Raw genomic sequence first — 72,089 nt, forward strand, 5'->3', positions numbered from 1 at the left:
AAATCCCTGTGAGCCCTGTCTCTCTGATTAACTCTTTGGAAGGGCATCTGCACCTCCTTGGGCATCTTTCCAGAGCAATCTCTCCCATGTTGGAGAAGATACTGTGCCACATTTCAAGACACAAGCACAATGATTTAGTTTTCCCAGTTGGTTATTATTAATAAGGAGATGCTGGGAGTAAATGTAAATGATCCAACATATCAGAGAGACCACACTGTTAGTTTTCCATCCTCCTCTGTAGAAGAAGAAGAAAACAGGCTCTTTGTTTCTCATGTGCTCTACAAATATCTTCCCATTTTCAGAGAGGGAGAGGGAGCAAAAGCAGCACTGAAAAGAAAACTGAAGGCAAAATATAGTCCTTGTTGGGTCATTTGTATCTTCAAATCTATGAAGTCTTCAGCTGTATATGGCATTTGAAGGATGCCACGTGAAAGGTGCCCAGCAATGGCTTTCATCATGGTCATGTCAAATCCCAAAGAGATGTTGCCTCCTTGCAGATCATGCATCGCAATGACTTTGTCAAAGGGTAAATAAAGACACACGTTGATTTAACCAGAATCATGCAGCCCATTTAATCAGAATACAGAAATATAATGTCTTTGGAACCAGACACTTGAGCATTCTGTTTTATTAGCATTGTCTTTGTTAAATTGGTGCATCACAGGCCTTGGGGTGCATTTAACCATCTGTTGTAGGGTTGTCAACTCTCTAGGACTGTCCTGTAGTCTCCAGGAATTAAAGATGATTTAATGTGATGAAACCTCCAGGAATACATCCAACCAAACTTGGTAACCCTAATCTGTTGATAGTTATTATGGGTGTCAGACAATTCATCCCTCAGCTCAGTATTATCTTGTTACCATCATTCCCATGTTATATTTATCTATATTCTTATTTTGACACCTATCACTAGCATCAGTAGGACATTCCCATGCCCCAGAATTGTGTAGGCTGGTATTCAAAATATCCATTATATCCGCAGGCTACAAATCACGTTTGGATGCATCTCAGCTGTTGCCTGAATGTGGTCCACTCATTGCTGATCTCAGCTGTAAGAATAGAGAGCAAATTATATGTTGTGTTCTTCCTCTTCTGTTTCTGCACTGGGCTGTACTGTGCAAATATTAACATTGGCTTTCCCATCTTCCAGCCTGCCAAGCTTGAAGAGGCGGATGCTCATCTGGGAAGAGAATGCAGGTATGAATAATGCAGCAGCATTTCAGTGGGCATGGATGGAAGCACAACTTTTCTAGAGTTATTTCCAGCACTGGCAGCAGTTCCTGCTGCCATTCGACTTCTGGACTCAGCTTAAGCAGCACCAACTCTTCATCACAACCAGGCATTCAGGGACTGACACTGAGTCAATGGAAAGATTTCTGTTGACCACAGTGGACTTTGAATCAGGCACTTGCTTCTGCTAAGTCTGGAGGTCAGAGCAAAAGCATGGAAAGTCAGAATATCACAGTTCTATTCTGCCACTGGCTTGCTGTATGACCTTGGGCTGGTCATGTAACCCCTGTGATTCTCCAGAATTGGTATAGTAAAACTTACCTACATCATTGGGGTGTTGTAAGGCTTATTTATAGTGTGTTAAGCATTTGGAGATCCAAGGGAAAGGTCTTTTTTCTGATGGCTACAAAATTTGGCAAGGAATCTTGAAGGAAACCTTCTCTCAAGAATATTACAGTTTCTAGTCATACTAATGTAGACAACAATTCCAGCCAGCAATGACACAAACCAACACATATGACCAGGGGCTGGATGGATTACCTTGCTCATGAACTCCCTTCCTCTTCCAACCTGGCTGCATGACTCACTCCAGTAATCCAAAACCTTTGGCTCATCAGGTTCCTTAGTAATGACTTCATCCTTCAATGTTGTAGAAAGCAGGGAGAAGAAGTTCTTACAGCTCTGAGGAACTTCCATTCTGTTTCCATCCATTGGCAAATGCCTCTGTTTGTTAGGGGACATGTCATGAAGAGTGGTTACTCCTTGGTTCCATCATCACCTCTTACTCCAGTGGAGCCCTGACACCGTGGAGTGGAGAGATGTCTGTGGTCTCCCTTAGGGCAGGGGTGAACCCTTCATCATTACTGGTTCCTTGTTTCCCATTTTACTTTGCTCTCCTCTAGGTTGCTGAGTAGAGCAACACATCCGGCCTAATTTTTGGACTGTTCAACAAAATATTTTAGCTCTTGTCTACATCTGAAAGTTAATTCAGATTCATAGGTTAAGGTAAGGGGTGATTTTAAAGTGCAATAGCTATTCATGAATAAATCCATGTGTAGATACTCTTAGATCTGGTCTACACTGTGGGGGGGATTGATCTAAGGTACTTTGCATCCTCACAGTATAGGATCGATGGCTGCTGCTCCCCTGTCAACTTCGCTTCCGCCTCTTGCCATGGTGGAGTTCTGGAGTCAATGGCAGAGCGATCAGGGATCGATTTATCGTGTCTACACTAGGCACGATAAATCAATCCCCAATAGATCGATCACTACCCGCCAATCCACTTGCTACTCCAATAGCTATTCTGTAAAAATTCTCTGTGTAGGCAAGCCCTTATTTCAGACTAAAGCTTTGTAAACAGGATCTCAGCAAGGTGTGGGTGACCAAGGTCAGCAAAAACAAAAATTGTCCAGAATAGAGCTGCTTAAATAATGGAGAGTGTGCATCAGTTATTATTCAATGGGAAAAAAAACATCAAAATTGGCTACAAAAATTAGCCTCAGTGGAATATTCAACCAGGTCTGGTCTTGAAACTTCATCCCAACCCAAGCCTAACTATTAACCTTTATTTAAAAAAAATGATTAAATTAAAATGTATAAACTTATCAAGCATCTCTGATTGTGGCCAAACAGGAGATAGAAATATAAAAATAGCACAAAAAGACATCTTTCTTGTAATAATTCTGATCACATGAAAACCAGGCAGTACTGAAAATCTTTCAAGGAAGCCTGGCTATATGACATTTCCAGTGTCATTTCCTGATCAAACAGATTTGGCTTAGCGTACAAACTTCTGCATTCTCATCTGCACTAAACAAATGTTCTGAAATTGCTGTTAGTCTGGGATCAAATCTGATCCACCTCTCAAATGATGAAATAAAATCCATTGTGAAGGATATTAAATAGAGCTGTGAAATCTGTTTTTGATGTTACCTGAGTCTCACTGAGAAAAGACTGGGCCCACCTTTCAGTACCAACCCAAAATGCTGCCCTGCAGGTCTCACAAACATTTGGGCAAACTTGGATTAGGGATGAACCTAGGTGGTTTTGTGGTTTTCACTGCAGCTTTGGTGGTGAATTTAGAAATGAAGGGTAGTCCAGACATTAGGGCACTTGCCTGGGACTTAGAAGACCCTGGTTTAATTCCCTGCTCTGACAGAGATTGTGTGTGACCTTGGGCAAGTTACTTAAGCATCTTTGAGGGTCTGCACTAGGTGCCTAACTCTCATGGGAATTAAGTGCCTAAATACCTTGGAAGATCTGGGCCTTAGTCTCTCTGTGCCTTGGTTCCCTAACTGCAAAATCATTACAATAGCTCTTCCCTATCTCACAGGGGTGCTGTGAGGCTAAATATATTAAAAATGATGAGGTGCTCAGATACTACAGTAATAGAAACCATATAAGTATTTAAAGTAGATTTTTGGCTCAAAATCAGACCAAAAAAAAATCAGTTTCATGCCAGTTTGGCTTAGAAATTTGGACTTGCTAGAATCTCAAATCTCAGTGAAACATGGATGTGAGAAGCATGATGTGAAACCAAGATGTCTTTTCCTTTCTGTCCACTGCACCTTAACATTTCTGAGCACGCTCTTTTGGCCAAATCCACTGACTCCACTGAAGCCAGTCGAATTATATATAGGACTGATTTGCCCCTCTGTTTACATGGAAGCCACTTTTGCTCTGTGTTATTGATCTTTTTCTCATTAATGTGGAGAAAAAAAACCCAGCAAAGACCGCCCAGATTGACGGTCCACGTTTTGCTTGTTGGGTACAGAAATACATGTCATAAAAGCAAGCCCATGGAAATCTAAAGTAATGAAACCTTGCAAGCCAAAACTGCCGAGCCTCACAAAGACCTCATTGTATCACTAATCCCATCAATCTGAAAATAATAATAAAATTTACCAGATTAATATGTTTTTTGGCTCCTGCCTAGCTTTAAAAACAAAACACAGTTTATAAAAAGGAGATTTGGCAAACATGTTGCCCGTAACAAAATTGAATCACTTTGGTTAATTTTGAGAAGTATATTGAGAAGTATACTAAGAGCCATGTTGTTTCCTTTTTAATCTTCATGCTCCTAATGATAATGAGGATGTTTATAGCCCTGAAAATTAATGTCTCTTAACTTGTTCCTTTGCAGGCAGCTCCTTCTTCTTCCTCTGTCCTGCCCTGAACAGCAATTGCACAATTGTCACTATTAAAGAAAAAGCCACATGTGATTTGAGTTTTGTTTAAACTCTGCCAGTTCTGATTTCCTAAGTTTCATTAGGTGTTGCCATTCTCTTATTCAAACCCTGCAGGGGAATGAATTTGGTAATTGGAAACAGATTCTTCTCTCAGGCTTCTTCATGCTTTTTAACTTTGTTCTTGCTTTCGAATTCAACTAGTACAAACCCTCCAAGGAGATGGCTTCCAGTGTTATTTATCTGGAATAATTACACATTTCTAAACGGCCCCAGGCTGGCATTAAGTGCAAAGCAAGATGTTTTCTTCTCAACATATGTTTGTCTATAAACGGTGTGAACTGCTTCCCACAGATCTGTTTGCAGACTTAAAATTTCTAACGGATCACAGAGTCAAAATACTTGGCTTATGGATCTCAACAACCTAGAATGCTATCAGTAAGATAGTGATGGACCTCTAGAATCCTGGATATGCAGGATTATCAGCCTCAAGAAAACAGATATGATTTTTTTAAAGCTTCCTGATGAGCAAGAAATCTAGATACTCACCTTAGGAATTGGAAATGTAGCACGAATTGATGAACACAGGGAAATAAAGAATTCAAACAATGGAAAGGGCTAAGCATTCAAGCTCTGCAGAAGTCTAAACAAACCCTTTTAAAATTTTATTTAGTTTGTATTTGGGCATGATTTTCATGGGCTCCCCCCCGATTGAGCCATTTTTGTAGCAGAATAACATGAAATCTGGTCCTTCTCCCTTATCTCCACCATTCAAGAACTGAAATACAATGTAAAGACCAGATCTCGGGCAATTTTGTCTCAGTCAACAGCTCCTTGAAGCATTAGAAAGCCCTGTGCAGGAAGGGGTGGAGAAGAATAAATATGAATGAATACAAAGAGTTGAAACACACTGTGATGTTTCACTCCATATTATTTATGAAAATACACTTATGATATGAATATGACAACTGAGATATACTTTATGCAAAATGGGTCTTGTAAGGTATCATTGGAAAAGTTATGATTTACTGAATGTGATTATCCAATTTGTATGCATCATTTCTGTATCTAAAGTTAGAAATCTGGACTATGTAACAATTACAAGTGGGTGTGTATTGGGAAGACACCCACCAGAGGACAGGTAATCAAATTTGATGAGCCATCAGAAAGGAACGAAACCATGAAGATACTAATCTCTCTCCCTCCTGGGAGGCATCCAGGGATGTAACTCTGACACTTCTAGGTCAGGTGGTCTTGTCATCCGATACTAAACATCACCTGGGACGTTGTGCGTCTCACGAAGTGGGTATTCACCCACGAAAGCTTATGCTCCATTACATTTGTTAGTCTATAAAGTGCCACAGGACTCTTTGTTCCTGGGACTTCCCTTCCAGTGGAAAGTTGAAAGAAGTGGGGTCAAGTTTGGGAAACAAAGGATTCCCACCTTATGTATATCCTACTTAAGGGTGGCGAGGAAGGCAAATGGGACTCCTTCTCTCCATGGCCTATCTGCCCAAGAAGAAAGACTGCTAAAGCCACCTGAAGGGAAAGCGAGGGGAATGGGGAGTCCAAACTGAGACGGGGTCCAGTCTGAAAAGAAATATAACTGGAACTCTGAACCACAGAAACTTTTCAACCTGCCTAAAATAATATTTAGGGTAAGAAATTATATTTTGTAACCTGTTTAAGTATATTGAGCTTAGCTTGTGTACTTTGTTTTCTTTGCTCGATAATCTGCTTTGTTCTGTCTATTATCTCTTATAGTCACTTAAAATTCTCCTTTCGTAGTTAATAACATCTGTTTTGCTTATTATTAAACCCAGTTTCTGTAATTTCTAATGTGTGGGGGGGAGAAGTTGTGCACATCTCCCTCCACATTGAGGGAGGGGGCACATTTTATAAAACCTTTGGGTTTGTACCACTTAAAGGGACTGGACACCGGGATGTTGGGGTAAGCCCCTAAGGATAAATTTTTCCAGAGCGGATCTCTGTCTCTCTGTGCAGCTGGCTATGGCCCTGCCTGTGTGCTTGACTGGAAGAGGCTTGTGAACGTGACCTAGCCCAGCAAGGCCAGGTAAAGGGGACTCAGGCTGGCAGAATAGGTGGACTCAGTGGCTCTCCAGCACATCAGATGACACCCCAAAGAGCCCAAGCCTGTCACACACATGCCAATAGGAACAATGGAGCCCATTCACATTCCTAGGAGGGGAAAATCCCCAAAGGCTCAGAGATTTGCCATTCATGAGCCTTTCACTATTTCAGTGTTTATCTTCTTTTGCCCTTCCTCCAATAGCATCCTTCTCCCAGCACAACCAGGACTTCTTTTCCTTCCTCCATTCCTCATCCTTCTCTTCTTCATTCTTACATCTTATTCTGCTGGACCCCAGAGAGCTCCCAGGAACCTCCCCACTGCACCATCCAATTCCTCTGCTGTGATGTCAACAGGTGCTCTGGTCCTATAAAATGGCACCTACCTTTAGTGATACTCATTCGTGGTGCAAGTAATGGCTGTTCCTTCACAATGACGGATGATGATGATGATCATGTCTAACACATAGCAATCATCTTCAGCCTCTAAGTAGAGCTGGGTTTGATTTTCTAAATATAGGGCAGGCAGCTCCTAGAACTTAATCAAATGAGTTACAGTTCTTAGTGCAGTGCCATCACTGTGGTTACTTTGCCATCACAACCAATGAAAACTGAACCAGCCAGAAGATGGAGAGCCACAGCTAACATTGGAGTCCAGTTCTCGGTGATGGAAAAGCATTTTCTCTGTGCCCCAACTCTTTTCCTGTAGCAGAGCATTCACAGGGATGCCTTCTGGCAGCAGTATCAATAACTGAGATTCAATGAAAAGAAGTGTTCTCCTGCAATTTTGTCCCAATCAATGCCCTATTTGTCTTGTGCTTTCACGCGTCTCCATGGATCACCATTTACAGGGCAGGTAAAGGTTCTACTAACTGAGGAGTGCAGAGCAACATGGCCACTGCTCTGGGAGCATGGACCAGCAGATGTAATTTCAGGCACACTAATGAACAGAAAAAGAGAGAATTACCAAGTGAATAGTTAATACTGTAAGAAGTGGAGCCACCACCAAAATTAGGAAGAATTGTTGTAAGCCAACCTGCAAATGAAAAGTGTTATATAAAGTTAATAATTTATAGTCTCTGTTGACCGGAAGCGGGGGATGAGGGAGTGAGCTCAGCACTCAGCTCAATTCCCTGCCTCTAGAAACAGGAATGATGCGCCTACACCTCCCTGAACAAAGGGCAAAGGACCATGCCAAGACTTGAACCTTGATTCCTTACCTCCATTAGGAGGAAGGATAATCTCCTTCCCTTTCTGAACCCAGGAAAAAAGAACAATGATGGGACTAGATCTTAATTCTCTAGCTACAGAAAAAGGTAGGAGGATGTTCCCCCATGTGCTGACAAGGGAGTTTGGTACTAAGTCTGGGATTCTCTATGTGGCAGCTGATAATTTTATACCTAGACCATATTCTTCTTCTTAACGCTTGATTGACATCACAACATCCTCCTCCTCCGAGGTCACAGTCCTGTTGAGGGGGCAAAAACATTGAAACGGCAGATGTTCTATGGATTTGCTAAGACGCAAGTTTGAGCCATCTCATGATTTCTTAGAAGAACAGGCAGCTTTCCACACACAGCCCGAATGCAACATTTCACTCCGGACAAGGCCCAGATGCTTTCCACGAGCTTATCAGCTGATTCAGGATCTTGATATTTTCAAAACATTGTAAAGGAGGCCAGAAAGTCTCTCCCGCCTCCTCCTCATATACACACAAGCATCAGTATTTCTTGTTTAAAATAAGAGAGTATGGTTTCCATGTGAAGTAGTGGAAATCCTGACATCATGTATGAAACTGCTTTTTAAAAAATCCTTTCCTGTTCTAATTGCATTTAGATTTCCAAAGTTTAGGAGTAAAATATCCTTTCTGGAGAGCAAGGGCGATCTCCAGGGGCTACTGTTTGTCTGGGCTGATGATGACTCACTGTGTTCCCTTTCCAGTTCATTGACAGATTACAAGAACCAGGAGCTGGGAACTTAGAAGGCAAATGGGGAAAGCGGGGAAAGTAAGTCAATTGGCGGCTGAGGGAGAGAGGCTATTTATGGAAAGTTCAAGGAATGGTTCCTTATTTTTATATTGTATATTTTCCTTAATATTTTAAAGGAAATGGTTTCTATAGCACAAATGACTCATTCTTTGGACATTGCCAATTGTGTGTTTGCCAGTTCCATATTATGTTAACCTCCTTTTATCTCAGTGCAGCGCAATCGGGGGTTTTCCAGATTAGTCCAAGGGGTCTGCAGGACAATGGAGGGGAATAACGGAGTGGAGGAAAATACATGACCCAGGGGATCAACCTCAACCTCACATGCTCTTGTAGATGCAAGTTGTTCCTTGGAAGTTGCTCAAATTATCCTGAGCTGAATGTCTAATGGCTTGATGCTGAAAGATGCTAAGCACCCTCTGTGACACGGGCAGAGCAGGTGCCAGCTCATGCCAAGGCCCTTAGGCCTTAAATGAGTACCGAGAAACACATAGCTGAATTAGTCTGGCTCACGTGTGGTAGCATTGTTAAAATAGATGTTAAGTTTATAAAAAGGTGTTTAGACTTTATGAAATGCTTGTAGGATGTTGCACGTATTTATCTGTACTTACAACCTGGTATAAGGTGATATTAAATGTTTTTACTGTAATCTTCTGTAATTGTGTAAGTCATGAAACAGGAAAGAAGAATTAATGAATGTATAATGCTGGCTTCCTACAGAAGGTTTTTATTTCCTGCCCCCCAAGAAGACCTTGTGAACGAGCCCTTGTGAAACATCAGATAACAAAGACTTGGTTTAATGCATTCATCCCCCACCCCCAGAAGAGGAGACGTATACATGAAGTCATCCCCATCAGCTTGAACTCAGGAGGGAAAGGAATAACAGTTTCTCCTTGACTTTATTTCTGATGCTGCTTGAATTCTGTGGGGCAAGGATTATAGACTCATAGACTTTAAGGTCAGAAGGTACCATTATGATCATCTAGTCTGACCTCCTGCACACTGCAGGCCACAGAATCTCACCCACCCATTCCTGTAACAAACCCCTAACCTATGTCTGAGTTATTGAAGTCCTCAAATTGTGGTTTGAAGACCTCAAGCTGCAGAGAATCCTCCAGCAAGTGACCCATGCCCCATGCTGCAGGGGAAGGCGAAAAACCTCCAGGGCCTCTGTCAATCTGCCCTGAAGGAAAATTCCTTCCTGACCCCAAATATGGTGATCAGTAAAACCCTGAGCATGTGGGCAAGACTCACCAGCCAGCACCCAGGAAAGAATTCTCTGTAGTAACTCAGATCCCACCCCAGCTAACATCCCATCACAGACCACTAGGCATACTTACCTATGAGGCATAAACAAAAGATTCGCAGTGCTTGGCCTGAGTTAGCCCTAAAGGGACATACAAACTTTGCTTATTATAGAAGCATCTATTATTCTTTGAAATTTAAGATTGAAACTCATTTGTGTGCATATATGCTTACCTGCTTTAACCTTGTCAATAATTCTCTTATTTCCTTTACCTACTTAATAAATCTTCAGATAGTTTATTATAGGATTGGCTACAAGCGTTGTCTTCGGTGTGAGATCTAAGGTGCAACTGACCTGGGATAAGTGACTGGTCCTTTGGGACTCTCTGTAACCTGAATATTTCTGTGATCTTTGGCGTAAGGGACCATCGAACACACGTCAGCTTACTTGGTTGGCAGGAAAGATCAGAATAACCAAGGGAGTTCTCTCTCATCTCATGTTAAGGCTGTTATAGCAATTGAAGACATCACACTTGATTGGTAAAACTGAAGCATAGATCTCTCAACCCATTTTGGGCTTGTGCCCTGCTTCTGAACAGGTCACCCTGAGGTCAGTACTCATGCTCTTGAGCTGTTGCAGGACAGCTTAATACCCTCAACCCCTGCTGACTTCAGTGGGGGTTGAGCATGTTCAACACCATACGAGATCAAGATCTCATGCAACTAGCTGCAGTAGCGTGTCATGTATACAGGGCGTGGCAGCTGTCTCTGTGCCCAAACGTCTCTAATCCTGTGCCACTCAATCCAGCCTTGAGGGCACATGCTGCCCAGCTGCATGGAGCTCCCAAAGGAAGCCCAAGCATCCCAGAGCAGAACTGAGCCCTCTGCTTACTGGGGGAATGGGGAGAGGAGTCATTAGCAGAAGGGGAGAGAGTGAGGAAGGAAAAAAAACCTAGAGAACAAAGACTGCAAAGGACATGAAGAATAAAATGGACAGGAAAGAGGAGGGGAGGTGACAAAAACAGCAGGGCTTGATGTGAGGAGCTACAACAGAGAAGAGAGGCACCACACCATCTTGAAGAAGGGCAAGGGGGGTTGAGATCCAGCAAAGAAAAGAATTGAGAACCCCTTCTCTGGTGAACACGTCACACCAGGCTGGTTTTCGGTCTGATGCGCTGGAGAGAGCTCCATTCTGAAAGGTTTACCCACTCCACTTCCCAAACTCAGCAACAGCAGTGGTGCTGGATAATTAAGGTTGTGAGCGATGGAGCTTTTCACCGCTAGGTTACTAGATCAAATCCAGCCTATGTTACCACTGACCTGAATCTGCCTGTTTGGTAAAATGAGCTTGTGTTCTAAGTCACTTTTGAAAATGCAACTCAGGCTCCTAAGGGCTAGATCCACAAAGGGACTTAGGAACCTAACTGCCACTTTAGGCACCACTGAGATCCTCAACATTCCTGCTCAGCTGCGATCTAACCCTGGATGTACTTACATTTTCTAGGTGCCTAAGTTTCCAGTAGTAACGTCACCTAGGTTTGTAAATTTATCCCAGTGTGCATGTGCACAGACATCTAAGTCCTGACGGCACCTCATTTACATCTAAGACCTAGCAGGGTTCACAGAGCTGGTATTCCCCAACCTCTCCCCTTCAGGACCAAGCATGCCAAATCCACACCAAGGACAGCCAAGAAGAAGTACCATCCATTACCCTATAGGCCAGTGGTTAGAGGATTCAACTGGGATGTGAAAACTCAGGTTCCTATCCCACCTCTGCTGTATTTGGTCAAAGGACTGGAACCCAGTTCTCCATCCTCCCAAGTGTGTGCCCTAACCACTGGCCTACAGGGTATTCTATAGTGACCCTCTCCTGTTGAAGCTGTTCCACTTTGTATAGTGCACTTAAATATTCATTGGAGCATGAAGAACTTGGGGTCTCACACATCCCAGCTGAGTGCTCTAGCCCTCAGGCTATAGGGTTATAGGAGGGGAGAGTGGGATACAACTCTTCTCTTTTGTTCTTGAAAAAGGAGCAAGCAGGCATAGGCAACTAATTCTAAGGCCTGGTCTACACTGGGGGTGGGGGTTCGAAATAAGGTACGCAAGTTCAGCTACACGAATAGCGTAGCTGAACTCGAAGTACCTTAGTTCGAAGTACTTACCCGTCCTGACGGCGCGGGATCGAAGTCCATGGCTCCCCCGTCGACTCCACCACCGCCGTTCGCGGTGATGGAGTTCCGGAGTCGACGGGAGCGCGTTCGGAGTTCGATATATCGAACTCCGAGAAGTCGATCGCTACCCGCCGACCCGGGCGGGTAGTATGGACGTACCCTAAGAGAAGGTTCACAACTGTGAATCCCCATTTGAGACAGGCACTTACCTTTGAAGAGCAGGGCCTAAGCTCTAACCCCCATTCAGCATTCCCTATTGGCTAGCTTGCTGGCTTCTGAGAATCCCATACTTTGGTGCCTAACTCTCTCCATTGCATAGGGAGTCTGGGCACCGAACACAGGGCTGAGGATTCCAGCGGATGGCACAGCTGCTAAAAGTTAGGCAGTGCAACGGTGAGTGTTGCAACACTTGTTACGGCTCTAATCCCAATTTATTTCAGCTCTTTAGAAAGGTTTACCCTGAATTAACTTTAATAGATGCAATTAACCATTGCTCTGCACCTTGTGTAGTCAGTCACACCAGTACAAAGCGGGTGTAAAACCCTACCCATCCTGCTTTGCCCCCACCTGTACTGCTGTAAAATCACTACATATAGGGCACTGGCGAATCAGCCCCAAGCTCTTTTTAAAATACCCTCTGAAATATGAGACTGGATAAAATCCATTGATTAGGTTATAGTCCCAGGGGCTCCACTATTACTGTGCTAAGACATCACCCATCTAGGACTGCGTACAAATAAACACTGAATTGTTTTATCTAAACCATAAAAAGAACTAAATGGAAGCAGTGCGTGGCTGTAATTCAGTTATATTCCTGGAGCCATGCATCGGGGTTTTTGTTGTTTTTATTCGATGGAATGGAAAGTCAACTGCTCCTTTAACAATGGCTAGGGAAAGACTAAAATGACGGATTATAAATAACATTCGAGCTGACAGTTCAGCTCGGAGGTTACAGGAAATAATGAAGGGAAGCTGCCAGAATGAATGCTCACTGGAATCTTAAGGGAAACAATTAAAAGACTTTTTTTTAAAACTGATATTGTTATTTTAAAAGCCACATCTGAAGACCATTTGTTTTTATAGTTGATCTACAAATTCAAAACATTTTAAATTTTATTTTAAAAAGAGATTTCCCAACATCCTTTCCCCCTTCCCCCGAGCGGCGCTGGAACAATTTGTATAGTGGGGATGCTGAGAGCCATTGAACCCAACTGTAACCCCTGTATATGATGGAACCCGCTTCAAACCAGGAGGTGCAGCAGCACCCCTACTTCCAGCACCTATGCCCCCACCTCTTCGTTCCATCTCCTCCTCCTTCCTTCTTCAAATTCTCTACAGCAGGGGTAGGCAACCTATGGCACGCGTGCCGAAGGCGGCACACAAGCTGATTTTCAGTGGCACTCACAATGCCCGGCTCCTGGCCACCGGTCCGGGGGGCTCTGCATTTTAATTTAATTTTAAATGAAGCTTCTTAAACATTTTAAAAACCTTATTTACTTTACATACAACAGTAGTTTAGTTATATATTATAGACTTATAGAAAGAGGCCTTCTAAAAACATTAAAATGTATTACTGGCACGTGAAACCTTAAATGAGAGTGAATAAATGAAGACTCCGCACACCACTTCTGAAAGGTTGCCGACCCCTGCTCTACAGTGATCCCTGAATGCAGGTTGCAAGTGAGACTGTTTACGGCAGATTCCATCCTGGCCTTGGCAGATGAAAAGATTTCTAATGAATCCCGATGTGCCAAATTCAGCCACTGTAGTTGGGAGCGCTCCCGGCCGTTGGTTCTGCGTGCCAGTCCTGGCGTTTCTTTAATTAAAGAAGCTGGAATAGAAGCGCTGTTGTCATGTGATATACTGCCTCACTTGTCCAGGGGCAATATTGGCACTTGCTCTACTTCTTGAGGGCAATCTCCCTAACAGCCTGTCGGAGGAGATTTATAACAGTTTACAGGGTTGGGAGCACTGAGGCAGAACCAGGCATGGGAAACATGCCAACTTCTCTGGAACAGTAGGACAGTCACCTACAGATTTCTCTCAATCTGGCCCCCATCCCTGTAGTATCTAAGCATCAGAAAACTAGAAGTGGCTGGGAATTGTTCCACAAAACATTTGTCAGAAAAATGCTGAATTCCTTGACAGACTTTTCACAGGAAAGGGTTGGGTTTGACAACACATTCATCAGGGAATGGTTTCCCAGGTCCAGGATGGAAGTTCTGGTCAAAAATCCACTTCTTACACATAGGACCCTAGATTATCCACATGTCTATAGAGGGTCCTTTTTTGTTCTGGGAGAAGAGCTGCCTATGGCAAGGCATGGTGAGTTGGTGCGTGGCAAGCCAGGGTGTGAATCTACAGTGCGACAGATTGCTGTGCACTACCTCACCTTGTGGAACCTGCCACCGTGCACTGAACGTCCCGTAGTGCTCTTTGATGTACTCTCGTATCAAGCCAGTGTTCTATAGATTCACACCCTGGCTTGCTGCACACTAACTCACCCTGTAGAGAAGTTTTAAATTACTTCCACTGTTCTGCCATCCAAAAACTAGCCAGTGTGCTGCACATTCCAGTACCAGTGTGACATGACTAGCCCAACCCTCAGCATATCTCTTCAAAGAGCAGACTACAGGATTCTCCTATTGTGGGGGGGAATCCTAACCTGCCCTCTTAAGGCAGCTTTCCAGCCACTTTGTGTTCCTGAGCAAAGGATATGGCCCTTTAAATTGTGACTATAAATTGTGAAATCCTGACTCCTCAGAACGCAGTGAGGGAGGGATCTCTCAGTGGTTTGAGCATTGGCCTGCTAAACCCAGGCTTGTGAGTTCAATCCTTGAGGGGGCCATTTAAGGATCTGGGGCAAAAATCTGTCTGTGGATTAGCCCTGCTTTGAGCAGGGGGTTAGACTACAATAACCTCCTGAGGTCCCTTCCAACCCTATGATTCTATGAACTCTTGTTGACTTCAAAGGGGCAAGAGTTTTGAATACTTTCACCTGACATATTCAGTTAGAGGCAGGGAGAGTGTTTCAGACATGTTCCATTGAAGCCCATGGAGCTGTACTGATTTACAGCAGCTGAGGATCTGACCCACAAACTTTCAGTTGGGTAAAGCCTATTATAAAACAAATGCATAGTTAGCTTGACAGAAAGTCTGGATGGGTCTGTCTCCTCTTCATGGGCTCCAGGCAATTTTTCACCCAGCTCTTCATCATTCAATTTACAAGTTCCAAGCGGATTTTCATTCCTGAGACACACATGTTTCTCCATTTACTAGGAACGCTCAGCTTTCATACGCATTAGACCAGTGGCTCTCAAACATTTTTTGGTGACCCCTTTCATATAGCAAGACTCTGAGTGCAACCACCCCCCCTTATAAATTAAAAACACTTTTTTATATATTTAACACCATTATCAATGCTGGAGGCAAAGCAGAGCTTGGGGTGGAGGTTGACAGCTCACAACCCACCATGTAATAACCTCACAACCTCCTGAAAGGTCCCAACCACCAGTTTGAGAACCCCTGCATTAGACTAAGACCTTTTATTAAAACAGGAACAGGCCCCCTTCTTTTCACCTGTAGGACCCATATCTCAGGAGCTTCTAAAAACCCTGTAATATAATTTCCCTTAGTCCAAGCAGGTGCTCCTCATCCCAGTGCCGGGTGGCCATATGTCTTTGTTTTAGGTGATTCTAGACAGTAAGAAGGTGTTTCCTTTCATGATGCTGTTGCACAGTTCATTGACATGCTCCACACTGTCTTCCTCCTAAACCCTAATGGTGCAATCTGTTTTTGTGTCTCACTTCCAGATGGTTCAATGCTCTTCCTAGCAGCTGATCTAGCTTTCAATCAGAGGCATTCAATAAGGACCTGAACCTGCTTGCCTGTTTCAGAAAAAAAAATGTTCGGTGAAGTAGAAATATGCCCAGGTCACTCATTCACAATGGATGTCAATCTCTCTCAAGCGCCAAAGATCTGACTCTCAATTTTTCACTTGTTCTGGTTTATTTTTGTTTCATGCAATGTTTGTGTCCTCTGGAGAATAAGTAGTTCCCCTGCCTTACTGAAGGCCAGTGAGTCTGTCTTGGCTAAGGTTCTTAGGCTATTAGGAAGGGTATTATTGTCTTGGTAAGGGTAGGAAACAAAGCAAAGAAGATATTTCCAGGTATCAATAATGTAAGGTGTCCTTAGGGAAGTAAATTGGGTTTATTTCCACTGGGAAAGAGGAAGATTTTTAGGTGACCAGATAAGCACTGTAAGATATTTAGTAGTGAAGGACTGATACATTTATCTAGGTAAAGTCACAAGTATTCATTTTGGTAAGGCACTTGGGAATGATGGGCCTGCTTTCTCAGAATCATAACACCTCAACCTTTGCACATTTACTTAAATCCCTGAGGTCAAAACCTCAGGCTTTTCCCCACTGATAACTTCTATAAAGTGGTTATGCATCAGCAATACAAAAAATCTGTATAATATTGCAAACAGTTTCTCTCTCTAGCTGCAGATATATTCATCACTGAAGCACCTGAGCACCTGACAAACGTTAAGAAATTGATCTTCACAACACCTTCACCTCAGGTGAAATGTTATTCCCATTGTACAGATTGAGAACTGAGGCCCAGAGAGGTTCAATGACTAGCTTAAGGAAATCACAGGAAATCTGTGTCAGAGCTAAGAACAGAACTCCGACTTCCTGAATCCCAGCCCAGAAAACCAGCCTTCCTTCCACTGACGGCATGGAGACAAGAGTAAAACAAATTTATGTGCTATGAAGCCCTGGAGACCTGGTCCTGAGGCGCAGGGAGGCTGTTTCAAATGGCATTGTTTTGTTTTAAACCTCTGTTAACAAAGACAGTCCTATGAAGAGAATTGCAACTGGGCCACATCAAGCATGATTTCACTTTTCCTGTTTGGTGGATCAGCCCAACAGATTACTGTATTAGAGACTTACCATAGCAAAGGGTGATTGGTTTCTACCTAATAGAGGGATCAGATTTTCGGGAGAGCTCAATATCCAACAGCACCCAGTTATAGGCACCTACGTGAAGAAGCCACATTTTCAATGACATGAGTTGCAGCTGCTGGGTCCTGAACTCTACTGAATGAAGCAGCTGGATTTTCAGTTGACTACTCAGTGTAAGCCTCACTTGAGTCCTCTTGAATAAGAGGGAAATGAATATATAATGTGAAGTCATGAAATACCTACCCTCTCTGACCTGATTTGTTCTCCCCTGTACCATTGTACATCTTGAACTGTAATAAATACAGACTGTATAGTACAAAGAATTCCTGTCACTAGACTGGTACAAATCCTGGATGCTGATTAATCCGAAGGTGATAGCTTCCTGGCACATGCCTGTTGTACTTTATGGATCCAATTATTGTTTTATTTATTAAACTCTACTGGGAAGCTTTGGGGATCTTTACAATGTTTTTTTAATTAACATTATTTTTTTGGAACTCTCAACTTTGCACATCTTGTCACAACTAAACTTATAACACTATAATATATATTTCTCTCTCTCTCTCTCTCTCTCAAAAAAAAAAGAAAATAAAACAGTTCCAGAGCCCAAAGACTTACATAACCCGATAGGATTTATTTTACATCAATTAGGAGTCTGATCCCCTTGCTTCCCTAGGGATACAACAGAAGTAAATGTATTTATGTCTTTGGAATAGAACTGTAGGCGCACTCAACCCAGCAAAGGAATAGCGGTATAAAGGTGGCTTTACACAATCTTTTCACTTTCCTAAACTCAAGGCCATCCAACATCAAGCTAGTCCCCTAGGACAACTCAGAGAAACCTGAAGGCTGCTCCAACTTACATGAGCTGTCTACAAGCTTTTTATGGAAGTGTTCTATAGTAGATATGTAAATGTGGCATATGTAAATTCAGGTGGTGAGATACATATATGTAGCACCATCTGCTGGCATATAAGCATATGTAGCATTATTCATAAGCAGTAGGTTTAATAAAGGTGGTGATGTTATGCATTACAGACAGTTTCTCTGAGTGCAGCTCTTAACAGCTCCTTGGGCCTCGCCTACACAAGAACATTGCATTAATGTAACTAAATTGGTTTAGACATTAATTCAGTGCAACTCCACTATTATTTTAGCTTGAAGATGCCTTCTATTGAGTTAGGTTAACTCAATCCCAGTGGCCGGGATGCAGGGACCTTACGTCCTTGGATACGGATTGCATGGATATGTTTCCTGTGTCAGTCTCCAAGAATCAGGGCATCCCTAGCTCTGCATGCAGGGGATATCCTTTAAGGGTTGGATAAGCCAGTTTAAAGCACCATTTTGCATCTGCAGAGCCCCAAAGGTGCCACTGCACAGGGGAACTTCTGGTATAAAACTGTTCACACCCATCTAACAACAACACAAGAGCTAAGTGAAGTCCTCTGCACCTTTTACATTTCGCTAATGACGCCCTTTCACATTAAAACTCAGATTATAGGTTTCTGGTCGCACCTAAGAGCAAGCTTCTCTGTTCTGTGCCTCCTGCACATGGTTAAGAGAACAGCTGCGGAGGTGACCATTAAGGATGCACAAAGAGGTGACTGAGGCTAGAAATGGCCAAATACCTCAATACAGGAATATTCTCTCAAATAAAATATTTCATTAACATCAACTTTGTTCACTGACCTTCTGTGTTCACTTCCCAGGAATAGCGAGTTACAACATACTATATGGAACAGTTTCTTCCTGACCCCCTTCAAGTGGTCCATACGTGCCTTGCAGCAGGGGGTTCGGTTTCAACAGGTCACTAGCTGAATTTACATCAGTGGAAACTAAGCTTTCATATAAATTAGGGTTCCAGCAGAACTTTAGGGAGCCCCAGTAACATAGCTGTGACCCCCATTGACTTTAATAAGAGTTATATCCATGCAACTGAAGGCAGGAGTTGATCCTTTAGGTCTTTTGTGGACCACGGGACAAATTCATCCATGGGGTAACTTGACTGAAACCAATGGAGCTACATTAGGAATGAAAGTAGGGCGCATTCTGCTGTCACGCCAGTGTATATAAGGAATTAGTCCCACTGACATCAGCTGAGTTAGACTGGTGTAAACCCAGCATAAAATGAGACCTTAATAGGAATATTGGGACATTCTGCCTGACTCAATCAGAGCCGGAGTCTATCTACACCAATATCCTGTTTCCAACAGACCAGAGCCATCTCACGCAGGAATGGTGGGAAGGAGGGCACCCTTAATGATGACTCCATCAGGCGGTCCCCTTTGTTTCGTCCAACATTCTTTACACTTTTGGGGAAGCTAGTGCCCTGAGAGCGAGCTAGAAAGGAGAAATCCCTGCACTCAAGGTAGCTCAGGCATGGGAGTGTTCCTGGGCTTTGTGCAAGGGAGAAAAGTTGAGAAGACTTCTTGATCCACAACCCATGCATGGATCTGGCCTTAACATCACTCAGCTGTTCACATCAATGGGTTTCATGATTTGCCCACATGGCTCCTCTGCTCCATTTTCTCCCCATGTTTTTGTCAACATTTTCAACACTTCAAGAGGTCTATCAGTGCCAGTGCACTGTGGCTTGCTGAACAGAGAAGCCTTCTCTGGAATTTGCTCACAAACAGCAAGTCAATCTGCTCTCCTGGATGATGGTAGACAGGGAATCCCTGAAGTGCACTCAGCTATCCTCTAGGGAAGATCTTGTTTAAGACTAAAATAAACTGATGATTCTGTGGTTTATGATATCATGCAAGTCTTCTTTCCTATGAATTAAAACAGTTACCACTGGATGATGTGGTCATCTTTTAATCAACTCATAAGTTGTTTTTTTTCCCCACCCAGGTTTTCTAACATCCATGTACATGTCACCTTCTGGACCCTCTCAGGTTCTTGCTGACCCATTTAACTCCTTCTACTGTGATTTTAGGGATACTGTGAGAGATTGTGGGCTTTCTTCTTCTAGACACTCTACAGTAATATGCATACAACTGTGAAAACACCCCTGACAACCATTGGCTGTCAGATGCTCCAAGCAGAATTAGCCAGAAGGCCTTTGTCACCCAATCTTAGAGGAGGTCTAGCTACATAGATGCCACTTGATGTGGGCCAGATTCTGGCTTGCCCCAGCACCAGGATCCCTCCCTCCCTTGTTCTCCTTGTTGGGGAGCATCAAACCCACTTTTGACTAACTGCTGGAATGAAGGGGAAGGGCAAGTCTATGACCCAACCCCTGATCCGAGCTCCACTTTCTCATAGGGCAATAGAGATATCGTTCTAGCATGCCCTTCCTAGGAACTGCCCCCGGGCCTCAACACACTCCATCCGGCAGGTAGAGGGCTCTTAGGCAGAATCTTGTCCATAGCCTTGATGTGACCCATGGATCCTGGTGGTCAGCAGGTAGCACTGCAGTAACTGGTGCCAGAATTGCCCTGCCCGGGTGCAGAGAGATTCTCCTGCAGCAGAACCAGCTCGATGGCAGAAAGAGCTCAGAAGCTCTGCAGTGGGCCTCTGGCAGAGGCCTAGAGAGAGATGACTATACGTAGTGAGCCCAGGAAGAAGCTGGGAAAGACTTTACGTCATCCTGTCTTGGAAGTGGTCTGGGGAGGCAGCAAGAGATTGGCATAGTCAGGCCTTGGATGCTCTTAAAAGGGACTGTGGACCAGAACCCAGAGAGGGAGGGATGGGGCTCCCCTAGTGGCCCACTGAGGAAGGCGATGTGGAAATTCTCTGAGATGAGGGGCAAGGGCTACTGAAATCCCCCATACAAAAGGCAAAGACTAGTGAGTCTAGAGTCAGGCTGAAGGCTGAACTTGAGGCTGGCAGATGGTTGGACTCTTGGTTTACTCCAGAAAGAGTGGGACTGTGACACCCAGCTAGAAGAAGAGATGAACCATCAGCAGGCCTAAGTGGTCATTTGACAGAGACAACTGAGGGAGACAGCCCAGCAACGCCATGCCTGGCCATAAAGGGGAGCTCTGTGAGTGAGTCAAACTCTCACAGTCCCCTTTAGGGTTTCTGGCACCATGTCTGGAAGCATCTGGTACTTGCCTCTCTCAGAGGTTTAACTGTGGCAGGGCTGAGCCCCAGCACCTCTAGGTGTGGCCATTCATAACCCCAGCATCTCTGGGCTTGCCGCATCAGTTATGAAAGTTAAAAAGTTGCTCAAGCCTCAGCACCTAATTAACGGCTTGATCCCCAGTACATCTTTAACTACAAATTAAGCACAGGGGACAATGCAGGCCTATATAGAGCACTGGTCTGACTTGGTGTGTTAATTCTTATGTTCTTGTGTTTTCAGGGCAATGAGCTGGTTGGGAGTTATCCAGCCACTCTCCCACTAGCAGTACAGTTATTCCATTCTACCCCTCCAGATTCCCACTGTTGCTTCAGGACATTTGTCCACATATTTTTAACATTAGCATTATAATCTAATAGTCTTTCTACCTTTTGGTATCGTTTCAGCAAAGACTTAGAAGAATAGCTTGATTTATTCTTTTTTTCCTAGGGTTATCACTCTGGCACTTCATTGTTCAGAGATAATTAGAAAAAGGCAGAATCAGTTAGCAAAAGCGTAAGCAGTTTTCCACACTGCTGCATTATTTACCTACTCTGCCTTTTCTCATCTGCCATTAATATTTAGCAATTCAAAAGCTATATTGGTTGGAGGAACCAAAGAATGTATTCAGTCTCTTACTGTCTTAAATGGGTTATGGGCCTATTTATTTTGTCACTAGTTAGCATAGTTATTGTGCCTAATTGTCCACTCTTACCCCAGTTTTATGCCAGAATAACTAATGACATCCACAGAAGACCTTGCCATCATCCAACTACTCAAACACTCACATCTAGGGACGGTTAGCAACATTTCCCCAGATCTCAAACTGTCATGTTAATGCCCAAGACGAATGGGAGAAATCCTGGCTCTGTTCCAGTCAATAAAGTTTTGTCAGGAACTTCAGTGGGGTCAGGACTTGACCTGTGATCTCGTACTTTCCTGAAGTGGAACCTATCTGTATTCGGTAAGGGCTCTTAAGCATGAGGTTAAGCATATACTTTCATGTTTTCCTGAATCAGGGCCTTTGGTAGTCGGGCAACAGACCAAGCAGCGTTCAGTGGACTATTCCTGGCAGACAGAGCACTTCCACATCTACAGCACAGTTATCTGCTGCAATACTGCAACATCCGTCATTCTTCATTCAGCAGCACTTCCTGTGTAGTCGAATACAGGACTCTTATAGTTTACAGAGGCCTGGGGTTCTTTTTAGACAACCTACACTGAAAATTAAACACCTTTTTACACCTTGTGCAGTTGATTCATTGTCCATTCAACTGTGATCAAATGTGCAGGTGATAATACTTAACTGTTATATAGTACTTTTCAATAGGTAGATCTCCACCATTTTGCAGCTCAGGCAATGGAGGAACAGAGCAGTAAGTGATTTGCTTAAGATCACCCAGTAGCATAGCTGGGAATAAAATCCAGATCTCTTGAGCCCCTGGCCACTGTTCTATCCATTAGGTCACAGTGCCTCAAATCTGCCTTTCAAATTCCTCCTGCTAGAAGAGTAGTACCCTAGTGCTTAGTCGTGATTCCACTCATTTCCCTGGGTGAAAGGAAAACAATGGATGTGGGTTTCCTCTAAACAGGAATTAAGAGTGTGAATGCAAGCGGATCTTGGGCCTACCACATAGTGGGATTGTGACCTTCCTTTTAAATCCCCAACTTCTGAGGACCCTGCAAGGTAATTTAAGGTTGCATGTGATAATACAAGCACAGTATGAAGTCCAGGGCATCTGTACAACAGTTTCCACCTTTAGTGTGTCCATTACACAGCATCATATGGCTGACTCATGGCAGTAAGCCATTCCTCCAGAACACGTAAATCAACTCCTTTGTCTCAAGGTAAGTGTAAGGACCAAGGCATGGGCAATCATGCCTAGTGGTTAGACCCAAGGTCAGACTCAGGATCGCTCCGAGGTTCGTGGTCAGGACTCACACTGAGGGTCAGGACTGGAGTCAGACATCCATGCCAAGGGTTGAGCCGCAGTTGGGGAACAGTGCCAGGGTCAAGCCAGCATCCGGGTCCAGTACACCAGCAGGACAAAAGTAAACTCAGACACCTTCCTGTGCCTCCTTCTGACTTAAGTAGTGTATCCAGGCCAATTGGTGGGGCTGGACACCTGTTCTGATCGGGAGCTTCATCGGTGGAGCCTCTGGTGGGCCTCAGTTCTTCTAGTCTCTTTCCCTGCTGGTTCCAGAGAGAAGACAGCTGGTGGTCGCCTGGTCACAGTTTGCACACCAGGGTTTGAGACCTGCAATCCTTCATGCTAGTTTCCTAAAGGGGGACTGATAAGAACGTGCCTCTCCCTGTCTTTGAGATGGCTGCAGATATTCCCATCTCAGTGTGTTCAAGAGGGAAAAAAAATCTGCTTCAATTTAAACACCAGCCGGGCAGCTCAAATTCCACCAGATAAGAATGTCTAGGGGGGGTGTCTCTCTAACATTGCTGTATAAACTGAAGTAAACCGTGTCTTCTTGGAGAACCATTTGGAACACATTTTAAGTGGAGAGGCTCCCAAATGGCTTGGCTTTAAAAAGCCTGCTTAGGCAGTAGCTGAAAGGGCAGCTTGGGAAAGAGAGAGTTTGTTAGCTTCCTTTGGTAGCAACACTTCACAAATAATGGTTGTGAATGATATATAAGATATGACAGGTCTCAGGAACCTCCATCAGCTGAGATTAGAGACTCTCCATGTGTGAGGTCAGGTAAATACTGAGCCATGATGAAGCCATAAAAATGCTACACACGCCTGGGATAAAGAGTGTGATGCTGGCAGATCAGGTGCCAGCTCATGCCAAGGCTCCAAGGCAGAGGTGGGCAAACTAGGGCCACGGGACACATCCGGCCCATGGGACCATCCTGCCCGGCCCTTGAGCTGCCAGCCAGGGAGGCTATTCCCCGGCCCCTTCCCTGCTGTCCCCTCTCCCCCGCAGCCTCAGCTCGCCGTGCTGCCAGCACTCGGCAGCAGAGCTGCAAGCTCCTGCCAGGCAGCATGGCGGTGTGGCTGGCTCCGGCCGGGTGGCGTGGCTGCCAGACATGCTGCTCTGAGCAGCATGGTAAGGGGGCAGGGGGTTGGATAAGGGGCAGAGGGTCCGAGGGGGACAGTTAGGGGACAGGGAGCAGAGGGTGGTTGGATGGGGTGGAGTTTTTGGGGGGGCGGGCATCCGGGGAGGGGGAATGGGGGGATTGGATAGGCATGGGAGTCCCAAAGGACTTGTTAGGGGGCAGGAGTGTGGACAGAGGTCAGGGCAGTCAGGGGAGTGGGAGCGAGGGATAGGGTGGGGAGTCCCAGGAGGGAGCGGTTAGGGGATAAGGAGCAGGGCGGTTGGATGGGTGGGGGGTCCTGAGGGGGGCAGTCAGGGGGCAGGAAGTGGGAGGGGGTGGATAGAGGGTGGAGTCCCAGGGGACAGTTAGGGCAGTGGGTTCTGGGAGGGGGTGGTCATGGGACAAGGAGCAGGGAGGGTTGGATGGGTCGGGAGTTCTGAGGGGGGCAGTCAGAGGGCAGGAAGTGGGAGGGGGCGGACAGGCGGCAGGGGCCAGGCTGTTTGGGGAGGCACAGCCTTCCCTATCCGCCCCTCCATACAGTTTTGGAACCCCAATGTGGCCCTCGGGACAAAAAGTTTTCCTACACCTGCTCCAAGGTCTCTACTGAACACTGGCAAGTACATAGCTGGAAGCAGCCTGGCTCACCTGTGTGTTACTATTGCTAAGATAGGTATTAGAGTTATAAAAAGGTGTTGAGTCTTTAATGCATGCAGCAACTTGCAAGCATCTCTCACTTATAATAGCCACAGCCCATGCTATTTAAGTGGTTGCTCTAACTGTAAATCACCAGCCAGGAGAGAGGCATTAATGTCTGAAATACTACTTTCCGCTGGGAGGTCTCATCTCCTGCCCAACAATGGAAGGCCCATCAAAACCAGACAAACCATTGTGGAACATCAGAAGACAAAAGACTGTTGATTGCTCCCCCCATGCCGTGAAGAGGAGACGTGTGACTGAATTCCTCACAACAGCTGAATTAGCAACTCTAAGCAGAAGCGGGAAGGAATAAAAAGATCTAACAGGGGAAAACTGTATCTCTTCTACTGCTTGGACTCTGAGGAAATGTCTACACAGCAGCTAGACACCCGTGGCTAATTCTGGTTCGCAAGAATGGGCAGCAGGTATCATAGGCAAAGCCTCCCCCCTAACCCACGCCATGGCCCCTGCCCACAGCCCAGCCCATGGCCCATCCTGGCTTCATCTCTACCCTCTCCCCCTGAAGCTGGCAGGGGCTCAACTCGGACTGGTGGCCTGGAGCTGGCGCTCAGTTGCCAGTCCCCTTCAGCCAGTGGCCCAGGGTCAGCCCAGCACTCAGATCAGCCCGGCACCCCAGGGAAGTATGGCCAGGGCTCCTCCGGCTGCAGTGGGGGTGGGTGCTTGAGGCTCTGGTGGGCGAGCAGAAGGGGCAGGGCCAGGGGGGCTAGCCTCCCCAAACGGGGTGTTCACATGCCACCCATGCTTGCGGAGATATTTCACTGCTTTGTAGATGTCTGGGCTCGGGCTGCAGCCCAGATCCAAGGACCCTGTGAGGTGGGAGGGTCTCAGAGCTCAGGTTTCAGCCCGAGTCCGGAAGTCTACACCACAATGAAGCAGCCCTGCAGCCCAAGCCAGAGCCGGCTGGCATGGGCCAGTCACAAGTTTTTCTTTGCTGTGTAGACATACCCTGAGTGGCAAGGATTACTTACCATAAGCAAAAGTTCCCAGTGCTTGGCCTGGGTTAGCCTTAAAGGCCATATAGGGTTTGCTTATTATAGAAGCTTTTATTATCTTTTGAGATTTAAGACTGGAACTCATTTGTGTGAATATATGTTTACCTGCTTTCACTTTTAAATAATTCTCTTTCTTTTTCTTAAGTAATATGTCTGTATTATTCTATTGGCTACAAGCTTCTTTGGTGTGAGATTTAAGGTGCAATCAACCTGGGGTAAATGACTGGTCCCCTGGGACTGGGAGTAACCTGAATATTGCTGGGATTTTTGGAATAAGGAACCATCTATCACAAAGGCATGCTTGCCTAGGTGACAAGACAGATCAGAATAGCCAAGGTGACTGTCTGTGTCTCCATGGTTAGGCTGTTATGGTGCTTGGAGGTGCTCATACTTGATACTTGGTTGGTGAAACCTAATATAGAATTCACAACCAATATGGGGTTTATGCCCTGCTTCTGAACAGTCTGTTCTGAGGCTGGTACTCATGCTTTTAAGCCACTGCAGGACAGCTTGATACAGGGTGTCCCTAAGAAGGATCTGTGTGGAAACTGAGCCTCTGAAGAGCTCATCTGATTATTACGGGACAGCAAAGTCTGGATAGGACTTGTTCTGGTTATGAGAATTGGTGTAAACTAGAAGTACATGGGAACTAGTCTGACAATGTTTGGGCAACTCTGAACACAGGGTTAGTAAGAGGCTTTTCTGTGACTATGTCAAGGTACCTTTGAACTTTGCAAAGTTGCCATCTTGATTTACCCAATTCTGGGAAGTTTTACCTTTGAAAAGGGACATCATATGCTTAGAAGGTGATGACTGGCTCATATTCCAGTGTCAGATCTTCTAGGGCCAGTTTCTGCTTCCCCTTATTCGGGCTCAATAGTACCTCCACAAACAGCCCCAATAAAGCCAAGAAGGTTACTTATGGAGGAAGGTGTTGCACAACATGAATAAGGGGATCAAAACGTGCCCCATAAGTGAACAATGTGGCTGAAGTGCAAATAGCTGGAATCCACCAATCTGACACTGTAATGCCTGATTACAGGAATAATAATAATAATTAAAAAAAACATAGGCAGGACTTTTTAAAACTAATACAAGATCTCCAAATGTTCACATCAAGGTCTTTTTAAAAAGTGGACATTAAAGATTTATTGTTTTCCTTTGAAAGTGAGCTCAACCAAGCAGTAAGTTACAGGAAGGGAGATATTGGATTTGCTGAAAATTATTTGGGGAGAATGAAAACAGGCAAGTAAGACGACTCATCAGTTAGGAATGCTGTGGCTGTCATTGCAGCCAATTCATTAATGTTAACTGGGGTCTTTGAAGGAGGGAGTTAGATGCTCAATTTTCTTGGGCTGTTTTCTAAGTGACACCCATTATAACCACCTCATCTCTTCAGCACCAACATATTAAAGGGCCATTTGTTACCACCAGAGGTTATACAATCTACATCTGTGAGTTCTTGACCTCAGGGCTGGTCAAAGGTAAAGTTTTACTATGTTTGGATTAAGCCAGATCATCTACATAAGGCTTTGTTGTCGTATCAGTGCAGTAAGAACACTGCAAACACTCAAGCTTATTTCTCACACAAAGAAATAAGTCAATATTTGTCTCACACAAATTGAAAGCGGTTACAGTAAAGCATTTCCTCGGATGCTACAAAGTTTGAATTGCTTCTGTATGCCAGGTAATGTTTGGTACCCATCGCTTCTGCACTATGTGATGTGAATTTAAGTAAGGTTCTGTGCACAAGATAGATAATGCAACGCCTGCATCCAGGCCAAAGAGAATCAGGACCAGATAAGTTCTCATATAAGCATGAAACAGAGCAAAAATTGCTTTCTTCCATTGCCTTACAATGAAGGGTGATTCATAAAGCATCAAACTAACCAGAGCAGTCACGTGCTCAGTGAATATCACTCTTTGCTGGGATGAAAGTGACTGTCACCAGGAAACAAAGTCATGCAGCACACGGCAGCCTGCCTACTAACCAGCAGTGTATCACATAAGCACATCATGTCAGTACTCCCCTGGTTACATATTCCTAACAGGCTGGATTGGAGCTACCTCCAAGACAGCTATGCAGCAGTCCTTCAACAAAACTAACCCATGAGTATGACTGTTGAGTGCAAGAGACAGAGCATTTTTAGAGGCAGGACCCCAGCAGTGGACGTATTCCCAAAGGAGATGAGTTGGAGTTTAACCCTGACCACATTCTGGTTTAAATGCAAGACCTACCATCTTGGAACGGCCTTTACATAATAATGGCATCTTCTCAGGACTCAGCCACTATTGTGGCAAAGAAACTGAAGGCAGGAAAGGAAGAAATAAAAAGAAAGAGGAAAGACACCCTAGTATGTACATTGAGAACAAATGAGGCTGTGAGAGCATTGCTGAGAGTGCTGTCTTTGGGACCAGGTACAGCAAAACACAGAAGCCTGTGTTTTTAAGCCCATCTCAATTCAGCAAAGCAGTTCAACTTGTGCTTACTGTTAGTCATGTTAAGTCCCATTTAAGCAAAGGGGATTAAAACATTTGTTTAAAGTTATTTTTGAACGATATACGAGGTTTTACAGGGATACTTTCTTGAATTGGGACTTAATTGTTCCACACTTACTAAAAAAAACAAAACAAACCCTCACACACACCCCGACACATCCAACCGTAGACTGACAGAACCTCCTCATTTGCGCAGGCATCAGGCACACACTTCCTGGTTTGCCTAGGATAGAAAGTCCATGCCAGTTGGAGATGTTATTACTTGTAGCCATATCTGGGATCCTGAGCTGATTTAACAAGACTTTGGCTAATGAGCATCATGTCTCAAAACTCTGAAGACAGAGTGTTTCATGTGATCCAGGAGTCAAGGCAGTCCACTGATTTATCATAACTACAGTTGGATTTTAAAGGCTTCTTACTACCTCTCTGTGTCTCATTACTTGTGTCTCTCAGCTGTGCCCCGTTAAGTGATTTCTGATAGGTACGGGGTACATTTTAACCTGCACCTCAACCTCCACCTAACAGACAGGCTGGCGTTTGATCCCCTCTGTGCATGGTCCATCTCTACATCAGCACAGAGACATGAGACACACATTCAAGTGCTTTTGTTATTCAGAACTGAACAATGAAGAACCTGCTATTCCTATCCCATTGAAGTCAGAGGGAGAATCGCCCTTCAGTAGGAGTACGATTGAGGGCAAAAGGAGGAAGATTTCTCCTTTCAAAACAAAATAGGTCAAGTCTTCTTAAGAAAGCCAGGGATGTGGGGAAGCAAAGAGGAGAAGACCAGGAATAATTTAATAAGAATGTAATTAAGTGTCCTTCCCAGGGAAGAACTGGCCCTTCTTGGTCAGGTAGTTGGCTGGCTAAGGATATTCTCATACATGTTCTAATTTGGAGAATACTGTTATTTCACTACATCTTAGGAAGCCGTTATGATCTGTTCCACCAATACAGATGCCAGTCACCCACACTAACCTTACGAGATTAATATTTGATCTTAATATTTAACTGGGTGGGGTGTGGAATTACACCTGCCCAGTAAATCACACTTTCAGATGAAGGAATTTCACTTGTTTTCCATTTCCAAAATCCCCACAGTCTCTATTTTACATTATGGACTAATGAGCTAAGACATTTCCAATTTAGAAGACTGGAAGAGTGATACTGCAGTGCAAAGATAGCTGCCTGACACACTAACTTCCAGAGGTTCTCTCACTCTAACTCCTGAAGATCCCAGCTTCCATCCTTTACCAACTGATTTCTGAGCTGAGATTTGGAGGAGAATTTAATGGCCCCTACAGAGCATAAGGACTGGGCTGCCCCTTCTGTTTGATCCTGCCTTTATCTCACACTGCACGCAATATTAAAATAAGGAGACATGAATGAACATGAACACCTCCTTGGAAATAAGTGAGCCATAGTGTCTGTGACAGATGCTATGGATATATGGACTATGCAAAGACTATTGTATCAACCTCATGTGTGTTATATGGGTCCTTATGGTCTAAAGGGTGTATTCTAGCTCAGTGGGGAAGTTACAGGATTTCCTACAGGAACCAAAATCATTAGGGGCTGGGAAGGGAAAAGAGTGATTAATACAAATCTCTAAGCAGGTAACAAGTCTGAATAAGCCCCATCTCCTGAAGGAAGCTGCATAATCTGGTTTGACTTGATTAAAGAGGCCTAGCAAACAAAGAACTGGAAAGTATATAAACTGACCATCCTGTTGTAGGGACAGGTGTCTGTCACACACACACACACACACCTTTGAAACCTGAGAGGGTCTCCATGTGGAAGATGGAGAACACCTGGTAAGTCAGACAGGCATATAAGCTGTTTATTGTTTGTAAGACATTTTCTCTGTAATGCTTTTGTTCTGAGGAACTACTCTCCTTTATCAATAGGCTTGGAAGGATTAGATTTTTAATCAGTAAATGTCAATAAACATCAGTTGCACAGTACACACACAAACAGATGATTATCGACAAATATTTTGTTGATAATCAAAACTTACAGATAGCATTTTCCTTTCTTTGCCTGCTTGAGAACTTTAAAGTTTGAATTAAGACGATTTAATTTGTATATTTTGACATGTGATGTTGACAATTTGCATGGTAACACTTATAAAGCTTTAACTTTTTGAATTTCAATCTCCACTGTCACTAAATAAATTATTGTCAGAGTTCCTCATTGCCTCATGCCCCAGAAGTTCCCACAACCATAAAAATTCAAAGTCAATAAAAATTGGAAACTCATACATTTAAAGCCCATGATTTTGCACAACTTGAAATTGTAATTGATAAAATTTTTTAAAAAGGGCTTAAAAGCACACAGATATTTTCCATCAAAGTTATATATATAAAAAAAAAATCACATTCTGCCAAGCCTATTTATGAAGGCTGGCTGATCACTAGTTAGTCCTGTCATTGCCCTGAGAGAACAAAATGGCAGCTGTTGAACTAAAGTCAGACTGGCTGAGGCAATCACACTGAATTACAGGAGTCTGCACGTCTCAAGTCTTGAGAGCGTGAATACCAACAGCCTGCTCCTAAGAAGCTTAGTGGGCTTCCCTCAAGCAGGCCAGGAAAGGTTCATAAGGGAAGTTATCTCAAGAACTGTGACAGCATCAACCAAGGCTAAAAAACAGAGTTAAGGAACATTTGCACAGAAGAAGAGATACAGTAACTAGGTGTCATTCTGTGACACAGTGCAGCCCATGGTACCTAGTACCATATGTCCTGGTGTTCAACATATCTGCATAGATGCTCTGAGGGGGAAGAAAAATGTTCTGGCCTCTTAGCAGAAATTACCAATAAAGGAAGTCAGTGAATTGAAATTATAGTGGTTTTGTGATGTGGGGCAGCAGTGTGTGACTGTCATAAATTGTTTATTCCCCCCACACACACTTCTTTTCCTCCATAAAAGGAGCCAATTTCTCCTCAAAAGATATTCTGTACTAAGAGTAATTTTTTTTTTGCCAAAATGGCACCAATTCACAACAAAAATGTGACAAAGCCTGAATTATGAGCAATTTCCTATTTCATTAGGAATACTTTGCACATCCCTAATGTGGATATATTTCTACTTAAAAACAACAACAACAAAAGCGAGATCATGTGACAGGGCACTCACCGATTGAGCGCCTTCTAGCAGCTGGGTGCGTACTGCAGCCCTTGTCTTGTCTCTGGTGCCCCCCGTAGGAGGTCCGCTGACCGTGGTGGGTTTTCCATGGCTTGGCCAGAGGGCCACACCGAAGTCCAATGAACCCCTGCCAGGGTGATACAGAATCCAATAAGTGAACAGTCCCATTGCCTTCACGAGGGTCTTCAGCCTGGCTCTGGACCCTTTAAATACACTCCTTTGCTCAGGCTCTCAGATAAGCCTGGTCCAATTCTTGGGGTTTATCCAGTGTGGCCATGGGCCTGCCCACTACTTAAGGCTCTAAACCGACACCCTACACACAGCTGCCACATGCTGCTCAATTTCAGTTCCTTGCTGCTTCTTTCCACCTAGCCCCTTTTAGCATCACCTTCAGCTCAGGGTTAAGGTTCTTAGGTCCTCTCTCTCTCCCTGCAAGCCTAGTTTAAGTAAATGCAGTCAAAAAAAACCCTCTGCTTAGCCCACAAGCACCTTTGGCTAGAGAGAAGCTCTCTGCCCCTGCACTGAACTGACCTGCTAAGGCCCAGCAGCTCCTTTTATCTGAGCCTGCTGGGCTGCGATTGGCTGCTTCCACGAGGCCTCCCTAGGCAGGCCTAGCGGACCCACCTTTGCTGCTCCTTTCCTGTCACTTCACTGCTTCCTGGGAGTGGGTGTAGGAGGACTGCAGAGCCTCCTGTAGAGAGCCACAACAGCCAGTTACACCCCCTCACAGACCAGCAGCTCATCTTAGACAGGCTGCAAAACAGCTATCAGCTGATTACAGCTTTTAGTGCCTCTCCATCCAGGGTGAATTCAGTGAGAACAGAGATGAAAGCCCCTATATTTTATTAACATTTCCATGCGCTGCATGGTGCTCCCTTTACACATCTGATAGGAAGTTTCTTCTTGCGAGGATGAGGGAAGACCTTCTGTTCTTCTCCCTAAAGCCCTCAGGGCCTGATTCCATAGCCCTGTATCTTGTGTGGTTTTACACCAATGCAACATGAAGGCTTTATAACCCTTCTGTTTTGGTAGTTTTTCATACACCCTTTGCGCTCCCTTTGGAAAGAGCTCCAGCTGGTGCAGGGTCGAGGATCAGAGACTCACTAATTTCTTTGAGGGCCCCCTTCTCCTTCCACTAGCTTTACTGTGGTGTAACTTATCTTCAGTGGAGTTATCACTGATTTTAAAGCCCTGTAATTTAGAAGAGAATCAGGCTCTCTCTTAGATAGCTATGCCTACTTAACGTGTGGAGGCATCACCCTTACATATATCTTATTGTATACATACATCATATCCACATAATCCATCTGCCACTGTCTGGAAGTGCACAGGGACTCTTATCTGCCAGAACAAGTAATCCTGTCATGGGATTATAGTGCTTCACTCCCCCAATCCCCAAATCTTTTATCCAAGAGATGCAGAGCCCCGAGAAATTATTTTCTGGGAGACACCTAATCCCTAGAGTAGTTTGCATTGCTTATACTCCCCAAAAATCATTTTCATATGGGTATTGGATGCTGTGGTAAACCTTCCATCTGCCCTTGGGGATATTCCTATATTCATCCAGATACAAGGCCTAAAATTTGGGGGATTATCAGTGCTTCAAGTTTGTTCCTCATTTGTACTCCAGACAAGAGAGAAACAGAAGGAGCATGCCATACAGGAAGCCTGGTTTATGTATAAGCTTTATGTTTACATTGTAAACTTGGCAGTAGAGGACTCTGTCTTCCTCTGTCCTTAAAATCCCACACCACATAGAACAACAGCATAGCACATACCGCACTCTAGTATCTTCTGCCATCCCCTAGGCTCCGTATTGGTCCTCTACTGTCCTTCTGCCAGGTCAGCCACCCCAGCCCTTCTAAATGGAGTGCCCCCTGCTCTTCCCCATGGGAGCCTACTAGACACTCTGCTGGAAGTCCATTCCCACCAGAGGAGCATCCCTCATTCCCTCTGGCCCTCTTCCTGTTCCCCTGGCTCCAGCTCTCCAGCATGGAGAAATCGGGGGTAAGCTCCTGCCTCCAGCCCTCACTGGCCATGGCTCTTTGGCTCAGGGAGTTAAGCAGGCTAGCTCTTCCCCTGGCTTCCTAACTATTCCCCCATAGAGAGCTTTCTGCAGCTCTCCACAGACACTTCCTCCAGCCTTTTGACTCCCAGGCAGTTCTCTCCAGCCCCTTTTCCTGTCTGAGGCTCCCTGCCCTCAGGCACTCGCCCATTCACACAGCCCAGGTGTCCTCTGTGAAAACCCACCTAGGAATAAGGTTGCCACCTGTCTACGTTTTCCCAGGATCATCCCTTTTTTGAGGTAGCTGTCCTGGGAAATCTATAAGTCACTTTTTTGGTACCTCAATGGTGGCAACTCTAGTTAGGAAGGAACCAATGAGTCAAAGGTGCAGTGACCTCTTTCCTCTTACAGTGTCACCCTGTGACAAGATCCTCCTGCCCCTCTTGGGCCAGTCCTCAGACCCACCCTGAACTCAACAGTTGTTGTGCCAGGGCTTTTACACCAGTTCCTTGGGGGTAGGTAGGGGAACCCAGACCCACCCTCTGCTCTGGATTCCAGCCCAGGGGCCCTGCATTAAGCAGCTATGTTCTGCTCCTTTAGATATACTGCTGTTTCCCTGGGCCACTTCCTACCTCCAAGCCACTCCTTGTACTATTTCCCCATAGCCTGTAGTTAATGCAGCCTCTGCTCTGGTTCTCAGGCCTCTTCCTAGGTCCTCTCTGCTCCTTGTTCTTCTCCTGAAAGGGCAACCCAGGTTCTGCCTCTTGCCCCTTTTCCAGGAACTAATTCCACCCATCTAGCCTAGCCCTTCTTACAGAGGAAGAGAAAGCAAGCACTACTAACCTCTTCTCACATGGGTCTCCTATGTTTTCATCTCTCTGTGTGTAGTTCTCCCTGACTTTCCACAGCTGGGATCACTAACTGTAACTGAGTCCAGATCTGGGTCAACTGGGAAAGTTTATGGCTAGATCACAGACAAGGCTCAGCTCTACTTCCCTTAAAGAGCCAGCTGGTGTGTGACACACACCTGATCTGCTCACCCGCCCAAAAACAAATAAAATAAATAAATACATACCTGAAATGAACAAACCAACGCAAACAAACCAAACATAGCAAAAGCCACATATTTACTCCCCAAAGGGTGAAATGCCAGGCTCTCCATGAGGAGTACAAGGGGCTTCCCTGTTGCTCTAGATTTCACAATGAAGGCACTCAGATGCTGAGGTGATGGGCAGCTCTATAGCACCCCGAGAGAGAGATCTAAATATGATAGAAGGAGACAGCCACAAGCAGTGGGACTCAAAAGGCTTTATTAGTATCTATCCAAGTGGCAATCAGGCTGTTAGCCCAAAAACGTATAGGAATCTTTTTAAAAAAAGTTCTAAGCCCAAGAATAGCTATTCTCCGTGACAACGAGAAAGGAAAATGTATAAGCTAAAATGAGCTCTCGGCCTTTTCTCCTTAACAATTAGCACTGGACTAAAGTTTCACTCAACATTTGGCAGCCGGCACCATTTATCCTGAAATCTCAAAAGAGGCTTTCCAGACCTAATTATTTCTGTCTGATCTCTTAATAGCAGGGGGAAAGGCCGCATTCTATCCCTCCCACCTATTATTTTTTCTTCATTTTCTGATAGAGGGAAGTCCCCATGGGCTGTATTACCCTTGCATTCTGCTTTTTATGCCTATCATACATTTAGCAAGAGGGACAACCTTTGAGAGACATTGAAAAGGTATTTATTGCAATTTCAGATTCATTTAGGAATTTGCACATATGCCGTATTTACTTGGTGTGTCCAGCACTCATGTTTGACATTTAATAACTGAGTAAATGAGATGTATCTATGTTGTATCAGCCAGGCAAGGTACTAACAAACTTCAACAGGGCTTTATTTTTAAAGTGGAAACCTCTTTACCGAGCTGCTGCTGCACCCTCTGTAACTCTCACTCTGCCTCCTCAACTCCTCCCCCTCCTTCCTGTTTCCTGTGCTTTCAGACTCCCAACAGCCAGTGCTCCCACTTCTAATAATTACAAGCAACAGCTATTTCCCTCCCAACACCTGCCTTATTGCTTACCAAGCTAGTAAGAACTAACAGGTGTATATTGGATTGTTTCTGGGGCTGTATTCCATTGCTCTGTTATATGGGGTTCTATACACAATAGGTAAGGACCTTTATTCTTTAGGGGTTTATGTTGTATTAATTATCCAGAAAAAAAATGATGACACTAAAGGTTAAGGCTTGGCTTGCATTTTCAACAACAAAAAAACCCAGATTGCCCATATCTAGTAACAACGTTGCCCTACAGTCCAATGTAATAACATATGCTGCCAGCTCAGATAAACATAAGGGACTATGAAGACCCCAGCTAAGATGCTGGTGTTTTCGACCCTGCCAGCCAAAGGAGTGAGTGGGAGGATGTATATACCTACAGCTGCCGCATCCAAAGTAAATCCAACCTCCTTCATAGCCCCTCTGCTTCCAGGCTGCATCTGCGCTGATGTTATTTCACACAGCAATCGGTAGCCACAAAATCACCTTGTGAATATCAAAGGAGACGGTGCTGTCCATTTTTCTCAAGGAATGCAAAGTATAGCAGAACATCCTGAAAGGAAAAACCAAGATAGGACCGTGTGGTTGTGGCTTGGAAACTTGGAATCATACTTGTGGTTAATGTCCATTGCCAATGTTTCCACACTTGTGAGGATGACCATTTTTGTCTGAATTCTTTTCAAGTCCCTAGATGTAGCAGGCAATACACCAAGGCTCAGAAATAAACAAAGGGCTAGTGGAACATTTAGGGCCATATAGTGCTCTTCATAAGCAGTGGAACTCCCAGTAATATTAATGGTAGCTGCATGTGTAACCTACTGGAGAGGGAGTTATAGGTCCCCCTGTGTGCCAATACACGGAGAACATGAGTTGGTACAGCATTTTGACCCTTTAGCTCAAGTTGTAGCAGCTCATGTGTTAAGGTCTAGAAGTTCCTGGGTCATAGAGTCATAGACATTAAGGTGAGAAGGGAAAAGCAGCAAAGAGTCCTGTGGCACCTTATAGACTAACAGACGTATTGAAGCATGAGCATGAGCTTGCATCCGACGAAGTGGGGATTCACCCACGAAAGCTCATGCTCCAATACGTCTGTTAGTCTATAAGGTGCCACAGGACTCTTTGCTGCTTTTACAGATCCAGACTAACATGGCTACCCCTCTGATACAAGGTCAGAAGGGACCATTATGATCGTCTAGTCCAGAGGTGGACAAACTACGGCCTGTGGGTCACAACCGGGCCGCGGGACCGTTCTGCCTGGCCCGTGGGACCATTTTGCCACCGGCACAATGCTCTAGGCTGTGGGGCTGCAAGCTCCTGGGGTAGCGCAGCGGCAGAGCCCGGCCTGACCCGGAGCTCTGTGCTGCATGGTGTGTGGCTGGCTCCAGCCAGGTAGCACGACTGCCTGTCCTGATGCAGCCACGCCACCAGCCACCAGTGCTCCAGGCAGCACGGTAAGGGGGCAGAGAACGGTGGAGGGGGGTTGGATAGAGGGTAAGGGAGTTTGGGGGGTGGTCAGGGGCCAGGGTGTGGATAGGGGTGGGGGCGGACAGAGGGCAGGGAACAGGGGGATTGAATGGGGGTGGGGATTCCAGGGGCAGTCAAGGAGAAGGGGTGGTTGGATGGGGCAGCGGGGGGCAGTTAGGGCTGGAGAGTCCAGGGGCGGTCAGGGGACAGACAGCAGCGGGGATGGATGAGGCAGGAGTCCCACGGGGGCTGTCAGGAGGCAAGAAGCAGGGGGGGATCAGATAGGGGGCAGGGGCCAGGCCACACCTGGCTGATTGGGGAGGGACAGCCTCCATACAATTTCTGACACCTGATGCGGCCCTCAGGCCAAAAAGTTTGCCTGCCCTTGGTCTAGTCTGCCCTCTTGCACAATGCAGGCCACAGAATCTCACCCACTCCCGCAACAAACCCCTAACCTATGTCTGAGCCACTGAAGTCCTGAAATCATGGTTTAAAGACCTCAAGGTGCAGAGAATCCTCTAGCAAGTGACCCGTGCCCCATGCTGCAGAGGAAGGCAACCCCCCCCAGGCTTCTGCCAATCGGCATGCCCTGGAGGAAAATTCCTTCATAACCCCAAATATGCGATCAGCTAAACCCTGAGCATGTGGGCAAGACTCACCAGCCAGACACGCAGGAAAGAATTCTCTGTAGTAATTCAGATCCCACACCATCTAACATCCAATCACAGACCTTTGGGCATATTTACCACTAATAGTCAAAGATCAATTAATTGCCAAAATTAGGCTATCCCATCATACCATCCCCTCCATAAACTTTTCAAGCTTAGTCTTGAAGCCAGATATGTCTTTTGCCCCCACGGCTCCCCTTGGAAGGCTGGTCCAGAACTTCACTCCTCTGTTGGTTAGAAACCTTCGTCTAATTTCAAGTCTAAACTTCCTGATGGCCAGTTTATATCCATTTGTTCTTGTGTCCACACTGGCACTGAGCTTAAATAATTAATCTCCCTCCCTGGTATTTATCCCTCTGATATATTTATAGAGGGCAATCATATCTCCCCTCAGCTTCTTTTGGTTAGGCTAAACAAGCCGAGCTCTTTGAGTCTCCTTTCTTAAGACAGGTTTTCCATTCCTTGGATCATCCTAGTAGCCCGTCTCTGTACCTGTTCCAGTTTGAATTTATTCTTCTTAAACATGGGAGACCAGAACTGCACACAGTATTCCAGATGAGGTCTCACCAGTGCCTTGTATAATGGTACTAACACCTCCTTATCTCTACTGGAAATACCTCGCCTGATGCATCCCAAGACCACATTAGCTTTTTTCACAGCCATATCACATTGGTAGCTCATAGTCATCTTGTGATCAACCAATACTCTCCTCCTCTGTTACTTCCAACTGATAACTCCCCAATTTGTAACAAAAATTCTTGTTATTAATCCCTAAATGCATGACCTTGTACTTTTCACTATTAAATTTCATCCTATTACTCCAGTTTACAAGGTCATCCAGATCTTCCTGTATACCCAGTCCTTCTCTGTATTGGCAATACCTCCCAGCTTTGTGTCATCTGCAAACTTTATTAGCACACTCCCACTTTTTGTACCAAGGTCAATAATAAAAAGGTTAAATAAGATTGGTCCCAAAACCGAAAGTGTAAGAGATTATCAGATCAAGGTGTGACCATTAAAATTGTTCTAAACTGACAGAACTGTACTACTTTGATGCCTCACAAGCCCACTTCTGGACTTTGACCTCATCACCTTGCATACCTTAGAGCATCATGCCTCTCCAAATCCACCTGTCTGCTCTTCATTTCTTACCAGCTAGCTTTTGCCTTCTCGCTCTGGGGAGCTGACAGCTATTTTTTTTGTGTGTATGTGTGTCAATTTTGCAGCTATGGGTTGTGGTCTTTGATGTTCAGGATTTGGTGCTATTTAAGATGTGTGTAAGGCTTGCTGGAATTCTGCAAACATGGCCAAAGGAAGAAGCGAGGCAGCTAACACAGACAGGCTTTTTAAAAATGTTTCCAAATCAGCACTGGATCCAGCTGAAACACCATATTCCCCAACTCTGGTGCCATTGGAGACCAAAAGGTGCAGCCTTGGAGGAACAGAAACTAGTAAGCTGGAAACCTCTTCTCCCGCCTCTCCCTATCTTTAAATGCTACAGTGAAGCTGCAGCTACTCAGGCTATTTTTCAAGGTCATTTCATGGTGATTGACAATAGCAGGAAAGCAAGGAGGAAGCTTTGAATGCTACAGTGAAGCTGCAGCTACTCAGGCTATTTTTCAAGGTCATTTCATGGTGATTGACAATAGCAGGAAAGCAAGGAGGAAGCTTTGAATGGAAATTAAGTCCTTTAGGATGATGCTTCTCCTGAAGAAAATAGCAGAGATGAAAATGAGCAGAAGAGTCTGTCAGACTAGCACCCTCACCCACTGCAGTTCATCTTCACCATCTGCCTGTGGTCTTTCCACGGCTGTCTACGATCACGATTAACTAAAAGACCCATTGTCCTCAGCATCGTAATTGTGCACAGCTGCAGTTATATCCCCAGCCTACTTCACACATTGATGCAACCAGCCTCTTACATCTGGCCTTACTCTTCCCTTTGTGCCTCACACCACTGAGGGTTAACCAGGGGAGAAACGTCTATTGGAATGTTAATACAAGCATGAGAAAACAATTCTTCCAGCATAGCAACAAGAGTGTGATCACCATTGTCTTTTTTAAAAAGAATTGATTATGTTTTTGTATACTAAGAAAGGGATTAAAATGTAATTAGTGAGTAATTTGGTTGGCAAACTGCTTCTGAACTGCATTAAGCATTTCAATGACATTTCTCATTTGAGAGAGAGAGAGAGATGATTTCCCTAGAAGCTGGAAAACGGCACAGCAGTTCCAATGGAAAGTAGCAATTGACGAATGATTCCCTGAAGAAACCCTCAAAACATTTGCTTATGTTGACATTATGGCAGTTGTCTGGAGCGGCAGTGATATGAGGTCATATGGACTGAGTTTGGTGTCGAAGTGTTTAGAATCATCTTTCTTTGGAAATCTGCTAATTACAGCACATTAAACATTTTAAGCAATGTTATCAAGAATAAATCCTATTATTGTGGGTTCATGGCATTGTATTAATCATTATTCACAAGGATTCCGACATCCACCAGGCATTTGTGAACATGTTCATGCATCTGGAGAGGGTCACAATGTTTAATACAAATGTTATTCATCCAAAATTTGTTATCCTGGAGATTCTTTTCATGCCAGGTAGCAATGAATCCACGTAACATACCGAAACCACAGCCATCAGTGAGGCTCCAACCCAAAACCCTCACCACCAGCCTTTCCCTCTGGGGCTGAAAGAGGAACTGTGAGATGGAAATAAGTCACAGGCTCTTGTCTCGTATCCAGGATGCAGTCACTGCAGAGAGAGATCTTGTGTAACGCTCTTGTCTGCACTACAAAGTTAGGACAATACAAGCCACCTTGTGTTGACTGGCCCTTCAAATTCGGCAGACAGCCATTCCACCCCAGCGGCAACTTTTCTCCTTTTGCTTCACAGATATTATGAAGGACAGAGCAGGCAGGTATAACCATCAGGATATTTTTCTCACCAAGAGCTAATTTTGTGAGTAAACAGTGCCAGTGTCCCTTCAATCTACCAAAAAGTGCATTGAACTATTATTCTGCACCCAGTGAGCCAGCAGCTGACTCTTTCCTTGGTACTGTCAAGGTGGCCAGTGGACAGCTTCATGAGCCAGGGAAGAAGGGGTAGGCTGGGTCCCCCAGGATCACTAATGGCTTTCTACGTCGTCAATGGTAATCTACCAGTTGGGAAAGTTTTCTGCTTGTAACTTTCTGAACAGCTGCCTGTTCTTAAAGATGTGAGGGCCATGCCCCTTCCCTGACCAGCCAACACCGATGGCAGCGATGCGTCCCCGGTGATCCACCAGTGCTTTCATAACCACAGAAAAATAGCCCTTTCTGTTGATGGATTCTCCCTTCCCCAAAATCAGTCCTCCTGCCCAGGCAGGAGCTCCTAGGACAGGCTGCTCTCAGAGCTCCCCCTCACCGTCCTGGTCCTGTGACACCACAGGGGAGTCTCATCCTTTTAGAGTAGTGGGGCCAGTCAAAAAGATCTTCAGTTTAGTCAAACAGCTCCCTCCCAGGCCACAGTCTCCACCTCCCCCCACCCCCACTCCAGGAGAGAGAGGAAATAAAAGCCAGGAATCCAGGCTTAGATTCAGAAGGTCCCATTCATATGAAGCACAGGGTGCCTCTGTTCCCATTCATTTCAGTGGGGGTTATGGGTGCTCAGCAGCTCGCAGTCTCCCCCCATCCCCCAGGGATTCTTCACTGGAGAATAGTCTCCTACAAGGGCAGAGATGGGAGCCCCATTACTGGGATGTTTCCAAGCACACTGGAGATGACTCTGGAGAAGACCCTGCAGGGAACCAGGCCCAGGGAGCTGTGTCTGGAATCAAGTCTGAGTTGTGGGAGATTCTGCCTCTATTTTTTTCCTCCCTAGACAGAAAGGGGAAGTTACTAAGGAAACGCTAAATGCCACTCACATCCTCCAGATGATGGAGTGCTGGGGGCGGATGTTCAGCGTGCCTGTCCCTCATACTCCTCCTCGCTCTCCAATACCAGCGTGGCCTGGAGAGGGTACTGCACTGGCGTGTTACACCCTCGGCCCGCAAGGTGGGGTATAGACAATGGCTGTGAAAACAAGAGCCAGTCTTATTGCCAAGGGACAGTTACACTTAGGCAGCAGCACGGTGTCCAGATCACCGATCTCCCAGCACTTTACACACATTAAGGAACCACCCAACTGGGAAGTTGGGATTGGGACTCCAACCCTGCTGCAGCCTGGACAGGGGATGCCATAGGTCACACTAACATGAGTGACAGAGACAGGATGGAGCCCTGGAGTCATTATTTCTAGGTCCCTCCACTAACCACTGGTCCACACTCCCACTCAGAGCTGGGAATTGCAACTAGGACCTAATTTCCAATGGCTTTGAGAAAGAATGTGATCTGGTGTAACAAATGGGGCATAGGACTGAGTCAGGACTCCGTGGTTCTATTGTTTGATTTCTTACTTGTGGGAACTTGGACTAGTGACTCATCCTCTCTGTGACTCAGTTCCCATGAGCACGATAGGGATCTAATACTTACCCACTATTATAAAATGCTGTGAGATTTACCCAGGAAGAAGCTACTCTGTAAGTGCTAAGCCATATGTGACCATTGAAGGTCAGCTACAAATTCCCAGAGTGTGGAGTCTTTGGATCTGAGGTATCAGTTCAGTCCAGTTCAGAGAGAGGGGCCCCACCATGGAGTTTGGATCCAGGAGGATCAACTCTTCTTAAGTAGGAAGATGAATTAACAGGACTGTCCATCTCTAGTATCTAGGTAACTAAGAAGATATCCATAGCTACTAGAAGGAATGGGATCCAGGAGTCCTGCCTTTCCACAGAAGAAAAATCCCAACCTCTAGGAGGAATAGGACCCTGGCATTCTTTTTTCAAATTACCCAACACAGCTCAGATTTCATACATCCAATGCTCACAGTAAAGTGCTCCCAAATGAACCACTAAGAATTGTGCCTATAAATTATTCCACAAGCATTTTGGAAGAAATAGTAGATTCGAGAGAATGATGAACTGCTCTCAGCCAGCTAATGGAGAGAAGACAGTAAAATTAATCAGATAAATGATTTGTATGAATGACTTGCTTGGTGTAAAAAGAGGAAAACAAGGACTGGCGTCTCCTCCCTGTTAATTAATTAATTAAAAATAATAACAACCACCCCATGCTCGGCCAGTCAGCATTGAGACTCAGGGGCTGAAGGCCGTGAATTCACACCAGAGGGCTCAAAGGACGGTGTTCTACACCAGAGGGAGGATCACAGTAAGAGCACTTGTCTGGAGCCACCTCTGGCTGAGGGCCCCCCCATACTGAGAGCTGAAGAGCAGCTTTGTCCACCATATGGAGGGAGGGAAACAGGGAGAAGAGAAAAAGAAGCAAGAAGATAAGAAGGAGCGATGGAGGGAGGGAAGGGAATAAGAAAGGACATCCTCCAACACCTTCTGTGATTCTAAGGGGCAGGATCCTAGGTGGGACATGTTTCTTCCATCTTAACCTAGTGTTTTCCTTGCCAAGAGCTCGGCTGGCAAGAGATGGATCAGAGTGAACAGGTTCCAAATCCTCAATGAAGCTCTTACCTTCAAAATAGGAGAGGTTTATTTCTATCAAAATCAGTAGCAAGGAAGAAGAAAACTCTTAAGACTCTCCTTTGTAACATGCAAGTGTGTGAACCTGGACTCTCTAAATCCTCCAAGAGACTTGCTGGGACAAGGCCATGGGGCTCTCAGAAGCTGTCCCCTGCCCTCTACACCTGTCCTGCATGTCTGCTGTTGGGGTCTCTCTGAGGTCACTGCGACCTCAGCATCTTTACTCAACAGGCTGAGGACCTGCCAAAGGCCACTGTGATGTCACTGCAACACTCGACCCTCCCCTGCAGGGCTGATATCCCGCCCTGATCTACCCCTCTGGATATTTGAGCTACTCCCTCTGTATCCTCCCGATCACCCCACTCATTCACTGTTGATTCCAGGGAACAAGCAGGCTACACAGTAAAATAGCAGAGGCTGCTCCCCATGCTACCCTGAGTTTTTCATAGTTTCATAGTGTTTAAGGCCAGAAGGAACCCCTACGCATCTAATCTGTCCTCCTGTATAGAAGTGGCCCTTAGCTTTCTCCCAATTACCTCTGGATTAAGTTCAGTAGCTTACTTTTGACAAAGACCGTCTTCTACAAAGGCATCCACTCTTGATTTGAAAAGATCCAGAGATGGAGAATCTGCCCATTCCCTTGGTAGTTTGTTCCAATGGTTAATCACCCTCACCATTAATTATGTGTGGCTTATTTCTAATTTGAATTTATCTAGCTTCAGCTTTCAGCCATTGCTTTTTCTTATGCCTTTCTCCACTGGATGAAAGAGTACCCCCTTAGTACCCTCCATTTTCTCTTTCTGAAAGTTCTTCCACACGATAAGCAACTCACCTCTCAATCTTTTAGATAAGCTAAAGAGCCATGCTCTTTCCAGCATTTTCTCTAACCCTCAAATGACTTTTATGGCTCTTTTCTGGACCCTCTCCAATATTTCAGCATTCTTTTTTAAAATGTGGACATTAGGTCCTCTCTGCTAAAACTCATAACAAGGATGCCCATCAGGATATGGAGACTTCTCCACTAAGGACCAAACTTCGACCATCTACTCATTTAATAAGCAACTGAACAATCATCATCAAGTAGTTGGGATTTTCACTCAACACCAATGTGGGCAAGATTTTGCAGATGCCTAAAGGTGAAGGACTCTGTGTCCCAGTATGAGTTTCTTCTGCAATCCAATCCTCCTAAGGGCAATATTTCTGTGTGGGAGGTAATGTTGTAATGGAGAACTTCAGTCTCTCGAGAACATGCTCATACATTTTCCAATTTGCAAGTATGATGTTTAGACAGCTGCTTTGCTATCCAGGTATTCCAACCACATTTGCATGCAAACAACATTGAAAGATTTCCCCCCACTTTCTAGCTATCATATATCTTATGATTTTATTTTGATCAAAATTCACTAAAGCCCAGGTCTGCTGATGAGCCCTGGAAGGGTGAAATTTGTGGCTGCTGTTTCAGCTTGTAAGATGATGTGGTCTGGTAGGAAGGTGACTAGAGTGGGAGTCTATAACGGCTGATTTGACCACTGACTAAGGCTTTGTCTACACTACAGAATTAAGTTGACCTAAGTTAGGTCAATGTTCAGCCACCGCAGTAATTAGTGCAGTGGTTCATGTCCACACTATGCCCCCTCTGTTGGTGGTGTGCAACCTCACCAGGAGCTTCCCCTGACTTAACTATGTGGGTCACTGTAGGGCACTGACAGCTAGAGTCCTGCCCTGGGGCTGACAGCCCAAGCTCAGCCCCATGGGGGGCTCACAGCTGGGACTGCTTCTCCCCCTTCCCACCCCCCGGACTGACAGCCAGAGCTCTGATCCCCACACAGGGCTGACAGCGAACAGGCAATGTAATTAATGCAGTGTCTGACACTGCGCCACCCTAACAACACCAACCTAAGTGCTACGCCTCTTGCGGCGGTGGAGGTGTTATGTCAGTGTAGTGGGCAACTTATATCAGCGGGAGCAACACTGGAGTGTAGACACTTACAGAGTTAGGTCGATGTAAGCTGCCTTACATCGACCTACCTCTGTTGTGTAGACCAAGGCTTACTGTAGGTCACTGTTCTTCACGGTTGTGTGCCTCAGTTTTTTTTCTTCCTTATCTATACAATGGGGATAATGATATTAGCCTTCCTTATTAACATAGTTGGAGGAATGCGAATGAATAGCTTATGTAAGAGCAAAGCAGTTCTATTCCTTTAGTAGTAATAGTAGTATTATACCAGTGGCTACTTTTGAAAATGTTGGCATATATCCACTTAATGGAACTCAGCATCAGGCTGTCTGAAATAAGTAGGTCTACGTCTTTATCTTCAATTTTGTGTGAAATCAGAGTTTCTGAGAGCAGAATAAGGATGATGGCCTATTTTTAAGTTGCCTGGCTCTGACACAAGAAAACCAGTTCTTGTGTGACCTTGGGGAAGTTACCTCCTCTCTCTGTGACTCTTTTTCACTTGCCACCTCCCTTTGTCTTTCCTGTTTGTTTGTCTCTCTGATGCTCTTCAGGGCAGGGGTTGTGACTTAATTTGTGTTTGTACAGCCCCTAGCACAATTGTGTCCCCAACTAGAGGTGAATTTTTTTCGGTGAATAGTAAACTCACTGAAAAAAGTGCATTTTGGGGCACCAAATAGAAAAAAAAAAATCAATTATTTCCTCAGCTTTAGCCCTGATCTCAATTGAGTCCCCTGGGTGCTACTGTAATATAATAAACACAGTAACTTCTTAGCTGTGCCATGTATACAGAACCCCTTCTAAGCTAATTGATTAGGCAGACATGTCCCTCATTCCCCAGGGATCTTGGAGACGTAATTCACTTCTACTACAAGGAAAGAATGGGCAAGCATGTGATCTCTAACCCAGCCTGTTTTCATCTGCACCCAAGGGCCTGAACAGATGGAGTAATCAGAACAAAGCCTGTCACCCTCCAGAACAAAGTCCCAGGGAATTATCACACAACACAGTCTTCTGTGTATGAGTTGGATTGAATTCTGTTCTTTTGTCAGCCAATATTTATGGCCTTCCAGCATCTTCCCCTGAACTGTTGGCTGGAGTTTTACAGCATTCACAAGCCTCGACTGATGTTTGTCAGCATGTAGAGTGGAACAATTAAGCGACAACTTTCTAAGCCAATTCATTTTCCATCCTTGAAAGCCTTTGGGAAAAAAGACACCATAGCTGGGTTAGCTTGTTCAGACAGAATGAGAGTCAGAACTGGTTGAAACTCAGGGTGCAACCAGGGGCAGCAAGGGGCAATCACTGAGTTTTCTTTTGGTTTCGTCTAAAATCTTTCAAACGTCTCTAATAAAAATCTTCGTCACAAAGCTCTGTCCGCTTTTAGAATCAAACTGCAACCCAACCTTTTCCGACGGAAGAGCCCACTAACCTCATTGCATTCAGAACCAAAGGCCAAGGCCATCTCTTTGCCTAGGAGATTTCCCTCCATAGAACCCTCAATCTCACAGATTCACTGGAAAAAACAAAGACAACAAAACCTCCGAGGCTGCATCTTGGGCTCTGGGAATCAAAAAAGAGAGTAGTACATAGTTGCCTATTAAATAATGGGAGGCACTCAGATTCTCTGGCGATGAGGGCTGTATCAATGGATGGATGGAGGGATATGACAGATATGACTGAAAGGGGTGCAGTAGAGAAATGAAATTGCTCCCTCTTTTATTTAACCATCTCCACTTCTTGTTTACTCTTCTTCCCCCCCTCACAGTCCTCTGCATAAGCACCCCTCATGCAGAACTGCAGTTCCGGAGCCACATCAGTGTTGGAGGCAACGCTGTGGGCATTGACAGAAGGGAGCTGCTCTAGACTGAGTGGAACATGGTCCAGCCAGTGCTTGAGGGAAGGAGTTGTTGTGATGACAGACCTGGTGGATGAAGTTCTCTCTTTATCCAAAATACAGGCACAGCATAATTTCTGCTAACAGAATTTTCCTCCAACCTGCCCTCAGGCCCCAGCATCCTGCAACCCTGGAATCAGAGCTGGATTGAAACACCAGCAATCTAACAGTGAAAGACTCTCTCTCTCATTACAATCCAGTCCATTTTGTCTCTTCAAGACTAGCTGTATCCTATTTTTGGAGACATGAAGGAGCTGGCTGGCTGTGGCAATGGAGATTTACATTCAAGACTTGAACGTGGTCCTGTTTGTGCCTTGATGTCTCTCTCTCTCTCTGCATTAAAGAGTTTCACTGAAGTGACATTCACAGTTCCAGGGACAATGGGCGGGTTTGTTCTGCTGTCTGATTCTGTATTAGGGAATCAGAATTTGCTCCACTCTCTGACCTTACTGCAGCAGGGCCATGGAGGATAAAGTGGACAGCTTTGCAGGCTATTGAAAGAGTGCCCCGTCAGGGGAGACGGAAGCATTTCTCAGAGGGAGTCAAGGGAGAGAAGTATTAAGAAGAGAAAAATGTTCCCTATCATGATGGCTTTGGGGTTAAATCCACCATGGAAGGCCTAGGACTGGCTGTCATGGGTGGCAGGTCATTAGGAAGGGGCAAGCACACAGGAAAGCTGACATGCAGAGGAACCTCAAGCTGGCTGAAGGTCGCCAGCCAACCAAACAAATAGCAACACTGATGGAAACTGGCCTAGAAATATAGCTATAAAAATAGCCTGTGATTTCAGTAAGCAAGTTGCTTCTTCAAGTTATGTCTCATGCTAGCTGCATTCTTTAAGTGCCTGCTCATTCTCTCCCATAGGGATACGATGTTCTGTGTTCCACATACAGTACGTAACTTACTGTAAAGCCTGGAACAGTCAAACGAGGCCATGGTTTACAAGAAGCGGTACAGATGCAGCATTTCAGTCTATAGCTGAGGGCTCAGCACCAAACCCAAGGCCAGGGCGCCATGCCTGGCAGAGGAGTAAGCAATTTGTCGAGCCTCACCTGGCCATGTGCTAATGCTTCTCTTCTCTCCCATTATGTCATCCCGGGGTCTCTCCACAGCTGGACCCCAGAACATTCCTGCATTCCTGTTTGCATACCACAAGGAAATGTATTTTGGCGGCTTTCTTGAGAACTACTGCAGAAGACAAAACAGAGCATATGTGCTTTAGTCTGGGGGTAACAATAACTTCACACCTTTCCAGCCCAGCCAACTTCTGTTAGTGACTGGCAAACAGCGCTGCTGGGCTCTGCCTTTGAGATAAAGAGTCAATGCCCTGCAGCCGCAATTAAAAGTCACAACCTTCCACCAGGAAGGGAATCACTCAGGTTGTGAGCTTGATGCCTTCCATATCGTCCCAGCATATCCCCCACCTAATACACGGGTACACACAAGCTATTCCCCGGACCAGCCAGCATGCATTCCAGGTTGGGAAGAGTGCAGACGAGATGATGTCATATTTTTCAGCTCTTTGCTGAACCTTTAAATTGCTGGATGACATCCTGAATGAGTAATAGATTGTTAAAAAGGGGTTGTGTCACCAGGTCAGTCTTGCTGCAGCAGGATATGCCAATGACTCAAAGAAAGGCAAATGGATTATTTTTTTGAGTGAGTGGTGACTCACTGACATCTGTTTCTTTCTGTTTATAGAAGTGAATTCCCTCATTGACTTGCACATTTTTTTAAGTTTAATTTCATCCCTCCCCCCGCCCTTGCTATTCTGTTTTACAGTAAGATTTTTTTCCCCACTCCTTTAGTCCATTCTGGGCTTTTTACAGGCATCTCTTCTTCTGCTGTTCTCTTCAGAGGATCCTGCCAGGAGAAGCAGAAGTGTAAACTTCCCTTTAGCTAGTCCCCCAATACCATTCTCTGCAGCCAGTCCTGTTGGGAATACCGTAGCTTTGAGCTCCTTCAGTGCCAAAGTGCTAGGTGCTGTATATCTTTATTTAGAGCAGTGATTCTCAAACTTACTTGATCGTGCCCCCCTTCTTTGTGTCTGTAGTAGTTTACATCCCCCCCAACTGTGTGTGTGTGTGTGTGTGTGTGTGTGTGTGTGTGTGTGTGTGTGTGTGTGTGTGTGTGTGTGTGTGTGTGTGTGTGTGGTGGCTATGCTTCACTTGAATCAGTTTTGGCTTTGTTTTTCACTGGAATTGGGGTTTTTTTTTCTGTTACATGAATGAGCCAAAGGTCCATTGTAATAAGAGCAAAAGCAAAACTGTGATTGTGGTCAATGATTGCAATTAAATGTGCAGACTGCGTTGTAGCAAAATGGATTAACGTACGGATGGCAACAACTTTGTATATTGCTATGCAAGCGTAGCTGAAATGCACAGCTCCCCCCGGGGACCTGATATGTCTGGAGGAATCAGCTTTGCTAGTTATTCATTGCTGTGGATAAAATATTTTTCCCCCTAAAGCTTCTCACACCCACCTAGAATACATTCTGCATCCCCCAGCCCCCTAGTTTGAGAACCTCGGATTAGAGAAATTCCTGTTGGGACAAATTGAGACAGTGACAGCTGTGAGCCAGAGCTCCTGAACCTTTCCCTACACTGACTTCTACTGGCAGGGGCTGGGAGAGGAGTAACTGAGAGCTTCCACAGCCCGTGCTCCTGTAGTGTTCCTACAGCAACTCCTGCTGGGAAAATTGAGACTCTAGGACAGGGGTCAGCAACCTTTCAGAAATGCAGTGCTGAGTCTTCATTTATTCACTCTAGTTTAAGGTTTCACACGCCAGTAATACATTTTAATATTTTTAGAAGGTCTCCTTCTATAAGTCTATAATATATAACTAAACTCTTGTTGTATGTAAAGTAAATAAAGTTTTTAAAATGTTTAAGAAGCTTCATTTAAAATTACATTAAAATGCAGAGCCCCCCGGACCTGTGGCCAGGACCCGGGCAGTGTGAGTGCCACTGAAAATCGGCTTGCGTGTCGCCTTAGGCACATATGCCATAGGTTGCCTACTCCTGCTCTAGGAACTGAGAGTTTCCCAACAATGCCTTCTCCTGGGCTGAGCTGTGATCTCCTCCACAGTCAGAGCTACAGTACCTTTCCCTACAGCATGTTTTCCCCAACAAACAGCCAGCAGTCACATTTCCTTACCACCACTAGACATCTCAGTGTGGACAACTCGCCAGCCAAGAGCACGACTGTAGTTGTCAATGTAACCAGAGAGCATCTTTCTCTATCCCCTGCCTCCCCCAAGAACATGTTAATAGATCAAAATGCCCCCACCTGATTCTAATTAAGCCGTGGATTTTTGAGTTGTTTTCCTAGTTACCGGCTGAGTGCTGGTGATTTTCTTTAATTACAGGCTCAGTGATTTTAACGTGTCAGAGGACATTTGTTGCCCTGCACTGTACCCTGCTTCCATGAAATGCTGTTGTATGTTAGGGCTGGCCTAGCCTCAGAGAGGAGGATGCTTGGATATGGGGAGAGTACGTCCTCCTTTCCTGTGCCAGTGTAACTCTTAGACTGCTCAGTCATCCCTAGGTGGATCTCACCTGGAAACTGAGCAGTCTGAATGCTGGGAGAAGGTTTGGACTGGCAACCACTCACCAGGGATTTGTGTTGTCCTGACATCTGGGAGGTACATCAAGCTGAGCTGCATATTCAGCAGGAGGAGCGGGTGTCCTACCGTTTCTCTTGCATTTGGCAATGGAGCCTGGAATTGGGGTGAAGGAGGGAACCAGTAGTTTGGACAGGGTCTGGTAGAAACAGGAATAGAAGAGGGAGTTGGATGGAGGGTGTATGTTGGGAGGGTGGAGAAGAAGAGGGAAAGGCATCTGAAGGGGAGGAGGAATGGAGGAAACATTTAACTGACACATTTGGCAACTAGGAGAGAGGTCATGATGGAATGGGACTTCTTGACTGGGACTGTGGGGAATTTGAACAACGAGGAGGCATTTGGGAAGGGAACCAGAATGCTCGTTATTTTGGGGGAACTAGCCTGGCCACGGGGTTTCACGCAGCGGCAATGGTAGAGGCCAACCAACAGTTCTATTCTGCAGACCCAGGCCCTAGTTCAGGGCGGGGCAGTCGAGAGTCTCTGGCTTAGGCCCTCAGGCAGGGGCTCAGCAAACAAATGAGTTCAGGAGGCCCAGGCCCTGGCTTCGAAGGGCCTGGGGAGAGGGGGAGACTGTCACCCACACATTGGGTGGCAGGGGGGAGGCAGGCCCACCCACTCCAATGTGTCCCAGCCCGGGGCCCTAGCAGCGGTAGATGACCCACTGCTGCGTCAGTGGGGATCCTGGCCGCAACACACTGACATCGGCTCTGGGTGTGCTGCAGCCAGACTAGGGTCGACTGCCCCCTGGCTACTTCCTACCTCCCCCTTTAGAGGTACCTGCATCTGGACGGTGTCCTCCAGGGAATCAAGCACCGTGGGCTCCTCAGGGTACCCAGCGAGTGGCAGGCTTGGCAGCTCCTCTGGGTAACTTGCCACAGGCAGGCTTAGCAGCTTCTCCGGGGTCTGGCTAGTCCTCGGGTCAATCACAGACTGCAGGAGTCTCTCCACCAGGAGCTAGGCCACAGGCGTCTGGCTTCTCCAGCGGCCGGGCCTCTAATGAGCTCTGGAGTTGGGCTTTTGTACTTTCTGTCCTGCGCCCTGACCTCTGGGGAGTGGGCGCAAGCTCCCCTAGATCCACCCTCTTTGGCGTCAGGGGGGGGGCTCGTCCCCCTCTGGGGCGGCGGGGCAAAGCTTGCACTGCTCTTGTGTTGTACCTGTTGTATGCCTAAATAGGCAACTTCACATTCAAAGGTTGTCAGTCAAGTAGCAACTCACCCCACCCAAGAGGGAATCAAATCTTCCAGGATACCTTGGAAATAGTAGCAGGGCTAAAGGGCAGTAGTGCTGCATTATTATAGACACTAAGGGCCAGAGCCTCAATTAGAGTAGATTGAGATCAATGAATAGACCTTGATTTACACCAGCTGGGGCTCTGACCCTGCTGGCCAGGGATGGAATGCAGATGTGGCCAGAGAGGCCCTGTGCCCCAGCACTTCTGCACCAATACAAAACTCCATAGGGGCAACTGAAGCAGGGACACAACTCAAGGCACCACTTAGGGTTGCTATGACCTGTGCTGGGAGCTTCACTGGCTCCTGAAGCCCCTCAGTAGGGGAGGCACAAAGCTATTTCTCTGCTGTTTTTGCACTGGCACTTGTGCAGGGATAAATCTGCCCCTCTGAATAGCAATGTTTTTCTCCCACTTTGCACAGCTGTAAATGGCTCCATGAGCTGTAGGGCAAAGGTGAAGCAGGTCTTTAGGATTTGATCCTTTCATGCCCCTGATTTCAAGAGAATCCGGCTTACCCTTTAGCCGCCAATCTCAAAAGCTTCTGAGCACTCTCCGCGGCTGCTGACTTGAAGGGGAATGGGGGTTCCCATCCCCTTTGCAGGATAAAGCCCCACTTTCTTACATGGCAAAAGGGAAATCAAATAAAAGGAAAAGCCCGAAGGAATGCACATTCCTCATCCGACTCTTGCTACAAAAGCACTGCACACTAAGCCAGCCTGGAGTCTAAGTTTTGTAGAAATGGATGCAATTTCCCCTGCCACTGTTTATATCATCGTTATGCAGCAGTGTCGACAGATAATGTAAACCACATCCCATATCTCATGACTCCGCCACTACGTACCTCAGAAAGCAAGCAAACCACAAAAGAATACAGAGCTTGCCTTTTCCTCTGCCTCATTCCTATATGGATTTTCTCAGGGGGCCCCCACCTGCTCCAGCAGGAAAGAGAAGGGGCTTTGTTTAACTTCATTATCTGTGGATCTGAGGTCTGCTCTGATCTCATAGCAGATGCCTTCATGGAGAAGCTACAGGCATTCCTCTAACCTCAGTTTTTTCCCCTGAACTAAAGACGGTGCTCCCACCATCCACAGCTAGGCAGAAAAAGAAATTGTTTCCAATCTTATCACACTTAATTAAGGAGCTCTTGGAATGGGTGGTTTTGCAGGAGATAAATCAACCCCTGCTCCTAATGCAGAAGCATTTCCTACACATTGGGAGTGATGACTCCATCATGCCACCTGGCTTTGTGCATCAAATAAAACCTTGGCTTGCCTCTTCTTTGGGAATATCATTAGATAGAAGGCCACCTCCTCAGCTGGTAGAAATCACTGTAACTCCATTAAAGGCAACGGGGCCAGATCCTCAGCTGGTGTAAGTCAATGTATGTCCAGTACAGTCAATGCATTTATGTTAATTTACACCAGCTGAGGATCTGGCATCAGAGTTCCCATTTGGGTAGCAGATTGGTTTTCAAAGGTGGTTTCTGCCACAGAAGAAAGAGGTGGGGTGGGGCAGGATTTTCACCTAGATAAGAACACAAACACAACTCAGGCACCTTGAAAAGTAGGTTGAAAGCATCTCTGACATAAGCAAGTTGTGTGAGGATTTAGGAAAAGCCCTTTAGGGGAGATAACTCATTCCGCTCATAAATCCTGGCGTATCTTTCATGAAAGATGTGATAGGTCTGACTGGAGCCAGGTCACCGAAACTAGTTCACCACCACCCAACCACCTCCTTGCAGCCTGTGGTGGCTCGGTAGCACCCTGCCTCAGTTTCCACTTCTGCTCAGGGCCCCTTAAAAACTTTGTCTAAGACAAAATTCCCTTTCTGGGTTTCTACTTCATTAAGTCCAAATAGAGCTTCCTCCACGCAGACGGCAGTACCCCACCATTACTCCTCACCAAATGGAGACACAATCCTACCCCCTGGCTGTGCAGATTCACATACGTTCCTGCTCCTGGAGGGAGCCTTCTTCACTGCAGTCTCAGGTAGGGCCCAGCCCCTCTGCCCTGTGGGACTATCTGTTCCTGGTGTCTGAGCAGCTGGACAAATTGCTGCCACCCACACTGTCTTCTCCCAACTCCAGGTTGTAGCTGTCCACCAGCCTGTGTGTTTTTACCCTCCCCAGACCTGGCTTAGTCACAGGACCATCTGTCACTGGACTTAATTCCTTCTCTTCGCTTTGGGTGGTAAAGCAGCTGAGTCACAGGTGGGTTCAGACCTATCTCTCTTTAAAGGGCCAGACACCCTCTGACACAGAGCAGTCAAATTGCCTCAGAACCCACCATCGCTATTGGAATTGCTTGACAAGATTGTTCGTCCCAGTTTGAACTAGCCTGTGGATTGAACTCCCTCTCAGTTCCGGAAGTGGCCCCTTTAGGCCATGGTTGAGGCTTGCTATCAAGGCAGTGCTGAGAAACAGTGCAATGGCACTGCCACAGGGGTATGTGGACTGTGGATGAATACATCTCCTGTTTCCAGGACTGTTGGTCCAGCACCCTTCCCTAGCAGTGACAGAGTCGTACTTTGCTCCCTGTGACCTTCAGCCCAGTGGTTAGGGCTCCTGCCTGGGATATGGAAAACACAGGTTAAAATTCCCATTCTGGAACAGACCTGAAGTGGGCAGACATATCTCAGTCCTGTCATCCACAGATCCTTATGTACTTGACTCATTTTAAAAACTGACTGACAAATTACATGAGGAACCCTTCACTGAAATGCAGGTGCCCCTGGTGTGGAAGATGGCGGCCTTTAAACAGCATATGACACCACACAACAGTTCAGGACAGGAACTGAGGGGCACACCTTATCTAGCTGGAACTGAATGGGTATCTTAGACAGAATGTAAATACCCAATCAGAATTTGGCCAGGACATCCCAGTCTCTGAATTTCAATGGAATTTAGGGATCCAGTTCCCTGGGGCTCCTTTGAAAAGCCCAGCCTTAGTGATCATGGGGAAGTCAAAAGTTCAGCTCCTAAAAGATGTCACTTCCAGCAATACAGAGCACTCTCTCTCTGTCCTGGCAGAGCACTGGTGTTGTTTACCCTCGTAGTCACAGATAGAGAGACACCTGCTTTTCCTGAATTTCATTCTGGCTTGGCACATGCTGTACAAAATCATCTTTATCTCCATTTGGTTCCAGTTCAGGGCTTTAGATTTCTTGCTATTCTATATATTCGCTATTTGGGATTGAGGTAACTAGAGGGATATTTGCTTCATTGCAAAATTTGCATTAAGTGGTTCAAAGGGAAGGTAAAGAAATCCCAAATAAATTGCTCGGTTTCTTCAGGCATCGAATTCTAACTGGTTGGAACTGCAGAATACACATGCACATATTGCTAAATCTCAAAGTGTTAAGGGGAAAAATACTAAAACCTTCAGAGTGAATTAATTTATCTCCTGTTTTGAATTAGTTGTTTTGCTTTGGCAAACATGACGGTATTATCCAGATATGTTCTTCTCTGAGCTGATTGCAGAGATAGGTTGCTGGGAAGCATCAAACACACACAAACTCGAAAGAGAGAGAGAGAGGCTTATTTATCAGAAGAAACTGTAAACTCTGTGGAGTGCCTCTTCAGGTACTGCAGGCTTTCAACAGAGAGGGCAGGAAGTTAACATTTTTGTATATTCAAACTGTTTATGGAGTTTTATGAGATATTGTACAGGAAAGATAGGACAGGCCAGATCCTCAACGTAAATCAATGTTGTTTCATTGATTTCAATGGAACTAGGCCAATTTGCACCAGTTGAAATTGTGGCACAATGGCTAGTGGTGGATGGACCCCAGAAAGTTCCAAAGTTCCATTTGGAGAAACAAGTTTTATGTTGACACATACCTTTTCCAAAGGGTCCAGTCTCCTTGGGTGTGGACAATCAGGCAGGGAAGCTCACAAGTTCAGGATTTTTCTATGATTTCCTGCACATCTTGTATCCACTTAGGCTGCAAACACCACAAAAAGAGATTCTCATATGTAAATTCAGTACATTTTGATCCAGCACAAATCAGATCCAGGGATTTCAGACACTCCCATGAAAATGAAGAATAATAGGGCAACATTAATCAGGCATTTCTGAGCCAGTTAAGGCAGCCAAAGAACCTGGACACATCAAATGAATGTGAAAGTTGTTGGCCTTGATACTAAGAAGTGCCTGCACTATGTAGCTACTCTATGGATGTCCAGACATATCTGAATTTGAAACATTCCTGGATAGAAAGCCAAGCTGCTATAATGTATTTAATTTCCATTATCCCTCTTCTTTATAGTTTACAAAGCATGTACAATGTACTTTTTATTGGTAGCACTGTCCCTTTCAGGCAAGAAGGGGGTAGCTTGGATGCATACCCAATACTAAGCTTTCAGCAAAGGAACTAAGGGAGTTGATGTGCTGCTGAAGGTGCCATCTTTTTTATTAGATGTTCAGTGGAGGTCTGTCTCTGTCAAGGTGGCTGTGCAGATGGAGGTGAAGATCCCCCAGCTCTTTCTAAAAGAGTGGATCAGAGCACAGGTGTGCTGGCAAAGCTCCCTTCTCTCACTGAAAAAAAGATTTATTTTGTGATTAAAGAGTTATAGGTTTACAGGTAAAATGTAGTAACAATAAAACTAGAGGTACATGCAAGTAATAAAATTCAGGTCCAAATCTATATGTGAATCCAAATGTGTCCAAAATCCAGGGATGTTCTTATCTAATCTATCTATCTATGCTGGCACATAAAGTCCCAGATCTGGTGTTGTGATTCAAGATAAGAGTTAGCCACAGTATTTAAATTTGAATTTGGCTCTGGATCCACATTTCTCCAAAATGTATTCAGACCCAGATTTTTGGTTAAGTCTCATGTGTTGGTAACACAGGTTCTAATGGCCAAGAATGTGCTGAGTGCTTAAAATCCTCCTCGTTAACCTTATACAGTCATTACTCCACTGGTGTCTAATAAATTGCATTGTAAAGCATTTTTTGGTACCTCCAGGGTGAAAGGTATTATATAAAACTAAATAGTGTGGCGCTATGTTATTGAAATTTTGGAATCTGGGCTCCAAAGAGCTGGTCTCCAAAAGATGCAAGTCACATTGTGCTTGCACATGATTCATGAGTCCAAGAGATCTGAAAAATGTATTAAGAATTCTCTGCTTGGAAGGGTTTCAGTCACTGTGAAATAAGCACAAGCTGGAAGAAATATCTCCCCTGGGTCTTTCTTTCTCTCCCCCGTTAATGTGCAATGTAGTCCAGATGCCTGCTTGACAATGGCACTCATATACACATGAGATTTAAAGGGACACTCTCTGGATTCTAGGCTTGGGTCCTTTATGGCAGTTTGGAACCTGCAAAGGCGATCTCCAGTCTCTTTGGTAGATGCACATGTGCTTTTCCAAGTCACTGAGCCAATGAAGATCCCAGGAACAATGTATCTGCTCCTATTGCTCTTATCTCACACAGAGTACCACTGAGATAAACAGTGGCTAACATAAGCCAGTGCTTGCAGAACCTGCCACTCTATTCCTAGAGATAGGCGCTGGAGCAGGATGTTTGGGGCCAGCCAGGTGTTTTCACTGATCAGGTGCAGTGGAAGGTGGGAGGGGGCAGGGGGAAGAACAGGTCTTCCCTACTGAGAACTGGGCTGTCCATAAGGAAGACGGGGGTAGTGGTTTGGGAGAGGCTGTTTGACGCCCCTCAGAGGAAAGAATCTTGCGGGAGGCCCTGAGGCAGGAGAGACTGTGCGTGACAAAAGGGGGCAATCCCCTAGAGCTGTAGCTCAGGGCGGGCTGAGGAACAGTGTTTGTGTTTTGTGTATGTTAGAAACAAAATTAAGAAAAAATAAAACTGGGGGTGGCAGTGGGTCCTTTGTGGCCTGGGGATAAAATGGTCTTCAGAGGCCTGAACTTAAACTCCAGACCAAATGCTCTAGCTCTCTGGCGAAGGCAATCTTGAAATCCTGACCTGAACCCTGATCCATATTCTGTGCTTCAGCTATATCCCTCATTATTACAACTCCACTCCGGTCACTTGAGCTGTCCCCAAATTCCACTGATGCCCAGACTGAAGCCACACGCTAAAAGAGGCTTTGGGGAGGGGTTAGTTAAGGATACAAGAGTGAGTGGTCTCCTCATGGAGCTCCATTTCCTTCCCTCTTCAGTACTTTCTCCCAGTCTTGGACCCCAACTTGCACTTCTAGCAAAACACTGGCTATGGAACCCATCCCATATTGGCCTTCCTGTTACCTGCGAAGATCTGGCTGCTTGTTTATTAAATAATGGGTACAGTGACTTTGGAATTTCACATGCCCCAGCATCCTGTGCTGCATGGGACATATCAACCCCCCCCACCCGACTATCATACCTCAAAGCTCAACCAATTAAACAGAAGCAAAACCTAGGGCTCACCAGAGAGACCCTGCTTTGTATCTTCAAAACTAGGGGGATCCAGAGGACTAGAGCGAAGCTATAGAAAGATAAAGCAATGGGCTTGAGGAAGCTGAGGGTCTGGAAGAGATGTTATGGCTGATGAGGGGTAAATTGATGGAGCTCCTTAATCTGCCTCAGAGGTCTTGGCAACAGCTGCTGTTTTGGCTACCTGGATCTGCGGAAGTACCTAATTCCAGATTTGGGGTGGCAGGGAGCTATGGCCTACTGGAAGTTTTTCGGTAGTTGTAGAAGTAGGCTTGGGACCCAGATGAATCATCACAACCTAGCCCAGCCGAAACAACTAGCCAAACTAACCTTAAGCCACCATTAGGTCGTCTAAATGGCAGAAGTGACCCAAGCCACAGAGTTCAGACATTAAACTTCAGGCTACTTTGGTTTCATCCTTTATATAAGTAGGGAAAAGTTCACACCTGGATCTGAACTTCCCCCAAAGTCTTCAGTGGTGGTGCTACAAAGTAGTAGTGTTGAACTGGGCTCCAGGCTGCTGTTGTGTAAGAAAGATCTGGGGGCTTGATTCTGTTAACGTAACCCACTCTGGGAGCATGAGTCGTTAGCTACCTTGACCAGCTGGTGCACATTAGCTGCTAACAATCTGCTACTAGTGGTACCTCAGGAAGTATTCTGGAAGACTAGCACTTAGCCTGGTAAATGTATGCTTTCAATAGTGAAGGTACGGCCTTCAAGCCCCCCTCACAGCCCCTGCAATTGTAACCCCTGGGTGAGCATGTGTTACGAGTCCCCATCCACAGAGGATATGATATGTTCCAGCCCGCAGCTTTAAAGGACTAACTCTTTAGCCCAAGCGGTAGCAGGTGATGCTTTTACATTTGCAGGTCCCTAGTTCAGTCCCTGGTGTGATGTTCATGAGGCCAGTCATCACACAGTGATTTGCGGTATTGGCATCGATGCTGTTATACCAATGTACTACCGGTGTGAAAGCAGAGCCAGCCCCTGAGAGCCATTATTCAAAGCTATTTTATTACCACTCCAGTTTGCCCATCCTGGGGCTAACCTGAAAACATAGCACAGGACCAGACTTGGCGAGATGCTCTGAGAAATGTGGGTGGTTTTTTTTTCTCCCCTTGTTGTTGGCTGTTTAGCAATTTTGGTACAAGGGCAGATGAAATAAATCCTCCCGTGGCAGCTTTGTGACCAAGCCTTTTCTGGTAACCACGATTTCTTTCTGTTTGATTTATTTGCAGGAAACCCAGAACTGGTCCTACGCAGGGAGCATGAGGAACAATTGGCTTCACAGAGTGCTATAAATCTCAGCGCCTGTGGTGCTACTGGGCAGGTTCCGCCTCAGGGACTTTTGGAGCCTTCTCATGAGGAATTTCCAGCCACGCAGGGGCTCTGCTCTTTGATAGCACCAGTGATGTTAGAACACATGGCAGAGAGGCTAAACCGGCATCTATATATCACCTCCATTGAGGTGGCATATAAGCAAGGGGAAACGGGGGTAGAGGGGAGCACACATTAAATCTAACAAGCACCATTTTGTTTTCCCTTAATGCTTCTTTCTCCCCTTCCCTCCCCTCGCCTCCCCCTCACGCACCCCCCTTTTTTTTTTCAGTAGCCGACAGGAGTGGTAGGATTTCAAGTGGCCAAGACAAACTGTTAAACATTCTGATTCCTAACGGTTCCTCTCAGAAAACTGCTGACAGATGCAGGACATGAGATCAGAACTGGAGAGGTTGCCAACCTGAGGCTCACGGCCAGCCATTGATTCGGTCTTTTTATAGTGAAATCTAAATCTAGGGTAGGTATCCCAGCCAAAGACTATGTGTTGCTTTCTCTCGTCACCTCCTCTCCCCACCTTCCCCTCCAGTCTCCCTGTCACGCTTCCCCCTTTCCCCCACCTCCACAAATGTCTTGTCCTCTTCTGTCTTTTTATATTTACTGTCATTGCTTTCTTCTCCTTTTCCTCTCCCTCGTATTTTTCTGTTTCTTCATTTCTTTCTCCTCTTGAGCTACCAGAATACATGGATGCCTGCCCGGCGAGAAAGGAGAGAAAGAAAAGTACAGGAATTTGACTGATGCAGCAAGTTTCTCTTTTCTTGGAGCCTCTAATTCACTATATGGCCCATTTGTGTCTGGAAATAATAGATGGATAGAGCATGTGAGAGGGATGAGATGGGGACTCATTCAGTACTGAGGTCAGTTGGGGCCTTGCAGAAGGGGAGAGAGGCCACTTGTCAATTTAGAAAGGGAGTGTGCTGATTCCAACCAAATAGATAACAATACTGATATACACACTGGCTGATCCACAGCTTATGCCTACAATATACCCAAGGCCTGCTCTTCTTCAACCCTGGCCACTCTCACCATGGGTGAGGTTCATCCCTCATTTATTACTACCTCCTACAGCTCTAGGCTCTACAGCTCATTGTGACAGTACTTTCAAGGTCAGGAGGTTGTAGAAGTGGCCTCCCCACTGCTGAGGTAGGGGGTGCGTAGCAAGCCAGCATCATCCAAAATGTGGGTGACACTAGCAGGGGAAGGAACATAAAGATGGAGGGGGAAGGTGCTCTCCCTAGGAAGAATTTAAGAATTCTGGGTGGAATTTAAAGCTGTCAGTACCTGAGGTTCTGGTGAAAACACTGATGCCAAACTCCGGGGACTCATCTCCCACCAGACCCTCTTAGAAGCATAGAGGATATATAGGTGCAGGGAGGTCCAGTGAGTGCAAAGTCAGGCAACCCCAGGAGGGCAGTAACTATTGGGGGCTCTGTGCACAGAGGCTGGTGTTTGAGTGCTGGGTCAAAAATGCTGACATAACTGTGAAAGGATTTGAGATTGCTCATGGATAACCAAAACATACCTTCTTGGGTGACTTGTATGTAGACTGGTATGACTTGGGTGATGAGTCCAGGATGGACAGATAGACAGAGTTCGCTTCTTGAAAATATTTACTGTGAGAAGCCCAATCTAGGCATGTCTACGTTCAGAGAGGAATAGAAAGCATAACCCTTAAAGCTCTCCTCTGGACTCCTCAGCCTTCGTTGCCTCTCCTGCCAGCCCCATCAAAGTCTTCCCAAGCCCTAGACTGCTACAGTCATTCTGAGCTGGAGCAAGTGGGAACTGTTTAGCAGTGCACTGCTTAACCAAAGCCTTCCTTCCACGCCTGCAGCAATCAGCACATCAGGAAATCGTTGGCAGTAGATCCCATTTCCTGCCTGAATGGGGCTCTTGTGTATTCCCGGATGCTCATCTAGCAGAGGAATGTCAGAGGCTGAGATCCATCTGCCAAAGCCGTGGATCCCCTGCTTTCCGGCTGGCAGTGTTAATGGCTGTGCTTGCACAGTATTTCCTTATCTCATTAGCAGCTGTCAGCACCCCTCAGGGAAGGTTTCTCATTTTGACTGGCAGCCATGGATGATTAATACGCAGGATCCCAGAGGCATTGTTTCTTCTGGCTGGTGATGTGTCATAATTAGAACATTAATCCCCAAGCTGGTGCTTGGATCCTATTCATAAACTGATAGCCAAGGATTGTCTTTAGAAGGGGTGCAGGATACTGCCATATCACAGAGATTGTGATGCTGGGCGACTGAATTAAAGCACAGCTCACGAGCCCTGCAGATGTTGCACCACCACCTCATTAGGGTTATTTTGTATAGACCTTATAAATGTCATAGCACCTGCTCCTTTCCATTGCAGCCTGTGGGTGTGGAGGGATATCAGCGGTTCACAGGAGGCATTCAGGCATTTGCAGGATTGGGACCTTCAAGTATTATAGGGACTTCATCGAAAATGCTTGAAGTCAGCAATCAACAGGTAGAATGGACAGTCTCCTCAGAGTTTGAGGAACATCATTTCAGTGCTGGGTTACTCCCGTGAGAGAGCAATTAGAATAGAAGGGAAACCTGATTGCCAAAGTGAAGACGCAGGTAAAATAATACAGAAATATTTCTGCCCCTATGCAACAGCTGGCATCTGACTTGGTGGGAGACCAGAGGAGTTGTTACGTGTTGCAAGAAAGGAAAGTTGGCAGGCTACAGGAATTCTCCAAGAGTACCACCCATAGCCCTCCGGCTGTTTATGGTTTACCAAGGAAATACAAGCGGCTGGCCCACTGACCTGCTTTTGATTCACTGTCATCTTCAAAAACTACTACTAAAGACCAGAGAAAAGCAGACTCCAAACTGCCTCTGTACCAGAACCCTGAGACTGACAGGGAGCATGTAATATTTTTCATTTTGGGAGAAGATCCTCTCCCACCTTCTGGGCAGCTGATGGAGAGATCCACTGTCCTTTGGGGCGGCGGATGATGAGAAGAGACTGCTGACTACACAACATCCTTTTGGTGGGTCTCCTCGGGGCTGTTTCTCTTGGTGTAACACTGTTCTCCGGAAGGCAGATATGATGATACAAGGTCACAGTGGAGAACCTGCATGTGGAGGGAGCAGGAGAGGGTCACGTGCATTTAAATCCAACAGTTGGCATGTGAGTCTGCCACAGTCATAACCACAGGTCACCAACTAACACCCAACATGTGGGAATAGGACTCATTCCAGCAGTGAAAGTCCAAGCATTTACTCAGTGAGTCAAAGGGATGATTCCACTAACCCTCCCCATAAAAGAAACCAATGATGAAGATGTGAGCAGGATTATTTCATCCAGCAAAGAACAATGGCAGAATAGCACCAACACACAAACTAGTCCATGATACTGGCTGATATTGCTCTTGGCAACACATTATTTAGCTGTTTTAGTCAGTGCTGAGCACACTAAGTAAATAAATAATAGTAATAATAAAACTAGTACGGGAAGTCAAACAGAGGTGCATATGTTTACGCCTACATTGTTATTGCTAATTATTTGTATTGCAATAACCACCTAGATGCTCAAATGAGATTGGGGCCCCGGTGAGCTAGGTTCTGTACAAACCCATAAGAAGAAACAGTCCCTGCCTCAAAGAATTTATAGTGCAAATAGACAAGAAGGGGGAGAGAAATCTCATGCCCAAGGTCACACCACAAGGCCACCAAGTCCCAACCCGGTACACTAGCCATTGGACCACCCTGCTTATCTAGATGTTATCTAGAGAGAGGTTTGTATCTGGAGGCTGGAAAATATAACATGACTTTTCCCAGTAGCTCCACCTTTTTTGCACTGACTATAGCTGACCCAAAATGCACTGCCTCTGCCGAGCTGGGAGACCTGGGTGTGTACATGAGGTGAATGAAGAAGCAAAGAAGAAACACAACACTGAAAAGCAAAGTGTTTGTATTATACAACAACATGGTAAAATTAAGTCAATCTTTTTATATTCCCTCTGATCTGATACATTGCCAAGGACTCCAGAGACTTTGCAAAGGCCACCTAAGGGGGGCTCACAGAGGAAGGTGACTGATAATGGTGTCCTTCCTTTCATGTGCTTTTTCTCTGCCTACAGATATTCCTTGCAGAGCCGATGAAAGAGAGAGCTGCAAAAGCACGAAAGGCCCAGAAAACATTAATAATACTGACACCCCCCCCACAAAGTGGAATAGCTTTGCAACTGCGAGGAACTAATCCTATCGGTGCTGACCTAAGAGACTGTCCATACTTGAAAAGCGACCTGTTGTTATTAATGGTTTTCAAAAATGGGTTCCCACCCCCGACCAGGATTGAAAACAGATTGGCCACTAGTGTGGATAAAACCAAATCTATCAATACCTACTACAGAAAGCATGCAAGGCCCCTGGGTGAAGGAGGTTTCCGTAGAAGGGTGCTGAAAATGATCTGACCCATTCTATCCTAGAAACCAAATTATTATCTATTGAGGGTGACAGGAAGAGGACCAGTTACTGACATCTGTTGCCAGTCCTGGCTCAAAACCACCCGTAACTCAAAGTTACAGGTTCTATTCCTGCACAGGCCCTGATTCAGATCTTGCTTACTCTGCAGGAGAATAGCACATGATCGGGGAAAATTACAGTGATTTAGAAACACTATAAGTGAGATCAGAATGAAGGTTCCTAATCTCCATCCCCTGCCTATGTTTTTGGCAGCTGTAACAAAATTTAGGGATACATATATACAAAATGTGAGCATGTTTGAATATCGATCCAGGCAACCTGTACTTTCTGTCTATCCTTTCCACTCTTCCCTGAGTTTTACCATTGCTAATGATGATTTATACAGTGTGTTGAAGAGGAAGTGGTATATTTTGGACCCCTGAGAAAATAGCATTAACCTAACATGTCTTCTGGTCCCATGACTAGACATAAGTAACTAAGCTTCTAGTCAAGGTCACGCAACCCAGATTCAGCAAAATACCTTCTAAACTCAGCCCTAAAGCATGACAGAGGTAGTTAGAAACCAAGAGTACACCTATCAGAGGTGGTTGAAATTATTTGAATGTCAAAATGTTGACATTTAGAAATGTCAACATTTGAAAAAAGGGAAAAATTTGGACGACATTTTCAGAATATTTCCACCCACCCTTCACACCTTGGTTTTTTCACCAACTTCAGAGCTGGTCAACATTTTTCAAATGTTGAAATTCAAAAAATTTCAAATGTTGATTGTCCAGATTAAAAAAAAAAAGGGGAAATATAATGGGGGGGGGTGGGGAGAAAATAACATATTTTCCTCCTTTTTTCAACCAGTGCTAATAGATATATCAGAAAATACCACTGTTAATAGTCTGTGGATATTTTGTCAAAGTTTGGTTACTAATAAACCAAATTCACCTGCCCCAATACAAGTTGTTGGTTTTCTTTTCTAGATTCTGTGGGACCAGCTACAGAGCTGCTAGGGATGTAGGAACGTCCAGTGGTCCGGGGGCTAGTTAGGACTTAGGAATTTGGGGTTCAAGTCCCTGCTTTGTCACAGTCTTTGTATATGACCTTAACTAAGTCACGTAGCTGCTTTGTGACTGAGTTTCCCCATCTATTAAATTGGACGATAGCCCTGCTTTACCTGTGAGGATCAATATATTAAAGATTGTAATGGGCTCATGCATCTTGGTAATAAGGGGCCATATAAGTAACATGGATAGTTCAAAACCAAACCTCGGACAGGGGCAGAAATAATGAGTTTGCCGTTCTGTATCACCTTGGACCCAGAGTTGACAACAGGTGTTAGCAATTGGTCCCACCCACTCAGACTGGAAAGAAGATGATTTGACAGCTAGTATATTAAAAATGTTGCTTAACAAAGCTTCTCAGCATCCTGGTAAAGTGAATATGTATTATCCCTATTTTATAAGTGAAGAATAGAATCTGAGATTGAACTGAGCAATGGTCTGCACTAACCACTAATTCCCTTCCCCACTGTTTTCCTTACAGTGATAGCAAAGGATTTATGGAACTCCAGGTGGATCCCTCAGGAACAGATCACAGGCCTGGGAAGACCTGCAGGTTGAGATCATCTGGCTTCTGACAAAGAGATGGTTTCAATCAATCCACTCCAGGGAGCCGGTGTACGTGAAAACTCCATGACTTCCAAATGGATGAGGAAGATTCTTTATGAGCCTAGCCAAGTGGAGTGAAAACAACAAGTAGCTAAACATGAAGCTCAAGGCAGCCATACGCAGAGGTGAGATGAGTTAGTGCCGTGGTGGGAAGGTGAGGAAGACTACTATGGGGTGGGTGAATAACTAGTCGGAAAACCGTTCCCAGAGAGTAATCATAAATGTTATCGGTGGTGCAGTCAGGATGGAGGGGCATGTTGAGTGTGATACCACGGGGATTGGTTCTGGTTTTGGTTCTATTCAGTGTCTTCGGGAATGATTTTGATAACGGTGGAGAGTGCATTTATAAAGTTTGTGGACAGTGCCAAGCTGGGAGGGGTTGCAAGTGATTTGAGGACTTCAGTAACTCAGACATAGGTTAGGGGTTTGTTACAGGAGTGGGTGGGTGAGATTCTGTGGCCTGCATTGTGCAGGAGGTCAGACTAGATGATCATATTGGTCCCTTCTGACCTTAGAGTCTATGAGTCTATGAGATTATTGATTGGCATGGTGGCATTTTATTTACTGTATCAGAGGCTGAGAAGCTGAGATGGGGGGAGAGTTTAGATGCAGTATCAGGAATGAGAGAATTGGGCAGAGGGGCTCAGTTATGTTACTAACTGAAGTGGGAAATCAGAGCTTAGAAAACCATCAATGTTCTGAATCTGTAAAGCCACATGTTAATGGTTCTCTTAAACTACTGGAAGTCCCTCAGTGGAATCCTGCACCCTGGTCACTGTTCCATAAATGTGAATGAGACTTTGAAGGATAGAGGGAAAAAGGGAAGGCGATACTTTGCAGACGGGACACAAAAGCTTTCCCATAGAGGGCTCAAGTTTAGTTATGTTAAAAATGAGACAATCCAGCTTTAGCTGTAATGGATTCTTGTGAGAAGGGCAGAAGATGTTCCCCAATGGGGTTAGGTTTTCTTCTCTTGTTAGAAAGATGTGACATTGTAATTTATATCCCAGTAGCATCCTAGGGCCCCAACTGACATTGGAGCTCCAGTGTGATAGGCACAGTACAAACATATGGCCAAAGGTAGTCCCTGTCCGAAGGAGCTTACAATCTAAGGAGACAAGAAAGACAATGGGTAAGAGGGGAAACGGAAGCATCATGCAGTGCTGCCACACGTTAGTGACAGATTCAAGACTAGAGCCCAGGCTTCTGGAGTCCTAAGCTAGCAGCCCAGCCACTAGATCACGCTGCTTCTCAAGGCATTCAGCCATTGGTTATCCTTATGCATCTAGAAGTACCTTGCTAGAACTCCACTCTGTTGCTGTAGCCATGTCAGACCAGGTTTATATGATCATGCTGCAGATATAACCTGGTGTACGCAGGCTGGGGTTTGTATTTTCCTTCCATGTCTTTGAGTGGCACATTGGGGCTCATGCCATCTTTCTGCAAGCTCCCCTGTATTTGTCAAACTTCCCTGATATGGCCAGTAAACATCATTTCTTCCCTCCTAGGTTTGCAATGCATGTGTTTATAGCTAGCACGGTGCAGTTAATTATAGGTCCAATCCTGCAACCACCTTTAATGATGACAGTCCAACCATGAGCCCTTACTCATTCAAAGAGAGCTATTGGCTTCAGTGCTCATGTGAATAAGGATTGCTCTGGCCAATAAGGATTTGCAGGATCAGGTCCTAGTTTCCTTGGTATTATGTTGTTTTTCTTTTTAAACCTTTCCTGATTTCACAGTCTACGTTTGTGAAACAGATAAGAGTTGGGGGATGAAGTCTTTGCAATGATCGTGGGGAGCTTGCCAGCTAGTGGTCACTAACAGAACTGCAGCTGGAGGGAATGTCTCCATTACTGACATCTGGCTCGTCTTTCCAGGATCTCCCCATCTAATGTTCGTGCCTAATTAGAGACCAGGAAATTAATGAGTAAAACAAAGGAATTTAATAAAAGTCTCCAATGCAGATGGATCCCATTAGCTGTTTCTCAACCTGCAGTAACTTTCCACACAACCGCCCCTATGACGAAAGCTGTGAGAGGTCAGTCTGATTAGCAGACACATGTATTTGTCTAGTATTAAAATTCAGCATGGTTAGAGTTGGGGCACACACATATCTGGACATCTTAGGAAAAGAAGATGCTCTTGAGAGAGCCTCTATATTAGGAATGAATGAACGGGTTCAAACTTTCCCCCCAAATTCCAACAGAAACTTTTTGCAGATACTAACTTTTCTGAATTGTTTTTCATTTTTTTGCTTCACTTTCAGGTTCTCTCCAAAATGTTGAGTTATTCATAGGTTCTTGTAAGATCTCTGCCCCATCCATATCTACTGCTTAGGGGATTTCATGTCCAGTTTTGAAGACACAAGAGATTTGAATAAATATATGGGGCCAGATCTTCAACTGGTATAAATCAAGATAGCCCCACTAAAGTCAATGGAACTGGGCCATTCTACACTAAGGGAGGGCATGGTTCGTGAGGAGTGCTTGTTGAAACCAAACCAAAACTCCTGGCCTTCCAGTCTATCTAGGCCTTTATATGTCCCTCATCCTCAGTCTCTGAGCAGCTCACAATCATTACATGTATTTATCCTCACGACATCTCCATGAGGGAGGGAAGTGCTATTATCCCCATTTTACAGTCAAGGAACTGAGGTCCAGAGGCCCAGATCCTCAAAAGTATTTGGGCACCTAATTTCCATTGAAAAAAAGTGGAAATTAGGAGTCTACTACTTTGAGGAGCTGAGCCTCTTTGCCTAAGGCCCAGATCGTTAAAGATACTGCAGTGCCTTACTCCAAGGGAAGTTGGGTGCCTGTTAGGTTCTATGGAGGCCTTAGGCCCTCCCAAGGTGCTCTGCAAGAACGAGGCCAACACACACTCTGCGAGTATTGGCTTTAATGAAGGTAAAGTGACACACCCACAATGGAGACTCCAAGCGTTGCCGTCACAGAGGCGGGGAACCCAGCGCTCTGGAGCTCGGCCTGGTACAGAGTCCGAAAGCCGGCACAAAGCAGGCCCATTTTATAAACCCATTAGCAAAGCTGCTCATGCATAATGCAAAAGGGACTTTCCACCCTCCGGGACCGCCCGGGGCCGCCCCCTGTGGCCAGCAGCCAGGGGCTTTCCACACAGCGGTTCCAACTGGTTATGGCAGGTTGGAACTCGTATGCCATGCCCTACAATAACCGAGCGCTGAGAAAGTGGAACCGCCTAAGCTAGGCCATAACAAAATCTTCCGTAGTTCCCTGCCTTCCTACATTGCCTCAGTTCATTAGGTGCATCAATACCTTTGAGGATCTCAGCCTAAATGATTTGCCCAGGGTCACACAGAACGCTTGCCGCTGAACCAGAAATGGAACCCCAGTCTCTCGAATCCCTGTCTAGTAGACCATCCGTCCTATCTCTGTTGGCTTGCTGCTGGTCTATGTCTTTTTAAGCAAGAGCCAGACTTGGTGTACAGAGCCCTGAGATGTTTCAAAGCTAGAGGACTCTTTGGCCTGGCAGATGTTTTTAGATACTCAGTGTTACACAACCAAGGAAAATACTCCTCCAGCAAATCCATGCCAGGGGGTACACTGAGCACAATGCATGCTGGGACAGAACTCAGGACATTCGGTGAGTGCTGGGTGGATAGCGGTGCAGTACAGCCAGGATTAATAATAAACCTTATAGTTGCGTACCTCCTGACCACAGCTTAGTGACTGTATTCAAGGAGCTTCCACTAACAGGGGACATAAAACTTCATTTGTCTGAGAGAGCTCCTTAAGTCTTAAGCTTCTTTTTTGTTAATAGAGCAAAGCTCCATTAAGCATTTTCCCCTGGCCAGCTGCATGGAAATGAGTATCTACTCTCTGTACACCAAAGTGGCTGAGGAAACGGACAGGGCAGAAGGCTTCAGCTGGGGCTGACACATATCCCATTTCCCCTTGCTATATATGCTCCCAGGCATCATTTATTAGTTCAGTGTTTGTCTCGCAAATTGCAAAGCAATGCCTGGGGCTTGCCCTGCATTCCACACCAGACCCTCTCAAGTAAAGTACAACCATTTATAGCCTCAGCTGAAAGATGCATCCACAGGATGAATCAGAGCAAGAAAAGTGATGGCTATAGAAATAACACCAGGGAATAGTGGACATGCCAGAAATTAAAGTATGTTCCAGAGAGAGAACGGGAGAGAGAGATAGAACTACAGAAAGGAATAACAAATACTAGGTACATGACAGCTTTGGGTTATAGAACCTCATATATCTTCCAGGCAAAACTCCGCTGTCAAAGTACCAGCTTTCAGATGTCAAATCCTTCCCAAAGATCTCACAATTTAGCCAAGATAAGCTCTCGCTCTCTTTCCAGGGTGACACATTAAGGTTGGACCTAGAGATCACAACCGAGTTCATGGCCCTCCTGTGCTCACAACTGTTTACATGCTACTTGGGGGGTTGTACCCTGGAAGGTGGTGACTATGAAAAGGATTTGGGGTCACAGTGGACAAGCAACTCAAAATGAGGTCCTAGTTCAATGCTGTGGGAAAAGGGGCTAATGGGATCCTTGGAGATATAGACAATATTAGTGAGTAGAAGTGATTTTACTTGTGTACACGACATTGGTGAGAGTGATGCTGGAAGACTGCATCCAGTTCTGGGGTCCACATTTCAAAAAGAATGTTGAAAAATTGGAGACGGTGCAGCTAAGAGCCATAAAAGTGATTTGAGGGCTGGAGAAAATGCCTAACAGTGGGAGACTTAAAGAGCTCCATCTGTTTAGTTTATCAGAGAGACTATTGAGGGGGGAATAGTTCACAGTGTATAATCACCTTCATGAAGAGAAAATACTGAGCATTAAAGGGCTCTTTAATCTACTGGAGAAAGCAGAACAAGAACCAATGAGTGGAAGTTAATGCCAGACAAATTCAAATTAGAAACAAGGTACATTTTTTTAAGAGTGAGGGTGATTAACCATTGGGGAAAACTACCAAGGAAAATGATGGACTCTCCATCACTTGGTGTCTTCAGATCAAGACTGCCTGCCTTTTTCGAAGACACCTCTCAGCATGGAACTGACACCATTTATATGCCTCTGGTGGGCCAAAGGCAGAGGTGGTGGATAAGGGCAGGCAAGTTTCATGACTGAATGTGGGGATGAGCATGAGAGGATCTAACTGAGGACAGCTGGGAGATGGTGTAAGTGACACGAGATTTGATTCCCTTTTCCATCCGCACACCCAGCCAAAGCACAAGCCTGCACCCTGAAAAGTGAAAACAGGCAACGATGCCGTGCCCACATGAACAGGCCTGAAAATGCCCCCTAGTCACATTCATTAGTGAATGTTTGCACGGCCCTTTAAAGGGCTGTGTCATTCAATGTGCTAGGGCAGTGATAAAGTATTAGCAGAAGGAGTAGCCCTCCCTATGTGGGTTTGAGGGGGGGTGGTCTTGCCTCCTGAATGCCTCAAATGAAACCCTTAATAATGAATAGCCCTGGGTACATCCAGTGCCCTGCAGAAAGGCATGCTCCCAGTGTGTTCTCGAAAGGATCTTCACAGCCCCGTAGGCATCCACTGAGCCATTGTTTTCTTTTAATTTCTTTTTATAAACTGACTTAAAGCCAGTATAAATATTTATTGGCAACTTGGGAAGCATTTTGCTGCCAGTTATTTGAACATTCTGTTTCCCTCTCGCTCTATATGGGGCAATTAGTAATAAGCATATTTTCAAAATGAATGAGTGGAACATTAATTTCCCCATAGCCTATGCCCTTAAGCCTCCTCCTGCATGGAACACTTTGCATGTGTTTAGGCTCAATGTGGTGGTCAAAGCTTTAAACTGCAGTCCAGTAAAAGGTTTCACAAGGCGTCTCTGAGGATTGCTATTTCTGAGACTTTTGTGCCAGTCATGTTCTCCTCTTTAGCTCTTGAGGGGGGAATCTGTTCCTCAGGGGCCATGATGGAAGAGCTTTCTCACCCATATTGATCTGTTAACTCATATTGAAACAATGGGAGCATACACCATAAAAGCAGATGAGATGACTATATGCTCAGCCTAGCTGCTACCCTACCAAATATCTACTACCTATCATTATTAATTATTAATTAATTCATCATCATCATTATTATTGTGTTACCATAGCATCTAAGAGCCCCAGTCATGGGCCAGGACCCCAGTGTGCTAGGTGCTGCAAGAACATAGAACAAAATGACTATTTCTCCTGAGCTGTGCTGAGTATCGGAACGCCAAGTGACATCGATTATTGGCATTGGGTAGCCCTGTGCTCTATCTCGACTTGCTGATTAATTTTAGTCAGTGCAGGGAAGTAAGGACACAGAAGAAATACACTTCCAGTCTTGATGCCTACACACCATCCATCAATATTAACCAAGGGAGTCCAGTGACAAAGTTCTTTCATAATAATTGAGTCCTCTGGGGCAGATGGAGTTGGAGGAAAAGTTGGTGAGAATGAGTCA

The 72,089-nt window shown here is 45.3% G+C and overlaps 2 long non-coding RNA genes across 5 annotated transcripts in view; both read right to left on the bottom strand.

Annotated features, from left to right (window-relative positions):
* Positions 1–372: 372 nt before the first annotated feature.
* Positions 373–43,283, bottom strand: LOC120386756. 3 transcript variants are annotated; one of them, XR_005589904.1, is made up of 6 exons: positions 43,094–43,283; positions 41,438–41,585; positions 35,774–35,950; positions 31,332–31,467; positions 1,771–1,953; positions 373–1,180 (listed from the first exon to the last, which is right to left on the bottom strand). It is a non-coding gene; the product is annotated as an uncharacterized LOC120386756 (long non-coding RNA). The 3 variants fall into 3 exon arrangements; XR_005589905.1 differs by lacking the exons at positions 373–1,180; positions 1,771–1,953 and adding an exon at positions 5,104–5,267; XR_005589903.1 differs by lacking the exons at positions 373–1,180; positions 1,771–1,953 and adding an exon at positions 15,474–15,791.
* A 16,803-nt stretch (positions 43,284–60,086) lies between these two features.
* LOC120386814 overlaps positions 60,087–72,089 on the bottom strand; it is a 34,033-nt gene continuing 22,030 nt past the window's right edge. For both annotated transcript variants that reach the window (XR_005589930.1, XR_005589929.1), the window contains exons 2-3: positions 61,049–62,617; positions 60,087–60,217 (exon numbers count right to left, since the gene is read on the bottom strand). This is a non-coding gene — a long non-coding RNA (uncharacterized LOC120386814). The remainder of the gene's footprint in view (positions 60,218–61,048; positions 62,618–72,089) is intronic.

Source organism: Mauremys reevesii, linkage group 19, assembly GCF_016161935.1.
Source record: "Mauremys reevesii isolate NIE-2019 linkage group 19, ASM1616193v1, whole genome shotgun sequence".
In the NCBI taxonomy this organism is placed as follows: Eukaryota; Metazoa; Chordata; order Testudines; family Geoemydidae; genus Mauremys; species Mauremys reevesii.